Source organism: Prionailurus viverrinus, chromosome B4 (genome assembly GCF_022837055.1).
Source record: "Prionailurus viverrinus isolate Anna chromosome B4, UM_Priviv_1.0, whole genome shotgun sequence".
Classification (NCBI taxonomy): Eukaryota; Metazoa; Chordata; class Mammalia; order Carnivora; family Felidae; genus Prionailurus; species Prionailurus viverrinus.
The window spans coordinates 72,800,579-72,858,765 of record NC_062567.1 but is presented as its reverse complement, the minus strand read 5'-3'; the positions used below and the strand labels follow the sequence as shown (position 1 = coordinate 72,858,765).

The 58,187-nt window shown below is 46.7% G+C and overlaps 2 protein-coding genes across 11 annotated transcripts; one reads left to right on the top strand and one right to left on the bottom strand.

Moving 5' to 3' along the window:
• Positions 1 to 8,539: 8,539 nt before the first annotated feature.
• Positions 8,540 to 29,002, top strand: ADCY6 (adenylate cyclase 6). 9 transcript variants are annotated; one of them, XM_047868396.1, is made up of 22 exons: positions 8,540 to 8,613; positions 13,420 to 14,272; positions 17,871 to 18,020; positions 18,404 to 18,525; positions 18,622 to 18,733; positions 18,889 to 19,016; positions 19,505 to 19,663; positions 19,741 to 19,882; positions 20,000 to 20,128; positions 20,400 to 20,425; positions 20,659 to 20,806; positions 21,047 to 21,144; positions 21,322 to 21,409; positions 21,586 to 21,702; positions 21,972 to 22,130; positions 22,435 to 22,613; positions 23,500 to 23,535; positions 23,619 to 23,748; positions 24,066 to 24,329; positions 25,145 to 25,349; positions 26,177 to 26,301; positions 26,502 to 29,002. In XM_047868396.1, the coding sequence occupies exons 2-22, from the start codon at positions 13,421 to 13,423 to the stop codon at positions 26,625 to 26,627; spliced, it is 3,495 nt and encodes a 1,164-aa protein (XP_047724352.1). In that variant the 5' UTR covers positions 8,540 to 8,613; position 13,420; the 3' UTR covers positions 26,628 to 29,002. The 9 variants fall into 9 exon arrangements, with proteins under 9 accessions (XP_047724352.1, XP_047724353.1, XP_047724351.1 ...); XM_047868397.1 differs by having other exon boundaries at positions 8,595 to 8,613; positions 13,417 to 14,272; XM_047868395.1 differs by lacking the exon at positions 8,540 to 8,613 and adding an exon at positions 9,050 to 9,181.
• A 357-nt stretch (positions 29,003 to 29,359) lies between these two features.
• Positions 29,360 to 56,762, bottom strand: TEX49 (testis expressed 49). 2 transcript variants are annotated; one of them, XM_047868407.1, is made up of 4 exons: positions 50,653 to 50,801; positions 32,025 to 32,147; positions 29,996 to 30,140; positions 29,360 to 29,554 (listed from the first exon to the last, which is right to left on the bottom strand). In XM_047868407.1, exons 1-4 carry the CDS (start codon positions 50,720 to 50,722, stop codon positions 29,506 to 29,508), a joined length of 387 nt encoding a protein of 128 aa, XP_047724363.1. In that variant the 5' UTR covers positions 50,723 to 50,801; the 3' UTR covers positions 29,360 to 29,505. The 2 variants fall into 2 exon arrangements, with proteins under 2 accessions (XP_047724363.1, XP_047724362.1); XM_047868406.1 differs by lacking the exon at positions 50,653 to 50,801 and adding an exon at positions 56,684 to 56,762 and having other exon boundaries at positions 29,404 to 29,554.
• Positions 56,763 to 58,187: the final 1,425 nt, after the last annotated feature.

Below are 58,187 nucleotides of genomic sequence, written 5' to 3'. Positions count from 1 at the left end.
AATGTTTGGTGGTGTTAAATTTGGTCATTTGGTTAGGGTGGTGTTTGTGGCATTTTGCTTAATCAGAGAAGATATTACCTTAATGTTTATTCATTTTGAATAAATTTTGAGAGAAAGAGAGAGAGAGTGAGTACAAGCAAGGGGAGGGGCACAGAGAGAGGGAGAGAGAGAATCCCAAGTAGGCTCTGTGCTGTCAGAGAAGAGCCCGATGTGGGGCTTGAACTCATGAACCATGAGATCATGACCTGAGCCCAAAAGAGGGGTCAGATGCCTAACTGAGCCACCCAGGTGCCCCAGGGAGCGATGGAAGGATTTTAGTGAATTTGTATATATCTGTGAGTATATATGAGATGAGGAAGTTTGATATTTGCTAAATATTATTCCATTAAAATATTATATCATTAAATATATTCTCACCTCTTATACACATATATAAAGCTGGATTTCTGGACCATTTTTGGCAAGGGCCAAAGCAACTCTTTCCAGTTGTTTTTTTTTTTTCCTTCCAGTAATTACTTAGTCAGAAAGATTGGGAAACAAAGGGAAAATGACCTTCTGACTCTCCTTAATACTCTAAAAAGTTTTTTTTTTTTATGTTTATTCATTTCTGAAAGACAGAGAGAGACAGAGCACAAGCAGAGGTGGGGCGGAGAGAGAGGGGGACACAGAATCTGAAGCAGTCTCCAGGCTCTGAGCTGTTAGCACAGAGCCCGACGCAGGGCTCAAACTCACAAACTGGAAGATCATGACCTGAGCCGAAGTCGGATGCTCAACCGACTGAGCCACCCAGGCGCCCCAATACTCTAAAAATTTTTAAGGAAAAGTATGGGCATCATGATATTCTACCTCCAAATACTTCAGTAGTATTTTTAAAAAATAACATTTAAAAAATGTTTATTTATTTTGAGAGAGAGAGAGAGAGAGCACAAGCTTGAGTGGGGGATAGGCAGAGAGAGAGAGGGAGAGAAAGAATACCAAGCAAGATCCATGCTGTCAGTGAGGAGCCTGGTGTAGGACTTAATACCACACATTGTGAGATCATGACCTGAATGGAAGTCAAGAGCCAGGTGCTTAATCGACTGAGCCACCGAGGCACCCCGAACATTTTTTTTAAAGTAGGCTCCATGCCCAACGTGGGGCTTGAACTCATGACCCTGAGATTAAGAGTCATATGCTCCACTGACTGAGCCAGCCAGGTGCCCCCAAAATAATATTTTCTTATAGCGCCAAAATAACATTATGCTTCCTAACACAATTAAAAATAATTCCATCAAATACCCAGTACATCTTCAAGTTTCTCCACTTGTAAGAAGGGAACTTAAATTAATTTTTGATGGGTTTGGGGTGAGGAGGGACTTGAAAAGCCCTCGAGAAGGAAGTGGGATTTTGAACAAGGCTTGAATGGTGACTAATAGCTACATCATTGTGGCAGGACAATTCCAAGATGGCCCCTATATGATCCCCATCTTCTGGTATTCATGACCTTGGATAATCCCCTTCTCTTGTGTATGGGCTGGCTTAGTGATTTGCTTCAGTTTGTAGAACACAGCAAAAGTGATGGGATGGCTTTTGTAGTTAGCTGCCAGAGATTATAACTTCCATCTTTTTTAAAATTTATTTTATTTTTAAAATATAATTTATTATCACGTTAGCTTACATACAACACCCAGTATTCATCCTAATAAATGCCCTCCTCAATGCCCACCATCCACTTTTTCCTCTCCCCCATCCCCCATCAACCCTCAGTTTGTTCTCTGTATTAAGAGTCTCTTATGGTTTGCCTCCCTCCCTCTCTGTAACTTTTTTCCCCCCCTTCCCTTCCCCCATGGTCTTCTGTTCAGTTTCTCAAGATCCACATGTGAGTGAAGACATGAGATATCTGTCTTTCTCTGACTGACTTATTTCACGTAGCATAATACCCTCTGGTTCCATCCATGTTGCTGCAAATGGCATGATTTTATTCTTTCTTAGTGCCAAGTAGTATTCCATTGTATATATAAACCACATCTTCTTTATCCATTCATCCATTGATGGACATTTAGGCTCTTTCCATAATTTGGCTATTGTTGAAAGCACTGCTATAAACATGTGCCCCTATGCATCAGGACTCCTGTATGCCTTGGGTAAATTCCTAGCAGTGCCATTGCTGGGTCATAGGGTAGGTCTATTTTTAATTTTTTGAGGAACCTCCACACTGTTTTCCAGAGCGGCTGCACCAGTTTGCATTGCCACCAACAATGCAAGAGGGTTCCCGTTTCTCCACATCCTCGCCAGCATCTCTAGTTTCCTGATTTGTTCATTTCAGCCACTCTGGCTGGTGTAAGGTGGTATCTCAGTGTGGCTTTGATTTGTATTTCCCTGATGGTGAGTGACGTTGAGCAATATTTCATGTGTCTGTTGGCCATCTGGATGTTTCTTGGGAAAAGTGACTATTCATGTCTTCTGCCCATTTCTTCACTGGATTGTTTGTTTTTCAGGTGTGGAGTTTGATAAGTTCTTTATAGATTTTGGATACTAGCCCTTTGTCTGATATGTCATTTGCAAATATCTTTTCCCATTCTGTCGGTTGCCTGTTAGTTTTGTTGATTGTTTCCTTTGCAGTGCAGAAGCTTTTTATCTTGAGGTCCCAATAGTTCATTTTTGTTTTTAATTCCCTTGCCTTTGGAGATGTATATGACTTCCATCTTGTTGGCAGACTCTATCCTTTCCTGGCTTTGATGAAGCAAGCTGCCATGTTGGAGAGGCCCATGTGGCCCATTCAGCAACCTGAAGGAACTCGATCCTGCCAACAGCCACCTGAATTTGGAGTTGGGTTCTTTCTCATTCGAGCCTCAGATGAGACTGCAGCCCTGGCATCTTTGTGAGGTCTTGAAGTCTAGAGCATCCAGCTTAGACATGCCCAGATTCCTGATCTACAGAACCTATGAGATAATAAATGTGTGTTGTTTTAAGATGGCAAATGTGTGGCAATTTCTTATGTAGCACTAGGTAACTAACACACTTAACAAAACAGCCTTGCATATGGAAGCCATTGTTATCATCCTTTTTTACTGAGGAGGAAACCAAGGCTCAGGGAGGCTTGATCAATTGTCCAATGTACCAGGTGTCTTCTTGGTTACAAAACCAGAAACCAACTCCAGTTAATGTGGGAAGAGACATTCATTGGAGGGGTAAGGAATAACTTTTCCATGGAATTGACGGAAAGGCCAGAGTACTAATCAGTCTTTAAAAACATGCAGGAACAAAGGGAAATTAGGCAGCAGGAACCATGGAAGGGTTTGGTTTTGGAGGTTCTTGCCACTGTCACTGGGCACACCATCGCCGACAGCAGAAGATCTAGCTTCTTCACTTCACCAGCTCCAGACTCAAAGCCCTTGGTTGGAGTGCCTGATCATCTGAGCTTGGGTCAGCTTCACACAGGCTGGTGCCTGGGATCAGCTCACAGCAAGTAGATGCTCAAAAATAGTTCATTCAGTTTACAAACAAAAGACAAATCTGGTCGCAGATGGAGAGCTGGCTCGTGCCTCAGAAACTGATATGACCCTTTGCTTTAATGCAGTGACATTCCCAGCCCTTCCCAGGATTTCCCATACTGCCCCGCAGGGAGCAGGGAGCCAGAGGAGAAGACCGTAGATTAAGTAGTGAAAACCTGGGGCGATTAACTATGGGAATGCAGTGTCAGAAATCTGCCACCAGAGGGCACATGAGACTCAGAAATCTACCAAGGGAGCAAGAGGTTATTGGGGCAGCAGAATTACCAGGAATGGTGGAGAAGGCTGAGGCAGTCAGGCTTGGTTAGGGTTCCTGCAGGCTGGGCTCTGGGGACCCAGAGAAGAAGGAGCAGTGGTGTGGGTACCAACAGGTTTCTCTTGTCTTTGTGGCCCTGGCTGCACCCTCTCCCCACTGTTGGGGCTTTGGACTCCCCCGGTCTTTGTTCTGAGATCTTGGGAGAACTTTGGACTCTTTTTTATGGCATCAATTCTCCAACTGTAAACACTCCCCCCACCCCATCAACCCCAGCTCAGCACTGGAGTAGAGTGCAGGGGTGGGGTGCCTCTGGCCCTGAAAATGGGGCAGGGTTGGGGATGGGCAGTAGCTTCCCAGCCTAGAGCTTTCTATGGCAATAGGGCAGGAGGAGGTAGGTTTGTCTTCTCCTCTGGACTGTAACGTCCAGTTCCTGGCACTGTGCCTGGCATATGGTAGGTGCTCAATAGATATTTTTCGGTTGTTGATATGAATAAACCACACACAGGGAACCAAGGCTGGCTTCGGTACTCCAACTCCAAAGCATTTCTCAACAGCCCTCTATTGCCATCCTTGTCCAAGCCACTGCCGTTTCTCCCTGTGCCACTATGATAGCTTCTTAAGTGGTTTTCCCTTGCATCTCTTGATCCCTTGATTTATTCTGTACCTAGCAGCCAACGATCTTTTAAAACCATAAATCAGATCATGCCGCTTCCGAGCCTAACATCTTCCAAAGGCTTCTCATTACACTTTGAATATAATCCAAACTCCTTACCCCGGCCTGTGAGCTTCTGTACTAGCTAAGGCATGTCTCCTTCTCTGACCTCACTCTGTACTCTCTTCCAACACACTGGGCTTCGGCCTCGCTGACTTTCTTTCTGTTTCTTGAACACAGTGAACTTGCTATTGCCTTAGGACTTTTGCACGAGTTGTTCCCTCTGCTTGGAACGCTCTTCACCCAGATTCTTTGCATGGCTGATTCCTTGCCATTCAGGTCTCCGTGAACGTCACTTCCTCAGGGAGGCCCCTGGACAATCCAGCCTGGGTTTCTCCTCCGGTCACTTCCTATCCATCCCCACTTCTAATTGTGATCATGGCAACTTATCACCATCAACTACCTTTTCATCTGTTCACTGGTTTCTTGCCCCTTCCCACTAGAAGTCAACTCCATAAGAACAGAGAGCCAGTCTGCCGAGTTCAACTACTATATCCTTAGTGCCTATTAACAGAGCCCTATCTGGCCATAGAAGTCTCTCAGTACAGATTTGTGCAAAGGATGGATGAATGAATGAATGGTGGGGAGCTAAGGAATAGGCAAGGGAAGTTTGTATCCCTTGGGAGCTTATGGTCAATCATTTCATTCCTGTGGGTGGCAGTTGTTGTGGGACGGGTGGGGGCCAAAGCCTCCTCCAACCCTGGGACCTAGAGGAAGCCAAAATCTTTGGGGTGCTGCAGTCTCATTAGGGGTGGTGAGGTGGGCAGGGTATATATGCTGCATTGAACGAACGTGGGTTTTCTTTGCACATCTTTCTTTCTTACTTTCAGAAAATGTAATGGGCAGAAATCTGATGTTTCAGACAGAGAAGTTAGGGAATGGTTATTTGCACTGTAAAAGGAATCCTTGCTTTGTAAAAGGGAGTAGGCAGAGATTCACTTAGCCTCTGGGAAGACTCAGGGGACTCAAGCCCATCCATTAGTTTTGTTACAGGATGTTTTCAACACAGGATATTTATAGAGTGTTGTCCAGATACACTTAGGGGTATATGAAACTTGCATTTACATGTGATACACTCTCCTTGTGGGAATTTCTCCTTCCTGAAAGTGAGAGGTGTGACTACATCACCGTGAGTGTGGTCTGTATTAGGAAAACCAAGGTCATTGAGACCAAGCTAGACTTGGAGAAATAGAAACAGTTCATGCCAGCTGCCTTGGCTCCTTTTTTCTTTTCATTGTCAGGGTGAAGTCCTTTCAATTAATTCCTGACTTGATGTTTATTTTCCATCCTGTGACGAGGAGGTCCTTTCTGAATATTTTACTTGTAGCGGTTCTCAAACTGGGCTCAGCGGGGCTGATATTCTGTAAGCTGGAGCAAGGTATTCTGTCATGAAAATTCAGTAAGAGCCATCTTGTCCCAGTTCAAAGAAAAAAAAAATTGGTAGAATTTCCTCTATGTTAAGACTTTTCCAATATTTTTCCCCCTAAGTCTTTGGTGTCTGTGATTCTAGACTCTGTCAGATCTGGCAATAGCACAAAATCGTGATTTAGTTATTTTATTTTTTCCGTTATTTTAATATGTTACTATTTCATCGTGTTTTGCTAAGAGTATCATTTCTTCTAGGGTAGGGGCTCAATGTAAGTCTGAGAACCACTGTCTCAGAGACTCCATTATTGGACCTCTCTGTGCCTCAATTTTTCCCATGTCTAAGATGAACATGACAATAATAGCATCAGGCAGTTTTATAAGGATTAGACTAATTATTTTGTGTTAAGGGCTTTGAAGAAAACTTGGCACATAGTAAATGCTAAACAAGTGCTTGCTATTAAAATTACCAAAAGGATAGCGGCTGAAATTGACCATCTTTATGACCCCTTCCTGCTCTAATGTCCTGTACATTTAAAAATTCAATAATTGAGTGTTTCCCATGTGTCTAGCCCTAGCTCATGTTTCCTATCCATGGAACAAGAGACTGGAATCATTTTTCAGGGCCAGTCTATAGTGCTCGAAGAGGTCCTCTGTGTAAGGTGCTGATGGTGAGGAGGAGCAAAGAAAAGGGCTGATGGTACCTTTGCCCTCCAGCAACCAGCAGTAGAACTCAGGAGGCCAGACTAACACCCGGCCATACACAAGGGTAGGGGAGGCCTGTGTGACTGAAAGCACCCAGAGATGGACCCTTGGCACATTTTTCCAGCTGACTTGGTTGGTGTCAAATTTTTTTTTCATTCCAAAAGACGATGAAGGACAAAGCCTTCAGTTCCAAAAAAATAACGTTATAATGCACATAGATGCACGTAAATTTCAAAATTTTATTTTTTTCTCAATTGTGTTTTGGATTTTCCCCATGTGGCCCATGAACGTATTATTCTAAGAGGTAAATGGCAGATACTGGTTTAAGGGTGGAGAGGAAATTTTGATAGTGGTGAGAACAGTGGCTACTTGAAGGGAGAAGTCAAGCAAAGAGGCCCCAAAGGTCAAATAATAGGCCAGGCCTGTGCAACCGAGAATCGTCCACGGCAGAATAATCTGTAACCTTTCTCATTTTCATTTCCCATTTTCAAACATTTTTCTGTGTGAGCCTTAAAATCCTGTAAGAAAGACAAGGCAGATCATTTTATCCCTATTTTATGTTTTCTATTTTATTTTAGTAGAATCTTTTAAAATTCCCATTTTAGGGGTGCCTGCCTGGCTCAGTGGGTAGAGAGTGTGACTCTTGATCTCGGGGGTTGTAAGTTTGAGCCCCACTTTGGGTGTGGAGATTACTTAAAAATAAAATCTTTTTTTTTTCTCAAGTTAGTTAACATACAGTGTGGTCTTGGCTTCAGGGATAGAACCCAGTGATTCATCTCTTATGTATGACACCCAGTGCTCATCCCAACAAATGCCCTCCTTAATGCCCATCACCCAGTTAACCCACCCCCACACCACCATCACCCCTGTTTGTTCTCTGTATTTAAGAGTCTCTGACAGGTTGCGTCCCCCTCTGTTTTTGTCTTATTTTTCCTTCCTTTCCCCTATGTTCATCCCCTAAGTTTCTCAATTTCCACATATGAGTGAAATCATATGATATCTTTCTTTCTCGGACTTATTTACTTAAAAATAAAATCTTGAAAAAAATTCCCATTTTTTAGATGAGGCTCCAAGAGGGTAAGTGATGATTTACCAAAGCACATAGTTTGCTATTACATATGGCTGATGAACGATGGAAACAGATTTCCCTAATTCCTCCCCTCTCTTCCTTGCCTCAAGTTCTATCCTGGGTTTAGGAACCCCAGTGGGGATTTGTCAGGACTAGAGTTGGGCTTTGAAGGTCTACAGCGTAGTAGAAGGCGCTGAAGAGCCAGCTGAGGTGGGACCCTGGGTGGGGAAGGAGCTGCCTATGGGAGAAGGAGCCATGGGTGTGGTTGAGGGAACCACTAGCCAGGCTTCCAAGGGAAGCCAGGCAAGCTGCCCTCTTCCCAGCTCTGGAGCAATGAATGGCACTCGTTCCAAAGTCAGACTCACCCACATTCTGGGAATTAACTCTCTTCCCCTTTCTGGCTATAGCATGTTTCAAACCCTTAAAGGGTTAAAGCAGCTTCCACGTGATTTTCCTATCACCCAGGTAACTTCGGTTGATGCTTTGTGCGAGAAAACGTGGGAAATAAATAAAAATCCCAAATAATTTCTCAGTACGTGCACCTTGCAATGCACCCCTCTTCGCCCCCACCCGCTGCAGGGAAGCACAACCCTTTGGGTAAATGGTGCCCGGGGGAGGGCCTCTGCCCGTTGTCAGGTGCGAGGGAGGGGCTGCCGAGAGTGTGGGGCAGTGGGCCGCGGGGAGAGCGGCCCTGCCTTCAGTCTCCCTCTTGGGCTCTGGGTGCAGCAGGTTCTCGTCGGGCCGGTGCCCCAGAGGGTTGGGGAAGAAGGAAACAAGTGGCCTGTGGGGAAGCAGGCCGCACACACCTGGCGCCCGGTGGAATGAAATCTTGATTAATTATTAAACTGAGTTCCCGCGGGAGGGAGCGGGGCCGCGGCGGCTGGGCGGGAATGGCAGGGTGGGGGCTGGGGGAGGGAGGAAGGGAGGAGGATTGAGGAGTGGGCGCGGGGGGCAGGTTCAGCCTCCAGGGACCCCGGCCGGAAGGAAGCCGACCCTCCTGGCGCGGGGCGGGGCGGTGGGTAATCGCTGAGAAAGAGTGGGTTTGCTGGCGCTCCCGGGGACCCCCGGGTGAGGGTGGGCGGAGAACGCTGCAGGAGGCATCCAGGGGGTGGAGGGAAGGGGCAGCGGGCGGGACGGCCCCCTCCCCTAGGGTCTTGATCCCAGAACAGAAGCCACTTGTTTTCCCAGGACTGGGGGAGGGAGCGGCCGGAGAGAGGAGGGGGCGCGCGGAGGGAGGGGCGCTGCTCGGGCTCCCCCACCCCTACCCGACTCCTCGGAAAGGGAGTGGGCCCCCGCGCGGGGCTCGGGAGGCGGAGGGGGAGGGGGCGCCCAGACAATAGGAGCTTGTGCCTTTAAGGCGGGGAGTCCGGGAGCCGGCGGGGAGGGGACTTCTGGATCCGGGGTAGAGGGCGGCTGCGCTGGCCAGCTAGGAGGGGGCGCGGGCCGGGCGGACTGCGGACAGCGGGAGGGACGGCCGGGACGCGCGGGCACGGAGCAGGACCGCGGGACGGCCGGCCGCCCGGCCGGAGCCCGCGGCGGTGGCGGGGCGGGGGCCCGGGGGAGGCGCGGAGCCCGGCAGGCAGGTGAGCCCGCGCGGAGGAGCGGTGGAGGGGAGCGGCGGCGCTGGGCGCTCGGGTCTCGGGGGGGGGGGGGGGGGCGTGAAGACTCCGCGCGGCTCCCGAGAGTGAGGATTTTTTGTTGGGGGCACAGAAGCGCGCGATGGGGAGGCTCGATAGTGTTTGGAGGCGAGCCTGAGGCCATTGGGGCTGGACTGAGAAATCGGGGAGGAGATGGGGGGCTCAAGGCTCCCACCCTCACCCCCTTCCTCCACCCGAAGCGAGTGCCAGGCTTGCTGGGACCCGGGGAAAGGCATGTATTGGGGGAGGGACTGGGTGAGGTTTTCGCAGGGGGGCTGTGGGGTGAGCCTCCGAGTTTGGGGTAGACTGTGATTGTGTTTAAGGGAGGAGGGCAGTCTGGGCGGCAGGAGGGAATGCCCTCTGCCTGCAGGAGTTCCCCCCAACTCCCCTAACCCCAGAGCTTGGCGATGAAAAGGGTGGTGTCACTGCCCGCTGCAGGGGGCCAGGGTGGGGAGCAGACTTTATTCTGAACGTGGCCTGACTGAAAACCTAGAGGTGGAATCCCGAGATGGGGACTCTTTCCCCATACCCTTCCCTTACTAGAACACCCCTGTGGGTGGAAAATCCTAGTGGGGGTTGTGTGCTTGGGTGTGGAAGTGGGAGCCTTCTGCGGTCTTCAGGGAGACTGAAGGCCGGGGAAGCCAGGCCAAGGCAATCCTGGACCTCCAGATACAGGCCTTGGGGGAGGCTCCTCTACATCTGGAAAGGCCTGGAATTGAGGCCCACTTCCCAGCATGGTGGGCGGTGCTGGCACTGAAGGGCCCTGCCTGGGCAGCGCCTTCTACCATGAACTTTCTGAAGTCACTTTAAATCCCCTGGAGCCTCCTTCTGCCAAGGAGGGCAGGGGCAGGGACAGACAGAGGTGGCCAGGAAGAGGGTTTGGGCAAAGCAGTGGGCAGAGCTATCCTTGGGGCTGGGCCTTGGCCTGCTTCAGACTCTGGGTCTCAAGCCGGAGGATCAGTGTTGGGAGGGACTTGAGGTCTGGGAGGTACTGGGCCTCCAACTGCCAAGCTGAATGGATGTGGCTCTGGCTGTGGGAGCTGGTGTCTGGAGCAGCACATCTGTGAGAGAGAGCAAGGGACTCAGGGACGGAAAGGGTTGGAGGCAGGGGAAGAGGGAGGTGGTCTGTGGTTCAGAGTGACGGATTATTTCTGGACAACGAAGGTTGGGGGACCATGTAGGGAAGTTTTGTGGCTTTGAGCAGTGCCCTCCCTTGTTCCTTGTCATACCGGCCTAGTCTGGGGTGCCAGGAGTGCTAGGAGCCTGGTGAGTTCTCCAAGGTGGGCAGTGGTGCTTGGGGTGGAGTCCCAGGTGGGGTGGTTGCAGTTAGTTGGACAGTTACATAACTCGGAAGCTAACCTCTTGGGGAGTCAGAGTGTTCTGGGGATGGTCATGCATTCTCCTGGACAGTGTCTGCCCCTTCCTCTGTGGGTATGAGCCAGATGCTAGGATGTGCTTCCAGGAGGCTGGGAACATGGCCAGAAACAGGTCCCTTGGGAACAGAGGTCTGGGCCATTTCAAGCGGGGGGAGGAATGGTTAATACAGGGCAGGGGACTGGCAAGTAGGAGGAGGCTGAAGCAAAATGTCACAGTAGGGGTGGTGGGAAACCTGCTTGCTCTGGGCTTTGTCTCCAGCAGCTCTGGGGACTGACAGCCAAGGACGTGGGGACTGATAGAACCAGGTGTCTGACTGGCTGGGGAGATGTGTGTTCTTGCTTGTGGCTCTTCTGTCTTTCCATTTCTTGGACGCTGGCAGAGTTTTGGGTTCAAAATGGTATAGGGTGGGGGAGAAGACCTCATTTATCGGGTGTGTGTTATGTGAAAGATACTGTTGGATTTTTTTCATGACTATTACTTTTCCCATTTTACAGATGAAGAAACTGATACAGGGAGATAGTAACTTGTTCAAGGCTGTGCAGCCAGCATGTAATTACCCTAAGGTTTGAAGCCTGGTCTTGCTCCAAAAATTGTGCTTCTAATGAAGTATTTTGAAGAGCCAGGCTTCCTTTGGTGACTTTTTCCAAATGCCAACCTGACCCAAAGTCTTGGATTTCTGATCTGTCCCTCCAGAGGGTGCTGTTGGTGATGTTAGGAGGGCACGGTGCTCTGTGGGATAAGGGAGAAGGGATGCTGAGAGAAGTTGGCTGAGAGTGATCCAGGGATGTGGGTCTCTAGCATGCAGAGAGGTCCCCAGTCTGCCTTCTGTTTAGTGGGCCTCTGGGTGTCTGCTCAAAGTGCCACTTGTCTGCCTTGAGCTGCTGATCCTGTGGGCATTACTCCCTCCTCCCCCCCCCCCCCCCCCCCTCCAGTGAGGACAAATGTCAAGGCTGCTAGCTCTGAAGGTTTAAATACAAAGAGCCCCAGGGTGCCCTGTGGGCATGGAGGAGTGTGGCCCTGTTAGAGACACAGGCATCTGTGGACGAGAATGCTCTCATCCACACTTTCTCTTGAGCTGCTCTCAGCTAGGAGACACATTGAGGGTATTGTCATAGAGTCCTCCCCACCCCAGTTGAAGGCACTACCCTCCAGGAGATCTGGGGCTGATTTGGTGACCTAGGATCTCTTTAACTTGGGCCAGCTGTATAGAACTGCTATGGACCTTGTTTTCTTCCTTCCTTCCTTCCTTCCTTCCCCCTGTCAAATCTGTGTGCAAGGTGGCCACAGGAGCAGTTTCGCAGGGCTTTGGTGAAGATCAGATGGAATTGGGTATGTGAAAGGGACCTCGAAGAGTTTAAAGCACAGAGAAAATATTATCTACCCATCCACTCTAGGAACACTTATTTAGACCCTATTAGATGTTTGCAGATACAGCAGGGAGCGAAATGGGCCCAAATCCCTGCCTTCATGAGGCTGACATTCCAGTGAGGAGAGACAATGAACAAATAAGGAAAATGTATAGAATGGCATTTGCTGATAAGAGCTGTGGAGAAAAATAAAGCATGAAGCTGGGAAGAAAGATAGGGAGCTCCAGGAAAGGGGGTTGCTATTTTAATAGAACGGTCAGGGAAAGACTCACTGATAAGGGAACACTTGAGCTGTGACCTGGAGGAGCTCTTAGTCCAGGCAGCGGGCACCGCAGTCCCAGGCCGCCCCGTGCATGGTGTGTTGGGGACCAGCAAGGAGGCTAATAGAACTGGAGTGCGGTGAGAAAGATGAAGAATCATAGGATTATCACTCTTTATTATTATTACACAGTAGCTGCTCTATGCCAGTGCCCTTGAGCTTTCTCTCTGTCTTTTCAACATACATTTCTCGAGTCCTTACCATGAGCCAGGCTCAGTACTCGGTGCTGGGGGTAAGGTGCTGAGCAAAACAGAACAATCCCTACCCTCACAAAAGTTTATAGTGAGAGGGGTGGGGACACATGAACAAGGGGCAATTTAATTGTGATAAGTACTATGGAGGAAATGTACAGAGGGTAAACAGGGGGCCAAATTTAGTGTGGGTGGGGGAGCTGGGACATCTTCCCTGAGGAAGTTCCATCTAAGCTGTGACCCGAGGGAGAAGTTGAATTTGGCTTGGTGCAGTGTGCATGGTGTGAGTACGATGAGGAACAATGTAGAAAGAGATTCCCTTTTGTATAGAGGTCACCGATTGGCAGCTCACAGGCTGAATTCATTCCATAGACGTGATTTATTTGGCTTGCAGTGTTGAAAAATGTGAGTTACTTGCCAGCATTTAAAACTCAGGAGATGTCATGTTAAAGTGTACATTTTTTTCAGCTTCTGTTGAAAATCAGAAGATCAGGCTCCACTGGGATGCCGGTGCCGGCTATGTGCTGGTGTGGTACCTGCCCCGGTGCTCGGGAGTGGACTTTTCAGTTCCTTCCAGACCTCCTTTGCTTATTGACACAGGCACTCGAGCTTGTAACCACCAAGAAATCAGTGCTTTTTAGGGAAGGGGTGAATGTTGAAGTGTACTGCTTTGGAGTCCGGCAGATCTGGGTTAGAATCTTGGTTCCCACACCTCCGTGGCTGCTTGATGTAGGGCGAGTTACCCGCCTGCTTCTGTCTCGGTTTCCTCACCTGCTGAATGGGGATCCTGTCGTCCTCCTCCATACTTTTATGTGAGTGGTATGTCGGAAGCGTTTAGCTTGGCTGTGGAAGTACTTGGTTTATGTAGCTACTGGTGGCGGTAGGCCGTGACGGTGGTGTTAATACCAACTCGTTCCCTTCTCTCAGCAGCATGTCCTGGTTTAGTGGCCTCCTGGTCCCCAAGGTGGATGAACGGAAAACAGCCTGGGGTGAACGCAATGGGCAGAAGCGTCCACGCCGTGGGACTCGGACCAGCGGCTTCTGCACACCGCGCTATATGAGCTGCCTCCGGGATGCACAGCCCCCCAGCCCCACCCCTGCAGCTCCTCCTCGGTGCCCCTGGCAGGATGAGACTTTCATGCGGAGAGGTGGCCCAGGCAAGGAGCCGGGGCTGCGGGCGGTGGCCCTCGGCTTTGAGGACACTGAGGCGATGGCGGCGGTCGGGGCAGCCGAGGTGGCACCCGACGTGGCAGCCCGGGGTAGGCGGTCTTGCTGGCGCCGTCTGGCCCAGGTGTTCCAGTCCAAGCAGTTCCGCTCGGCCAAGCTGGAGCGCCTGTACCAGCGGTACTTCTTTCAGATGAACCAGAGCAGCCTGACGCTGCTGATGGCCGTGCTGGTGCTGCTGACGGCCGTGCTGCTAGCCTTTCATGCTGCACCTGCCCGCCCTCAGCCTGCCTATGTGGCCCTACTGGCCTGTGCCGCCGCCCTCTTCGTAGCGCTCATGGTGGTGTGTAACCGGCACAGCTTCCGCCAGGACTCCATGTGGGTGGTGAGCTATGTGGTGCTGGGCATCCTGGCAGCCGTGCAGGTTGGGGGTGCCCTGGCAGCCAACCCCCGCAGCCCCTCTGTGGGCCTCTGGTGCCCCGTGTTTTTTGTCTACATCACCTACACGCTCCTACCCATCCGCATGCGGGCGGCTGTCTTCAGTGGCCTGGGCCTCTCCACCCTGCATCTGATCTTGGCCTGGCAGCTCAACCATGGTGATGCCTTCCTCTGGAAGCAGGTGCGTAGTCAGGAAGCAGGCACAGGGTAGTGGCTGGGGGCACCAGGCCGGGAATGAGAAGGGGTCTGGTAATCGAGGGTGGGTGGGGACTGGGTGTAGGGATGTCTGGTTGTGTCCAAGAGGAAGGGCGGATGATGGGAGGTGAGGTTTCAGGGGTCGGCTCCATCTGGGATCTGGAGCAGAGGGCACTGCTGAGGAGAGGGAGGGCCCCAGGACCCAGCTTGTACTCTCACCAAGGGCCACGGTTTACAGCTCTTTGGCCTGAGGCACCTGAAATCGTGTAGCCCATAGATCTGATGTAGGGCTGGAAGTGGGAATGTGATGTTTAGCCCCAGGGCAGGAGTGGGGTTGAGAGAGCAGTGTTGGCGACATCTCTGGCCCCCCAAGTCGATACATGAGACACAGGCCTTGGTGCCATTCCTGAAAAGCAGCTCCAGGTGGTGACCTGGAGGGAGCAAGCGGGGTTTGGGTGGAGTTAGCAAGAGAGGAGTTGCTTCTCTCCTGGACCAAGGCAGTCTCTAAAAGGACGCGGAGGGTGATAAGTAGGATTCATTTTCTCCTGGGCTGGGAGTGGTTTGAGTGGGGTTGGAAGAAGGGCATCAGGGTCTGATCTCCTCCTACCCTCCTCCCACTGAGCACCAGGGGTCTGGCAGCCCTGCCTCGAGGTTCTCTGCCCATGCCAGCTATTGCATCTGGGTTCTGAGTGGTGCGTGGGGTGGGGCTTGACAGCATGGTATTTGAGTGAGAAATCAAGGCTTGGCTCCAGGCAGACCTGGTTGTCCAATGGGCTGCGTTCTTTTCTGTGAGCTCTTAGACAACTAACCTTACTTCTCTCCCAGCCTTCTTCCCAGTCTGTAAACGTGGGATAAAAATAGTATCTACCTCATGATGTTGCTGTTAGGTCTCCACCCTCTCCCAGAGTGGAGTAGAACCCGACAGGGCAGGGTTCTCACCTGGGGGCAGGGAGGTGTGGGAGTGCTGTAGGGGATGGTACTCAGGGAAGGGCCCTCTCAGAAGTCCCTTTCAGAGAGACAGGAGCATGTGGAGTTGGCCATCTCAGGTCATCCGCTTGACCAGGGAGCAGAGACCAGGACATCTTGCCCAGCTGATCTTCAGGGGCTGCTCTAGATACGGCCCCTAACCAACACACCTCATGATCCCTGTGCTGGTACCCTGATATTGAGGGTGTCTGTCTTGCTCAAGTTTTGAGGGAATTGGCCTCTGCCTTGTCTAGGGTTTGTGGCCTGTAGCCCACCCTAGCCCCACCCACAAAGAGGAAGTTGCCTGGGGCTCCCAGGGTGAGAAGCTGGGTGCTCTGGCATGATGCCCTTCTCCGCCCAGCTTGTGCTCCGGAACAGAACGTACCTTTTTAAAAGTAACTTTATAGCCCATTTGTTTGTGGAGCACGCACCCACAAGGCAGCCAGACCTCTTAAAGGGCCAGGGTCTTTCTGTCCTTGCGGGCCCCCCACTTCTCACCAGGTAGCTATTGTGCTGGGCTTTGGAGTTGGACTACCCTCCTGGGGAAGGAAGAGCTTGGAGGAAGCCAGCTCTCTGGCTGGCTAGGGGTAGGTGGGTGTCTCTTCCCTGCTTTAGCTGGCATGGTGCCCAGAGCCAGGCCCAAGGCTTGATTGGGGAGGTGCGGCCCCATGGAGGCCAGGACTCTGCCAGCCTCCTGCCTCCCCAGGGGCACCCAGCTGCAGCCTTACCCAGTAGGTCTCAGCATGCACGTTCTTGGGGTGAGGGGAGAAAGTCACCCCTGCCCCTGTGCCAGTCCTTAGAGCCAGGGTTGCCCATACCCCTTCTCTGAACTAAGAAGGATTCCCTGTGTTCAGTTGGCCTATGGGTGTCTGGATGGTGTGGGTCTGTGGCCTCCTTTCTAGGCTCCTTGGGCAGCCCCTTTCCAGATCCAGCCCTGCTCATGGGAAGGAGGCTTCGTTCTCCTCTGACCCACTCATTCAGACACATTGAGCAGTTTCACCCAGTGACCCTGGCGCAGCCTGGAATCTCCTCTAGTGCCCTGGCATCCATTTTTTCTCACAGTGGGATAGGGGTCTGTGTACAGATCTATTTCAGTCTCTCGTCCCCCTTCCCCTTCCCTCCACCATGACTCACTTTTTCCTCTTGGGCTCCTGGGGCCAGGAAGGGAAGTTGCCTGGTTTACCCCCCCTTCCCTTCTCCCCGACTGGGGGCTATTCTTAGAAACTCCTGAGGGAGATAATGTGCCCCCCTCTTCACCCCTGCTGCTGGGAGGGGGGCCCTTGTGAGCTGGACCGGGAAGGAAAGCTGGGAGGCCAGTCCTAGAGGGTCAGAGCTAGAAATAGCTGGGGGTTTGCTGAATCTCCCCCTCCATTTTACCTAAGAAAATTGAAGCTGAGGTCCCAGAGATGAACTGACCTTCCCAAGTTTGCAAGACTGGTTCTGGTTCTGGGCAGAGCCCAGAATTCCTTTCTTCCAGTTGGTGCTCTTTCCCTCCCTTCTCCCCAAACCAGAGCCCTGCCCCAGCCAACTCGGGTGGAGCCACAAGTGCCAGGTTAACCCCTGAATTTCCAGAAACACTGAGGCCAGCTTTTCTTAGACATGCTCTCCAGTCAATGTTACTACTGATGCTGATTGAGAGGTGATCATCCTGAGATCAGGGTCCTAGGGCATGGGGGCTGGCTGTGCCAAGTATTGGGGGTGCTGGGCATGGTGGCAATACTTCCTAGTTAGGAAGAGTTTTTCATGATAGTCGAATTGATGACTCCCAAGCCTGGGCTATGGGGCTGGACCTCAAGAGCTTGGGTGAGTGGAGTAAGCAGGAATCTTGGAAATCTGGAATGTACCAGCAGTAGGGTTTGGACAGAGGCTTTGGAGTCTGACTGTCCTGGATTCACGTCCCACACCAGCCACTATTAGCTGTGTGATCTTGGGCAAATTACTTAGTTTCTCTGTGCTTGAGTACCTCACCTTTAAAATGAGATAGTTTCACTTCATAGAGTTGTAGGAAATCCATTAGTTACTGTATAGGAGGCAGCTATAGAAACCAGCCATATTGGAGACAGCCAGCAAATTAGTTCCAGTGATTATAATAATAATTATTATTTTATCAAGTTATGTCGGAGCAGGGAGGAACCTTAGAAATCTTCTTATTGTCCCGCTCCAGGTTCTAGATGAGCAAACAGAGGCCCAGAGAGATGAGATGACTTGTCCTGGGCATTCACAGGAGGATATAGAGCTCGAGTCTCCTGGGTGTTGTCGTGTGAGGAGAACCACATGCAGAAGGAGCAGCATTTGTCTTTTGTTTGGGCTGATTGTGGGGCAGGAAGTCATAGTGTTCTGGGCCCTGGCCCCATGACCCACCTTGCCCTGGTTGGTGCTTCTGCTCCCAGGAGTTGTGAGAAGCTCTCATTTCTAGCTGTGGAGTGATCCAGGCAGGGGTCCAGAGTCCTGTGGGAGAAGAAGGAAGTGTATTACAGGGGTGGGGAGAGCTTGGGGACAGACAGGGCACAGGATCCGGGCTTCCTTCCCGAAGCAATGCATCCACAGAGAGGATAGCAATTTGCACCTGTGCGTAGGTGGGGGGTGGTCACCATTCTGCCTCTGCCACCCTCTTGCAGCTTGGTGCCAACATGCTGCTGTTCCTCTGCACCAACGTCATCGGCATCTGCACACACTATCCAGCTGAGGTGTCTCAGCGCCAGGCCTTTCAGGAGACCCGTGGTTACATCCAGGCCCGGCTGCACCTGCAGCATGAGAATCGGCAGCAGGTGGGGCTGTTCTCCCTGTCCAAGGCCTTCCCCCACCTCACCCCCAGATAACCTGTATGCTAGATCTGCTGCCTTGTACCACTCCATGGAATAAGTCTGAATGGTTCCCCCTGATTGTGCACAGCACAAGCCCTGTGACACTGGGGTTCCTGTCCTGTCTGAAGGTGGGAGGGCGTAAATGGGAGCATGAGTGGGGGGTTGCGTGGGGGTGGTCAGAGAGGGCTGGGAGGTATATCTGCTGTAGACTGTAATAGGGGAGGTCCAGAAGGGAAGCTCAGGTCTCCAGGGGGGTCTGGGAGGCCTCTGGGGTTGTGGAGGCACCAGGAGGAATTACAGTATGAGGCTAAGAAGATAGTGGTGCCCTGTTGAAACTACTGGTCTAGGAACGGCTGCTGCTATCAGTGTTGCCCCAGCACGTTGCCATGGAGATGAAAGAAGATATCAACACAAAGAAAGAAGACATGATGTTCCACAAGATCTACATACAGAAGCATGACAATGTCAGGTAGGGTTGGGGGTGGGAGGATCCCAGGAGGGATGGGGGGACCTGGGAGTCTTTGAGGGCCACGTGGCCCTTCCATCTTCTCCCCATTGTCCACAGCATCCTGTTTGCAGACATTGAAGGCTTCACCAGCCTGGCATCCCAGTGCACTGCGCAGGAGCTGGTCATGACCCTGAACGAGCTCTTTGCCCGGTTTGACAAACTGGCTGCGGTGAGGGTGCTGGGGCTGGGGGGGGGCAGGGCTGCATGTGGTGAGAACATAGCCTCATTGGAGCGGCCTGGGAGAGTGGGCTAGATGGTGACTCAGTGAGGGTGCTGGGTGGGCAAGAGAGTGGGAGTGACTGTCTCCAACTCTCTCCCCTTTAGGAAAATCATTGCCTGAGGATCAAGATCTTAGGGGACTGTTACTACTGTGTGTCGGGGCTGCCGGAAGCCCGAGCAGACCATGCCCACTGCTGTGTGGAGATGGGGGTGGACATGATCGAGGCCATCTCGTAAGCAGTGTCCCTCCCAGGCTCCCTGGAACTGAGGATGCCCCCACCAGCTCTTACCCTTTGATGTGTCCTTGGGATTTTTTTCTCAGTTTTGGCTGTTTCTCTGTTTTGGAGATCCATCGCCTGGGAGGGGAATGGATCTTTCTTCAGCTTGTGCACTTTAGACTCCAGCCAGCCAGGCAGGGTAGGGGAGCCATGGTGAGGGGATTTGGGCTGGTGAGAATGCTAGTTGAGCAAGCCTAAGGGGAGAGCAGTGACTCCTCCCTTTGTAGCTCAATTCCACAGGATGCTGGTGAACACAGTTCTCAAACATTTGTCCTTGAGACCCACGCAGCCTTTTGCCCGTGTCCAGCCAAGGCTGTGTTCTCATGTCTGGCATCTGGGTCTGTCCCTGCCTGCTTGGCTCTGAGGGGAGTGAAGGGCCTGGGTTCTGGGCTGGGGGTGGGGATGTCTGTGCCAGAAGCTGAGCCGGAGCCGCCTCCTCCCAGGCTGGTGCGTGAGGTGACAGGTGTGAACGTGAACATGCGCGTGGGCATCCACAGCGGGCGTGTGCACTGTGGCGTCCTTGGTCTGCGGAAATGGCAATTCGATGTGTGGTCCAATGACGTGACTCTGGCCAACCACATGGAGGCGGGGGGCCGGGCCGGGTGAGTGTCGGGTCTGGGTGGCCAGGGATGGGAGTGAGGTGGGCTAGCCCAGGTCTCACCTTCCTATTCCCTCACAGCCGCATCCATATCACTCGGGCCACGCTGCAGTACCTGAATGGGGATTATGAGGTGGAGCCAGGCCGTGGTGGTGAACGTAATGCATACCTCAAGGAGCAGCATATTGAGACCTTCCTCATCCTGGGAGCCAGCCAGAAACGGGTCAGTCCAGGGTGGGGGTGGGGGTGGGGGCAGGCAGGGAGAAGGGCAAATGCAGGGAGCAAACAGACATCTTGTCTGGGACCCTCTTTTGATACTGTGCCCGTGCTTCCTGCACAGAAAGAGGAGAAGGCCATGCTGGCCAAGCTGCAGCGTACACGGGCCAACTCCATGGAAGGACTGATGCCACGCTGGGTGCCTGAGCGCGCCTTTTCCCGGACCAAGGACTCCAAGGCTTTCCGCCAGATGGTGAGGGGTCCACAGCACTAGGACCTGAGGCCTCACCTTCCTAACACGCTGTGCCCCTCTTCCCTCTTTGGCCTTCCTTGTTGTGGCTCATACATCTCCGTGTATGACTTCTGGTACTGGGGGCAGGAGGGGTGACTTCATAACAGGGGTCCTAAGCCCCTCCAAAGTACACGGGGGGAACACTCAGCACAGTGTTGGGAATGGGGAAGGGATTGTGGAGGCGAAGATGGTCTGCCCTTCACCCCATTGCACACTTTGTCCCTTTCTCCAGGGCATTGATGATTCCAGCAAAGACAAGTAAGTCAGGTTATTGAGGAGGGAGGAAGGGGAGGGAGAAGGCACTTACACCCTGGGACAGGGCTGTGGGGGAGCCGAGATCCCCCCTCTTTCCTGGACTGTAGGTGTGTCGTGTGGGAGTAGGTGCCACACAGCTACTCCATTCTTTGGGTGCTGCCCATGCCCTTCCTTTCTCATTGCCTCTCACGTGGTAATGCTCATGCCCCTGGTGAAGCCATGTCCCCTGCCCTCAGCCGGGGTGCCCAAGATGCCCTGAACCCTGAGGATGAGGTAGATGAGTTCCTGGGCCGTGCCATCGATGCCCGCAGCATCGATCAACTACGGAAGGACCATGTGCGCCGCTTCCTGCTCACCTTCCAGAGAGAGGATCTTGAAAAGAAGGTTTGCCCCCAAAGGCTAAGGGCAAAGGGGGATGAGGGCCGGGGTAGGAGGGGAGGTTCAGAGGGGGAGGCTGAGCACAACTGAGGGATCAGCAGGTTTTTTGAGGATTGGGGGTGACCACAGGGCACAGTGGGGATTCCTATTAATTGAGCCACTGCTTGCCCCTACTTGAGGCCCCTGGCAGTGGCCTGCCTCCCCCAGGGCAGAGCCCAGCCCCCAGCTCAGCCTCTTCTCCCTCAGTACTCGCGGAAGGTGGACCCCCGCTTCGGAGCCTACGTAGCCTGTGCGCTGTTGGTCTTCTGCTTCATCTGCTTTATCCAACTCCTCGTCTTCCCACAGTGAGAGCCCCGCCCTTCCTTGCTCTGTTTCTCTTCCCTCCACCACTTCCCAGAACCTTCTTAAACACCCATGCAAGCTCACAGTCCTGGGAGCCTGTACCCTGCCAATCTGGGGAGTGGGACAAGGATGCCCAGGACTTCCAGAGTAACATTTTCCCTGGCCCTCTTCTGCCCTAGTTCAACTCTGCTGCTTGGGATCTATGCCAGTATCTTCCTGCTGTTGCTGATCACTGTGCTGACCTGTGCCGTGTACTCCTGTGGCTCTGTATGTTGGGGGTTCTTCCAGGGCTGGTTGGGGAGGGCAATCTGGGCCGGGGCGGTGAGGAATCATGCAGGGAGAGGGAAGAGAAGGCCAGGCCTCCCTTACTGGGCCCCATCCCTGGTTGGCCTTACCCCTTGGCTGACACAGTCTCTAACTCTCGGTCTCTTGCCTGTCTGCAGCTCTTCCCCAAGGCCCTGCAACGCCTTTCCCGCAGCATTGTCCGTTCTCGGGCACACAGCACTGCGGTTGGCATCTTTTCAGTCTTGCTTGTGTTCACCTCTGCCATCGCCAACATGGTAAAGGTCAAGTGGGGATTCTTCTACCCCTCCTCTATGCCAAGCACTGCTCTGGGCTTTGGGGCTACAGAAAGGAAGAAGACCCATTTCCTGCCCTCCAAGAGGTTGAGGGGGTGGGGTTAACTCTAGTCCCCCATTCTCCTTGCTCTCCCCATCTCCTGTCATCCTTTAGTGAGAACTTTGACCTCCAGGGTATAAGGCACTGAGGCATGGCCCTTGAGCCCCTCTCCTCCATGCGTACCCTGATATGCCTCCCTCAACTTTTGCAGTTCACCTGTAACCACACCCCCATACGGACTTGTGCAGCCCGGATGCTGAATGTAACACCTGCTGACATCACTGCCTGCCACCTGCAGCAGCTCAATTACTCTCTGGGCCTGGATGCTCCCCTGTGTGAGGGCACCGCACCCACTTGCAGCTTCCCTGAGGTGTCCAAGCCGTGTTCAGGCGGGATGGGGTGGGGGGTTCCTAATCAGTACTAGTTATTGACTCCTCTGTGCCAGACCTGCTGACAGGCAATGGGGACCCAGGATCTCACCAGAGTTCCTACTGGAGGAACATCTAGGGGTCCTGGAGTGGTGTGGGGCTGGCTGTGGAAGGTGAAGGAGGTTTGGGTTTGAGGTTGTGGAGGGGAGCTTAGGTCAGGCAGGGAAGTGCGGTGCTTTCCTGAATGGGTGGGGGAGGGCATGACTTCTGTCTTCGTCCAACACCACCTCTGCCATTGCTCCCCAGTACTTCGTTGGGAACATGCTGCTGAGTCTCTTGGCCAGCTCTGTCTTCCTACACATCAGTAGCATCGGGAAGTTGGCAATGATCTTTGTCCTCGGGCTCATCTATTTGGTGCTGCTTCTGCTGGGCCCCCCAGCCACCATCTTTGACAACTATGACCTGCTGCTTGGTGTCCATGGCTTGTGAGTTTATCCTCAATCCCTTTAATCCCCTGTGAGCTTCCTGACCCTTCTGGGTCACTGTGATTTTTCTGGTCCCCAGGCCTCTTGTGCCCTCGCAATGTCACCACTCACACTCCTCACCTTTAGGGGGAAAAGAGGCAGTAGAGGAGCTCCCAGCATATGACCCCTGACCGTCACCCCAAGGAAACCCCAGTCTTGGGAAGTCCCTGTGTCTTTAGGCTAGACATTTAAAGAACTCCTTCTCTCATTTGCATGGTGCTTTCATACCCATTCTCTTAGGCCACACAGCTGCTTGGTGGCAGAGCCCTGGCTAGGAACAAAAACTTTCGACTCCTGATTAAGGGCTTTGCCTGGGACACCACACTGGCTTTTCCTCTGCAAACCCCATCGAATAGCTCTGTGTAGTAGGAAAAGCCTCTGGAGTCCACTGGGTTTGAACCCCACTCTGCCTCTTGTTAGCTATGTGACCTTAGACAGGTAAGTTAACTTCTCTGAGCCTCAGTTTCCTCATCTGTAAAATAGCAGTGGCACCTAGATTGTAGATGGCTGTAGAGATTACAGTGATATTTGTTGAAGCCCTACTCCAAGCCAGGTGCCACGCTAGGCCTTTTGTGTGCACTATTTAGATCTTGTCCCTCTTTTACTGATGAGGAAACAGGCCTAGAGTTAAACATCTTGTTCCAGGTCACAGAACTGGTAAGTGGAGGAGCTAGGAGTGGAACCTTCTCATAACCTCTGCTCTTAATGAGTTAATATAAGCACAAGCCCTGGCCCTGTGCCTTATTTTGTGCTATGTGCTCAGTAAATGCAGTTTCTGTCTCCCCTTCCCTGCCCCCACCCAGCAACCCAAGAACTGATGACTTTGTCTCTTGTATCTTCCTGCCAGGGCTTCTTCCAATGAGACTTTCGACGGGCTGGACTGGTAAGTGAGGGCTCTGGGGCAGGAAAGGGCAGGACTGCCACATGTCTCTTGCAGACACTGAGCTTGACTCTGCTTACCCTCAGCCCAGCTGCAGGGAGGGTAGCACTCAAATACATGACCCCCGTGATTCTGCTGGTGTTTGCTCTGGCGCTGTATCTGCATGCCCAGCAGGTGGAATCAACTGCTCGTCTGGACTTCCTCTGGAAACTGCAGGTGACTGAGTGGGCCTCTGGGGCAGGGGGAGGATCCTGGGGACAGAATCTGGGTCAAGCCAGACATGCATCTTGTTAGCTGGCCAAGGCTCAGGCCGCACCAAGCCCACCCTGGCCCCAAGCCTTCTGTGTGCCCATCCCCTATCCCTGCCTCATTCTGTCCCTGCCCCTATCACCCCTTTGCCTCTTCTTCAGGCCTCATCTGTCCATGCCTTTCTTCTTCCCCGTGATTCCCTCTGATGCCCGTCTCCAGGCACTGGCCACTGCACCTATCTCTTGTGAATGTTGGGCAGTGGGTGATGGGTGTGGTGTCCACAGGCAACAGGGGAGAAGGAGGAGATGGAGGAGCTGCAGGCATACAACCGAAGGTTGCTCCATAACATTCTGCCCAAGGACGTGGCTGCCCACTTCCTGGCCCGGGAGCGCCGGAACGATGAGCTCTACTATCAGTCGTGTGAGTGTGTGGCCGTCATGTTTGCCTCCATTGCCAACTTTTCTGAGTTCTATGTGGAGCTGGAGGCAAACAATGAGGGCGTCGAGTGCCTGCGGCTGCTCAACGAAATCATCGCTGACTTTGATGAGGTACTTACCTGGTTGGTTGGTGCTGGCAGAGCGCCTAAGGGAGACTAGCCGGACCAGGGCAGTGGAGAGAACTTTGGATAGGAGGGCCAGCATTGGAGGAGGCGTGGCTGGATTGGGAGGAGGAAGGGAGGTTTGATGGGACCCAGAGATGTTAGGGTAGGGGTAAGGGTAGGTACGGCAGAAACAAGGACAAGGACCCTTGGTGTCCAAGGCAGTGAGGTCAGCCCCAGTGGGGCAGGGTCATCACTGCTGGGGATCAAAGGACATGAGGACCTGCGGAGAGGACAGGATAGGTACCGGGTGGATGTTACTGAATAAGAAGGCAGTAAACTGGACAGAACCTCATGAGCCCAAGTAAGCAAGATGGGCCCCTCAATAGAGAAAATGGAAGCAAATGTGAGGAAGTATCCTGAATATCCAGGTCAGGAATGGGTCATTTACTGTTCTGGAGGAAAGTCACTTCCCTCTGGTACTCAGTTTCCCAAAAAGTGAGGGTTAGAATAATTGACGGCTAATATCCCTTCTATAGTTCTGTGAGCTATGGAAGCTTTGTGAGCGAGCTTTGGAAGTTGGCCTAAAGCTGTATGCTTGAGTCCTGGCCTGGGGTTCTGATGGCTGCCTTGTAAAGGAGGCCTATTTTCCAAGTTCCTCCCTCAGTCCTGCACTAACTGGAAGACGGGACTCACTCACTAAAAGGATGGGAGCTGTTGAAACAGGGAAGGGGGGGATGAGGCCGAGGCATGGCATGAGTGAGCATTGGGCAGGGTGGGTTTGGCCTCTCTGCCTTGACAGCCAGGTCTCCCTGTGCTGTCCAGATCATCAGCGAGGAGCGGTTCCGGCAGCTGGAGAAGATCAAGACGATTGGTAGCACCTACATGGCTGCCTCAGGGCTGAATGCCAGCACCTATGATCAAGCGGGCCGCTCCCATATCACTGCCCTGGCTGACTATGCCATGCGGCTCATGGAACAGATGAAGCACATCAACGAGCACTCCTTCAACAATTTCCAGATGAAGATTGGTGAGATGGCCCGCTTGCCTGGCAGCTTTTTCCCAGGGCTGTTTCTGGGTGAGGCCAAGGAATCAGGCTGGGGATGGCATCACAGATTTCCCATCAGGAATCCTTTGGGATGTCCTTTTCTCTCACCTCCTAGCTCGTCTCATATTAAGAACAGAGATCATTGATTGAGGGCCTACTGTGTGCTAGGCACTGAGACATCGTAATCCTCACATCGTTATCCCCTTTTACAGATAGAGACTGACTCTCAGATTAAATAATTTGGCCAAGGCCAAACAACTAGTAGGTGGCTGAACTAGGATTCAGAACCAGGTTTATTTAAGCTCTAGTACCTGTACCCTCACCTATGGCCAGTCCAATAAGAGGTACTTCCTCTCAAATGTCCTAGGAGCTGATGGGCGGGAGTAATGGTTAACAGACTGGGTTCTGGACTCATAACTGGTTTAAATTCCGGTTGTTCCACCTACTGGCTTGTTTAGCAAGTTGCCCAACTCCTCTACGTTTCACAAGGTTATCTATAAAATGGGATGATACCTACCTTTTAGGGTTGTTGAAGGGATGAAATAATGGAATGCATAAAGCTTACCAGAGTGGTTGGCACTCAGAGCGAGCACTCAGTTGATTAGCTACTGTTAGAGCAATAGCTGTTTTAACTCAGGGGAGCTGCTCAGCTGACATACCCAGATCTTCCATTCTTTACAACCAGGACACTTGTCCCTTTGCCACTTTTCTTCTCTGGGTCCTTCTCAAGGTTCCAGGAGGGGGGATGACTCCCTGGGCTGACTCTGGAACATCCACTAGTCTGTTTCTTGCTGCTGTCCCCATCGCAGGGCTGAACATGGGCCCAGTCGTGGCAGGCGTCATTGGGGCTCGGAAACCACAGTATGACATCTGGGGGAACACAGTGAATGTCTCTAGCCGTATGGACAGCACGGGGGTCCCTGACCGAATCCAGGTGAGGGGGATGTGAGCAGAGGCTGGGAAGGGTATGGGTCCGGAGGGCTTCTGCAGGTCAGCTAGGACAGGGGTAGGGTGGCAGTGTTCAGTGGTTGGGGGTGTGTGGGATGGGGGGCTAGCATGACTAGAAACCCCTGGACCCCTGCAAATGCAGCAGGAAGGATCCCAGGCTAAGTGGGTTCCCCTCCCATCCCCCAGGTGACCACGGACTTGTACCAGGTTCTAGCTGCCAAGGGCTACCAGCTGGAGTGTCGAGGGGTGGTCAAGGTGAAGGGCAAGGGGGAGATGACCACCTACTTCCTCAATGGGGGCCCCCCCAGTTAGCAGGACCCAACTACACATTCAGCTGACAGGACCAAGGTGGGCATTTGAGTGGACTCTGTGCTCGCTGGGTGGAGCTGTGGCAGGGGGCACCGAGCCTCCAGACCCTGCTGACCACAAAAGGGAACCTCCCAGCAGGCTGTGCTTGGACCATGCTCGTCTGCCCTCAGGCTGGTGAACAGGGGGATACCAAGAGGATTATGCAAGTGACTTTTACTTTTCTAATTGGGATAGGGCTGTTCCCTCTCCTCTCTTCCAGCTTTTGGGAGCAGGGGAGGGGGCAGGGCAGCAGCAGAGGCAGCAGGGATTAAAATGGCAGCTTGCCATGCCTACCCTTTCCCTGTCTGTCTGGGTAACAGACTCAGGGCTGGGCCCTTCCTTTCCCTCTTTTTCCTGGGAATATTTTGTACAAAGACTGGGGCAGGCATGAGGAGTGCCTATTCCATGCTTGCCTCTGCTATGCCTGCATCCCCAGCACTGGCCTTGGATACCCCACCCCAGTCGGGTCTTCCTCCTAGGCACAGGGCAGACGAGGGAGATGCTCTGGGGACCCTGCTCTGTCCATATTTCAGGGGAATGTTTCCATTTGCCAAATCCTAGTCCCATGATCTGTCCCCAAAGGGGAACAAAGGGACTTCTGACAGCTCAGATCTAGCCCTAGTTCCTGCACAGCTCCAGGAAAAGGGGCATCTAGCCTCCTTTGGTACTGTGAAAACACCCAGCCAGAAAGCAAGCATGTATGTGGGGATGTCAAAAGGTCAGGAGCTGGAAGTTCACCTGTAGATGCCCAAGAGAGCAGGCTGGCCAGGGAGTGGGGTGGTACCAGACTCTTGATCTGAGGGCCCCACTGGGGTCAGGATCAGGTCACTCTGCCCCCATGCACTCTTGCTGTCTGCTGGCAAGGGGGCACAGAGCATCTCTACCCCTTCTGTTGCCAAATAGAAAAGGGTCAGGGCATGGAGGAGGGTGACCCTGATCTCAAACCTGTCCTCCCAAGTCTTGGCACTGGGGAGGGCCTGTATGTCTGTGTAATGTGTGTGCCTGTCAGCCTTTTTGTGTGTGTATCTGTTTCCAGGTCTGTGTGTGTCCTTATGGTTCTCCTCAGCTCTCCACCCTGGGTTGCCTCTCTCCTGTGGGCCTCTGTCTTCGGGGAATAAGGCAGGGTTTCTGATTTCAAGGGATGGAGAGAGACGCCTAGGTTGTACAGGAGTAGCATGGGGTGTGGCAGCAAGAGGAAGGTGGCCCTGGGGAGAGGAGTCCTTTTTGTGCCAAATCCCTAAGTGCCATTTGGGGGCCGTGTGTGCAGCATGACTGTCTCCCTGCCTGGGGCAGGGACCCAAGCGCCTGCTTGAGCCTCAGTGCTCCATGCACTTGAACTGTCTGGGTTTGGCGGGCAGAGCCTCAGGACTTTCCTGGGTTCCCCAGATGGTGGTATACTTTGGGACTGGGGTAGCATGGGATCCCTCTGAGGACCCAGATACTGGTACTAGGGGATGGGGCAAGGGAACCTGAAACTTGGCTTTCCCCAGCCTTCAGTCTCAGTCTAGCATGTTCCTGGCTCCCCAGTCTCCATGAAGCCTTCAAGGGCTGGAAGGAGGGTCAGGAGGTTGGACTCTAGATTCCCTTCCTATCTCTGCCTTCCTTTTACTCCTTTCCCTGCAACCTCCTTGCCACCTAACTTAGTTGGTGCCTTGGTTTCTCTGTCTGTCTGTACCTATTTAAGCCAGAGGCATTAGCCTGAATTTTGCTTGAAGATCATGTTGTGTTAAAGATGATTAGAGAGACAGAGAAGAGGGTTCCAGAGTTGCTAAGTTTGGGGAATGAAAGGGGTGGGTGGCACCCTTGCCCTTCCTCATGCCTTTTCTGACTCGAGCTCCTTGCAGAGGCCTGGTTTCTGGCTTGCACTGCCTGCCTTGGGGGATCTTGATGCATCAGTCAAGTGGGTCATCAGGCACTTCATTAGCTATGGCAGGAGGAGGGGAAAAGACTAGTTGGTCCAGAGAGAAGATCAACTCCCTCTCCCCAGACATATCCCTGGATGGGAAAGGGACTGCTTGGAGCCCTGGGGTGGGGATAGGGGTGTAAGGAGACCAGAGTGGGAAGACCTCAGTCTTGGGTGATTTGTCTTTGCTTCTTGTCAAGTGGGAGGGACCTGTCCAACACCCTGACTCCCCATACCACAGTGCCAGCCATGCCCTTTTCCTGGGCTACCATTGCCCCCTTTCTCACCAGTTGGTGGGGGAGTCAGTGGATGGGAGGCCCATGGACTTTGGTTTTATAATGTAACCACTGTGGGGGTGGGGGAGGGTGGTATACCATGTATTTCAGTGAAATATTTAATATATTTAAATATCAATAAAATCAAACTCTTTGTAAAATTCCCAGCTCTCTGAAGATGTTCTGGGCCCTGGGTTGGGTCAGAAGTGGCAGAGCCAGGTATAGGAGGCAGCCTTTCCTCTGTGGCTAGAGGGTTTCCTCTGGTTTTCTCCCTGCCAAGCTGAAGCTACAGTGTCTTCAGAGAGCATGACTACTCTAGGCCCTTCAGCATCATGAAGACCATTGTGTGTCTTCCCAGACTTGTTACTCGGACACCTGCCATTCCTGAGGTCAAGGACACCCTCAGTAGTCTTTCCTGTACCTTGGCCCCTCCCAAACCAAACACCAAGTTCTGGCTCCCACACATCTGATCTCATAGGAATTTGGGCATTGGAATAATTTCCCTCCCCCTCACTGCCAGTGCACACAAGTGACTTCTAATCCAATGTTTACTCTGCTCTTGAGGTCCCCTCCTCCCATTAGTCCCTCAGTGGAACCAGGACACCTTCTCCGTTTTCTCCTTCTTTGCCCTGCTTCCACAGTCCATCGTGCAAATATATCCTGTTCAATACAGACTGAAGTTTCTGTCACTCAGAACAGAGTGATCCATAAACCTGGAAAAGAAAGAGAGGGTCTCAGATTCAGCCAGGTCAGGCTGGTGTGTGTGTGGTGGTGTCCTTAAACATAGCTCCCAAGACTGCCTCAGGGCAGAAAGGGCAGGGGCAGTAATGAGGAAGTAGGGCTGCTGCCTATGAATGGTGGTTGGAGGGTGGGAGGCAGCAATGAAGGGAGTGGAAACATCCCTGGACCTCACAGGAGAGCTATAGATACTTGTCTTGTGCTTGCTCCAGAAGTCCTATCCACAAGATGAAATACACAGACATAAACAAATCTTTAACTTCTTTGAATGCCACCACTGCCCAGATTCTGGGGCCAGCTTTTCCTGGTAAGATCCAAACTTTGTCTTCTATTCCCTAACTCTTAGTAGAGTGAAGCAGTCTCTAAGGATGGAGTACTTCCCTTTGCCTCCCCACCCTTACCCATCCCAGCCTAACCTGGTCATTGGGCTTTTAATGAGGCAGTGGCGGGGGCTCCGGATCCATGGCATGGTTTCTTCTGGGCGCACTCCTGGATCATGGGACCGCCAGAAGCTGAAGTTCTGAGCATCAGTCAAGGGGACTCTGAAGACCTGATTGGGGACTGAATGTTGGGGAAGGGCAAGTTATCCAATTTTTTCAACTTCTTTGCTCCCCCATGGCAGTATAAGCCCAGCCTAGCAACTGGGCCTGACCAGGTGCTGAGAAGTCCTGGGAATCTGGTCACCACACCCATCTTCACTTCCGGATTCCAGCATCTAATACCCTTCATGGTCAGTTGAATCAGTCTTGGTTCTGCCTGCTGTTACTAAGCCCATCTCCAAGAGAGCTTTCCCAAGTGCTAAGATGGTGGAAAAACAAGTGGGCAACCCCTTAGGGAAATGTGCAAGATGGGTCTACTGGCTCTTCCCCCTTGCTCTCAGGCTTAATCATTCTCATTCCCTTCCCTCCTCTCTGAAAAAAATTGCTTCCTTTTCTCATTCCAGGTAATTCTCTGAAACTCAGCAATGAGTACCTCATACTTAGGTACTGCTAATAGAGTCACTTATCAAGTGTCTATTATGTTCTAAATGTATTAGGTGTTCTTAAGATTTTGAATAGTGTATCAGACTTTCCTAGGTTTTTTTGTATTTTTATTCTTTACTTGGATAAATCTAATTCTACCACTGTATAAAATTTGTATATTCTTTAAGCTTAATTATAGCCTAATATCCTGGCTATATGGTCTTTATAATCATTATTTTTTTTTAAAAAAATTCCTAATATACCATTGAGTAGATGTTACATGTTTTACTTAGTTGTTTTCCTCTTGATTAATAGTAAGCTCTTAAAAAGAATTTGCTATTAGGAATAACTCTTAGATACTCCTCTTCACACATATGTCTCTTTAAATTTCTGAAAGTATCTTAGTTTTCTAAATTAAACTTTAATTTTGAGATAACTATAGTTGTAAGAAATGATAACATAAGATCCTGTGTACCCTTTACTCAGTTTCTCCCAATGGGAAAGGTCATTGGCCTTTTATAGTCATGTTCTCCCACCCCTTCATTGGCAATCAATAATGCGTTCTTCATTTCTATAATTTTGTCATGTGAAGAATGTTATATAAATGGCATTGGGGACTGGCTTTCTTTATGTGGCATAACTCTTTGAAGATTCCTAGTTCTCACATGTATCAGTAGTTTGTCCTAGATGCTTTTTTATTTTTTTATTTATTTATTTTTTTCAACGTTTATTTATTTTTGGGACGGAGAGAGACAGAGCATGAACGGGGGAGGGGCAGAGAGAGAGGGAGACACAGAATCGGAAACAGGCTCCAGGCTCTGAGCCATCAGCCCAGAGCCTGACGCGGGGCTCGAACTCACGGACCGCGAGATCGTGACCTGGCTGAAGTCGGACGCTTAACCGACTGCGCCACCCAGGCGCCCCCTAGATGCTTTTTTAAATGTACATTTTCTCTAACTTTTATAACAATGCTAGAGTATGATTCCCATTTTCACATGGTTCAGTGAGGTTAAGTGGTTAAAGGAACTTGCCCAAGGTCACACAACCTGTTTGGAGTTTAAACTCCATTCAAATTCCAAAGCTAGTGCTTGGTCTACCACTACTCACAGGCATAGCATATAATATAAAAAGTACTGTCTTATCTCATTTTGTTGTGATCCTCACAGTTCCATAAGTTCGGTAGAGCAGGCATTTTTCCCCCTTTTTTTCCTTAACAAATGAGCAAGTGTAAGTGACTACCCAAGGTGAGACACTTAAAACTAGGACTCAAATATGGGGCTTCAGCTTCCAGTCTGATTCAATTTTTGTTTTATCATGTTCACCCCATTCAAGTCTACTTTCTCCCTCCTTTTCTCAGCCCCCCTTCTTGGCTATTTTTTTTCCCCTTGCCCTAAAATCATGCCCCACCACAGCCCAGCCATTCTTTATGAACTCGGGCATATCTGTTCTGCCCCTAGCATAGTGCCCACTCCAAGATACTTACATGTCTTTAACAACACCTTCTTTATAGCTTCATGATACCTTGTGTGGCTATTCTGGTGTACGGAATAATTCCCATCTTCTGAGATAATACGGGGAAGCCTAGTGGGCACTGGTTCCTTCTGGTCTGAAACAAGAAGCAGACTTGTTATAAATACTTACAAAGTGGGGCTCTTTGGTTTTCTGAGTCTCTGGTCTCCATACCAACCAGGCACATGGCAGGGGTCTCTCCTAGCCACTCAAATCTGATCTCAGATCTCAGAAGTCAATTCACAATGCCTGTGTCAGAAGGGAGGGAGAGGGAACCGATCGCAAGACATCCCTCACCCTTCTCTTGCTTCTCTTCAACTCCTGGGTTTTGAATGGCTTCCTGCTGGAATCAGGATATTGACAGACCCTTAGGGTTAGTGCAGGTGAAAAAGGCCCCTTATCTGGATGGACACCTATTTCCTGGGATTGGCATATTTGAAGAGCTTTAACTGGTCTAATAGGGAAAGTTATGTTTGAGCTAAGTCTTGGAGGACAAGAAGGAGTCCATGGGACATAGTGGTATCAAGAAGAGCATTCCAGGCAGCAGGATAGCAAGTGTGTAGAAGATAGAAGTATGAGAGAGGTTTCAGCTTGCTATTGATTTAGAGCCTGATTTGTGCTTGGCAAAATGGAGAGGGGCAGGGAAGGGGCTAGAAAAGTGGTAGAGAGTAGGGTAGGGTAAGGTAAGGTATGGTAGAGTAGGGCAGTATATATTTTATGTTTTTATTTTATTTTTGAGAGAGACAGTGCGAGCGGGGAGGGACAGAGAGCGGGAGACGGAATCTGAAGCAGGCTCCAGGCTCTGAGCTGTCAGCACAGAGACAGACGCAGGGCTTGAACAGACGGACTGCAAGATCATGACCTGAGCCGAAGTTAGACACCCAAGTGACTGAGCCACCCAGACGCCCCTAGAGTAGGGCAGTATAGACCTAGCATTCTTATGGGGGGTTAGGAATCCTCTCTGAGGCAAAACTGGAATCGCACTATGGAGGCTGAAAAGACCAGAACTTCCTTACCCAGGTCTAAATGTTTGTGTCTCCCCTAAACTCCTATGTCGAAAACCTAATTCCCAAGGTGATAGTATTTGTAAGTGGGGTCTTTAGGAGGTGATTAGGTCATAAGGGTAGAGCCCTTAAGAATGGAATTGGTGCCCTTCTAAAAAAGGCCTCAGAGAGGTCTCCCCTTCCACCACATGAGGGCACAATGAGAAGTCTGCAACCTGAAAGAAGGCCCTCTTCCTGACCAGGCTGGCACAGTGCTCTTGCACTTCAGCCTCCAAAACTGTGAGAAATACATTTCTGTCGTTGATAAGCTACCCAGTCTATGGCGTTCTGTGATAGCAGCCCAGATGGACTAAGGTGCCAGCCTCTCTTGCAGCTAGGGCATAGGCAAAGAGTTTTAGCTAGGCCAAACACATCTGCCTCAGATTTGGAATCAAAGATGAGGCTGCAAAGAAGCAGGGGCTGTGTAAAGTCTTTTTCTACTAATGGGAAGTTGCAGCAGCGAAGCTACCTCTTCTTTCTAGCAGCAGCATCCAGAGCCCAGTGTCCTTGGTGTCTGCGGTGTCTGCTACAGTACTGAATGCAGCAGTGTCTATGCCAGCCAGGTCTGCAGCATGATTCTGAACATTCTTTCTGGTTATTAGCCACCAAACTTGGTTCTCTGTGCCTTTTACAGCTCTATGCACTTACCGATATTCTTTTTAAAGAAATTACTTTATTGTAAAATTGATGTAAAAGTAGTTGTATATATTTAATATGTATAACTGAATGAGTTTGGAGGTAAGTAGACACCTGTGAAACCATCGCTGCAATCTATGCCGTAAACCTTATCCATCCCCTCCAAAAATTCCCTCCTGCCCTCTTTATTGTAATTTATTTTGTGATAAGAACATTTAACAGGAGATCTATGCTTTTAGGAAAATTTTAGTATATAATACAGTATTAACCGTAGGTTCTATCTGTACAGATCTCTAGGACTTACCTTTTTTAAATAACATCTTTTTTTTAATGCTTATTTATTTTGTGTATGTGTGAGAGAGAAAACATCCCAAGCAGGTTCTACACTCAGTGCTGAGCCCGATCTCACCATCGAGATCATGACCTGAGCTGAAATCATGAGTTGGATACTCAACTGACTGAGCCACTCAGGTGCCCTTAGGACTTATATAACTGAGACTTTGCACCCTTTGACTACTACCCCTCCACTTATCCCTACCCCCAGCCTCTGGCAGCCACCATTCTAGTCTCTGCCTCTGTAAGTTTGATTATTTTAGATTTTTCACGTAAGTGATATCATATAGTATTTGTCCCTTGTTGGCTTATTTCACCTAGCATGTCTTCCAGGTTCACCCATGTTGTTGCAAATGGCAGGACTTCTTTCTTTTTAAAGGCTGAATAACATTTGTGCGCCCGTGTGTGTGTGTGTGTGTGTGTGTGTGTGTGTGTAATCATATTTTCTTTATCCATTTGTGTATTGATGGACATTTATGTTGCTTCCATGTCTTGGCTATTGTGAATGATGCTGTAATGAACATCAAAGTGCAGATATCTCTTTGAGACCATAATTTCAATTCCTTTGGGTATATACCCAGAAATAGGATTTACTTTTACTTTTTTAAGGAACCTCTGTACTGTTTTCCACGCACTGCACCAATTTACATTCCCATGAACAGTATATGAAGGTTCCCTCCCCTTTTCTCCACATCCTCACCAACATGTTATTTCTTTTTAAAAGTTTACTTATTTAGAGAGAGAGAGCAGGGAAGGGGCAGAGAGAGGGGGAGAGAGAATCCCAAGCAGGATCCATATTGTCAGCATGGAGCCTGGTGTGGGGCTAGAACTCACAAATCAAAATCAAGAGTCAGATGCTTAACCAACTGAGGCACCCAGGCACCACCCGCCCCCCTTTTGAAATAACAGCCACTTTTACAGGTGTGAGGTGATATATCATTGTAATTTTTTTAAATGTTTATTTTTGAGAGAGAGAGGAGAGAGAACAGGGAGGGGCAGAGAGAGGAGACACAAAATCCAAAGCAGGCTCCAGGCTCTGAGCTGTCAGCACAGAGCCTGATGCGGGGTTTAAACCCACAAACCACGAGATCATGACCTGAGCCAAAGTCAGACACTTAAGCCGACTGAGCCACTATGCACCCCTCATTGTAATTTTAATTTGCAATTCTCTAAAGATTAGTGATGTTGAGCATCTTTTCATATACCTGTTGGCTATACGTGTGTCTTCTTTGGATAAATGTCTACTCCAATCTTATGTCAGTTTTTTAATCAGATTTTTTTTCTATTGAGTTACAGGAATTTACTTTGAATATTAATCCTTTATCAAATATACAGTTTACAATGGTCTCTTATTCTGTGGGCTGCCTTTTCGTTTTGTTGATTGTTTCCTTTGCTGTGCAGAAGCTTTTTGATATTATCCCACCAATATTTTTTTTAATAAATTCATGTTCTGCTTAAATAGGCTAGATTTGGCTTGCATCTCAGACTCCTGAGCTTGTCAGGAACTGGAAGCCATTCTCTCCAGAAATTGTTGTGATCGCTGACTCACCTCTGGTACAGAGTGGGGATGCTACCTGTCTTCTGGAGTTTTTCCCTGGCTCCTGCTTTCCCCTTCATTCTGGCTTGACCCCATTCATTCGTTTCTGTCCTTCCTCCCCAACTTTTGCTCTCTGGTGGAAATCTTCTTTCACGTTCTCTGAGAATGATACCACCAGAGTGACGCACTGTTTGAATCCCCTCCTTTGCCAATTGAGGATTTGGACAGGTGACAGAATATTGAGTTCTGAATTCCAAGCCTGAATTGAACCTGGGGGCTGATTTGTACTTCATCACAGATTACCACAATGAGGGGCCAGTTCCTGGAAATAGCGTCATTTGACTTTGGGCAAGGTGGGGGTGCCAGAATGTCTGTGGCCAAGTACATGTGGACTGAGGAGAAAGAGCAAGACCATATTCCTAGTGGGCAAAGGGATCTTGACTGAGAGTAATTATTGGTCTGGGTGCAGGTAATGGTAGGAGCTCCTTATCTGGTCCTGAGGTCTCAGACTGATTGTCCTTAAGGGTACAGCCAGGTCATGTTCTCTATTTAATCTCAGTTTCCAAGTAGCAGGCTCCCAGCTTTCCATATAAGTGGTTACTGTGTGTTTGGAGGTGTGCTGGACAGTATCTCTCATTTGGATGCCTTCCTCCTGAATCAAGCACCAGCTGGCATACTCTTTGGATGGGGTTTTTGGCAAACTGGAAGATATTTTTGGTAACCCATAATTTCCCCCAGCTGCCAACTTTTGGAAGCCACATGGGGTGAAGGGTGGTGAGCTGTAGGTAAAAATCATGCCACAGCTACTGTGAATGGGCATGTTGAGGTGGAGGGAGGCAATGAGTTCTTTATAAGCAAACTACACTGTGGCAGAGTAGATGAACCCATCATTTTGTTGGCAGTGTAACAGAGGTTCTTCATCCCCCCAGTTAATACTACGCTCCATATAGTTTTTGGTGGTAAATAGATACAAAAGGCCCTGATGGTTTCTTCTAGAACTGGGCCATAAATTGGGAGTTTCCATAAGACCACATCTTATACTTTGAATGTATCATGAAGGACATTGGGGTGGTGCAGAAGTACTTGGATGGATCCTCCACTTACCCAAATTATTGTTGCAGGTTTCTCAATACTACAGGCTGCATAGGGCCACTGTTATCCACTACTTTGCCTATTGCCTCTAGTTAGTTGGAACTGGGAGTGACTGGCCACAATGTTTTCAGGTTGAAGAATTTTTAGAATGGGTCTACCTCAATGGCTGCTAGAATTCTGACTTGTAGGTTAGGATACTTGCTTGACCATTCCAGATGCTTAGTACATAGTGGTGATAATATCTAACACACATTACTTGCAAGTTGGTATTGCTGTAAGCACAGTAACATCACCCTGACTAGAAATTCACAGAAGATCAGTTTGAGAGAAAATGTTGTGGTATTTTGCATAAAAAATGACTCCTATCTAGGATTTCCTATCAGATTCTGGGCATTAATACCTTGAAGTTGGATGGAGCAGTAACATAGACTGAAATCGGCTGAAGGCAATTTGAAGTGTTTGGAAGACCATCTTGATTTATTGTCTTCATTGACACAAGAACATTGTCAGTGCATTGGGAGGAAGTGGACAGGAGCATAAGACCAGGGAACTGGGCACATTTTACATATGGGGGCAATTCCTTTGCCTCCATGTCCAAAAGTATCTTCCTCAAAGTCGTGCATTTGTTCAGGATTCTGAACACAGGGGAAGTGGATGGGGTATGGGATAACAGATCTACTGCCGGCTGCAGACTGCTGATGTAAAAGGGACTACATGGATCTTCTAGAGATGATAACAATAAACCAAATGAATAACGAATGTGCTCGGCACAACTATAAGAGGTAGGTACTATTAGTATCTTATTTTACAAATGGGGGGAAAGAGTCCCGGAGAAGTTTACTAATTTGCCCAAGTTCACTAAATTAGCATATGGCAGAGACATGACTATAACTCGGTATTTTGGATCCAGAGCCCAGGCTGTTAACCACCACACTAACCTGTTCTTGAAATCATCTATTCAGGGCTTCCAGGCAAAACAAAGGACTAAGGGAAAACACAAACTGATAAAACTGGCCTCTTGTTGGGGTCCCTTGTGTACAGCTCAGTGGGGGTCCTGTCAAAGGTATCTGCTCACCCTGGGACCAGTGTTGAGTTGGGTTGGCACATGATCTCATTATCTCATTCTAAAGGCAGATCCCTGCCTCCTTGAGCTCCACTGAAATGTGGAGTATCATTTCCTATGACCGGCATTGGGGAAGCAGAGGATTGAACCTGGTTGGCCACTCTGCAGTAGACTGGACCAGTGCCAGTGCAGAAAACCAGTGGGGAAAGGCTGTGGTCCCATAGAAAAAATGGCCTATCTGCTGCTATACAGACATAGTCACCCACCTTGGAGGTGCCTCCTTCTTAGGCTTTGGCAGATTGTAGTTATGAGTAGCCTGAGTATCTTCTCTAGTTTCAGGTAGATAGGGGATGATGGTCTATAGCAGCTACAAGATGTATGGGTTGTTTCCAAGATACATTTCCTTTATTATTTTTAAAAATCTTTTTCAGAGAGAGTGCGCACATGGTGGGGAGGGTGGGGCAGGGGAGGAGCAGAGGGAGAGGGAGAGAAAATCTTAAGCAGGCTCCACACCCAGGCCCAGTGCGGAGCCTGACACGGGGCTCGCTCTCACAACTGTGAGATGATGACCTGAGGTGAAATCAAGAGTCAGACACTTAACTGACTGAGCCACCCATGTGCCTCCAAGCAACATTTCTCTAACTTCAGTAAATTTATACATTTCGAAAGGCAGAGGGGTTTTAGAGGCTTTGGGCGATTCATTCTTGGCTGAATTGTGCCATTCAAACTCCCATTTGAAAAGCCAGAACTACAGTGCCCTCTGCTGGAATCTAAGAATGGCATCCCCAGCTGTCTCCTAACAGGTGGGTCACCAAACAGGCAGTTGGGAAAGATCAGAAGACCTAGAAGACTGAGCAAGAACATTCCAGCCAGGGTGGGGAAAATCATCTAATATCCTCTGACAGGATCCAGAAAATGAGAATGCAAGTGAGAAGTGCTCAGCTTTTACCATGCATTTGAGGCTTACTCTTTCTTTGAAGAGATTATTTAGATGGGAGCCCAGGTGGCTCAGTTGGTTAAGTGTCTGACTCTTGATTTTGGCTCAGGTCATGATCTCTCAGTTCATGGGTTCGAGCCCCACATTGGGCTTTGTACTGACAGCACGGAGCCTGCTTCGATTGTCTCCCTCTCTCTCTGCCCCTCCCCCACTCAAGTTCTTTCTCTGTCTCCCAAAAATAAACAAACATAAAAAAAAAAAAAAAAAGAATTGGGAGAGCAGCTCTGAGTACTCAGTGAATTCCTCTGGGAAGAGGAATGATAAAAGCAGCAGTGGAGGAAGATGTGTGGAGCTTGTACGTCACTGTGTCTGGCTAGAGGGCAGTTGCTAAAGTCTGGCAGGGAACTGTCATTTGTCTCAAGACAAAAACAACAATAATCTCTTCCTACCACCACTCCGATCAACTTGCCTCTGAGACTCCTATCAGTGGGAAATGTCCTGAGTGTAGATTTGTGTTATGATGAGGTTTAGACTGACATTGGGTTTTCATGCAACAGGACAACGGAGTTGCCTCATCAAAGGGCCAAATAAAAGTTAATTCGTCTGAATTCAAGACAATGAAACTCTGAACTAAGAGGAGGACTCAGGTATGAAGCTTAGACAGGAGAGCAGAGTTCAAAGCAGGTGGTGAGATAGAGTCTGCAAAGCAAAGGGCAGATGCAGGGTCATGCTCCCCAGAGGAGAACAGAGAAGGGAAAACTTAGGCATTCCAAGAGACCAGCACACAAGGTGAACAAATTCTGGAAGCTGGACCAAAACTGCAGGGGCCACCAGTATTAGGATTAGGAAGAATGAATCTGGGAGGGCAGGAATCTACTGATTGGTGGACATGTGAGTTCTGGTCACTGGTGAGGGGTGCTCTTGTGCGGATAGCTGTAACTGGATGAAAAATCCGTTGAAGCCAGCCAGTAGTTTTTGCTTCTCAAGGAAACTTAATAGTTAAAAATATTGCTTTCCAGATACCCTATCTGGCAAGTATGCCTCAAGAAGTAAACAAAGATATTTCGGTCATAGGAAAAGTATGTATTCCACATGCATATACTAACATATATTACAGTTTATAACTTTTCCTCCAGTCATCTATTATACAGTTTTGTGTGCTAGGTCTTATGTGTATTACATACATTATTTCATTTCATTTAATCTGCACAACAGATCTATAAGGCATTATTATCTCCATTTACAGGCAAGGAAACTGAAGCACTCTGAATTTGCTTAGTGTGTTAGCCCCCTGAACATGAACAACCCTGGATACCTGATAAAACTGAGTTATGAAGTCAAGGATAGACCTAAGTATGCTCCCCACATCCCTTTGGTTTTTCTATTTTAGTTCTTTATCAAGAGGAAAAGGAAGGAGGCAGAGACTCGCAGAATATTTGGTTACATGTGTTGATTCACCTCTATGAGTTTCCATTATGACTATAATAAGGAAAGCTTGAGTGGGCCCTTTTGAGTAGAATGTTAATACAGTCACACCTACAGGAGGAAAAAAAAACCCTATCTTTCTTTAAAGAAAAATTGTGAATGACTTAAAAATATCCTTATAATAAGAGTATTAGAAGTTTTAATATTAATAGGTTCATTTTTATGGTTGCTGTTAAAGCCCTAGGTGATAGGCAAGGTTAAGAGTGTGGTTAATTTGAGCATGGAGAACAGGCTCAAGTGCTAGTGCAGGTGAACAGAAAAGGGTCAAGCCACTTGAGTGAATGTGTTGACATGGTGAAATCAGCTAGATAATCATTCTAAAGACAAGTGAGGATTACAAATCAGTCCTGCAAGATTGTTTGGATTGTGGAACTAAGGGGGAGCAGAGTCAGGAACTGTGGGTTCTTGAATTAATGGACATATCAGTCGGGATTAGGAAGACTGGGGCAAGCAAGGTAGATGTAGGCTTGCTAACAGCCAAATACAATGTTGTGTCTTATCCATACTCTTCCTGCCCCTTCCTTGTTAATTTCCCAAACCCGTTTTTGAATAATAGAAACAAATGGGGCAAGTTCCCCATTATGGTGGTCCACAGGCTCAAACCTCTCCCAGCGGACCATATACTGCAAGCAGCCTCAGCAGTACCAGGAGTCAGAATGATCTGAGCCCTCTTGTACTCTTCTGTTGATGTGTTAAACAAGATGAGAGCTAAGAGAACAGCAACATGGTAAGTGGATAATGAACACTGGTGACTAGATACAAGCAGTTTCAGTGGAATGATTGGGGCAAGAGCCTGACTGGCATGAGTTCAAGAGAATGGAGGGGCGTCTGACTGGCTCAGTAGGTTAAGCATTGGACTTCAGCTCAGGTCGTGATCTCATGGTTCGGGGGTTGAGCCCTGCATCGGGCTCTGTGCTGATAGCTTGGAAACTGCGCATGCTTCAGATTCTGTGTCTCCCTCTCTCTCTGCCCCTCCTCTGCTTGCGCTCTCTTTCTCTGTCTCAAAAATAAACAAACATTAAAAAAATTAGAAAAAATAAAAAAGAGAATGGAAGGAGAAGAAATAGAGTCAGCAAGACCAGACAACTCTCTTGAGGAATTTTTCCGTATAGGGAGCAGGGAAATAGGAAATATAGGGCTTTAAGATGGAAGAAATTGTAGCATGCATGTATGCAGATAGGAATGACCAGGGACAGAAAAATTGATGCGATCGAGTGCAAATAGTATTGGAGTAGTGTCCTTGAACAGGCAAAAAGATGGGCTCTGATGCACAAGTGGAGGGGTTGGTCTTAATAGGTGTGTGGACCGTTCATTCATTACAAGACAAATATGGACACAGAAGCACGTAGATGGATAGATGTGGTTTGTGTGAGGTTGTAAGAAATAATCTACTTGCTTCTGTTTTCGCAATGAAAACTGTGAAATAGAAAACAAGTCATTATCTGAAAGTGAAGCTAGAGGAGGAAGTGTTGGAGGTCTGAGGAAAGAGAAGGTATGAAGAGGCCTCCAGGAGACAGTACATGGAACAAGGAAATGTAGTCTGACTTCTGGGCAGCCATAAAGGCCCACTTGAGTTTAGTGATTATGAATTTAAAGTGAGGCCTCTCAGCATGGTTGTTTTTCTCTAGCTGATGAGTACAAACTACTCTTTCTAGGAGTTGTGGTATAATCAGGGGTGGGAAGGAGGAGAGAATGGTGGAGAAAGAAATGGGAATAATATTTTCAGGGTCAAGGGAGGGTCTTTCCTTCCTTCCCCCCCACCCCCCTGCAAAAGGTTGCACAATATTTGGATACTTATGGAAATGATTTATTTAGGAGGAGGAAAACTGAAGGAGAGGGAGATAATTTCAGGAGCAAAATCCTTGAGTAGGTGAGAGGGGATGAGATCCAGTGCACAAATGGAGTCATCTCACTCACTGTGCTAGAGGGAAGTTACAGATGCAGTGGAATGTTAGATGTGATGATGGAAAGTCTCTTCTGATTGCTTCTATTTTCTTAGTGAAACAAGGAGCAAAGACGTTATCAGCTCAGAATGGGGATGGGAGAGGGGTTTTAGAGACTTGAGGAGGAAGAGATGTGAAATAATTGCCTTGAGGAGTAGGGGAGTGACTAGAGAAATATAATAGGATTGTCAGGCAGTCCTGAGTGCCCACCTGAGGTTTGCGGTTACAGTACTAATCATTCTAGAAAGACTAAATGTCCTCGGAGGAGAGCCAAATACATGAACCTTTGTCCTGATAGGTTTCCCTGGAGCTCAACACTCCGACTTCCTGGAGTTTCACAGCCTTATACTAAGCTCCTAGTCAGCCTAGTGTGCCCCAGACCTTGGCCACGTGGGCCCACACTTCAGCTCTGAGACAGCTCAAAAGGCTTCAAGGAAATGATAGAAATAGAACATATTTTCTACTAAATGGAATTTTAGGTAGAAATCTGAATGACATGGTTGAAGCCATGGCTTCAACCACGTTGCCTGAATGTCATTGTGGAAAGGGTAGTAGTGCCAGAAATATTGTTCTAAGTTTCCTTTAATTATGAGGTCATGAATGATGGGCAGAGTGCATAGATATTTCAGGATGTGCATGATTTATTAAAACAGCTTGTCAGAAGTGGGAGATGGGTTACAGGCTTCTGGCTGGGATGCAGTGAGAGCAGTCTGTGATCAAAGTGGGTGCAGGTGCTTTGTTATAGTTTTGGCCTTGAATTGCTTCTAGATTTTAAAATTTTCTATGAAGATAAAGCTCTAGCCTCAGCTCTACACAAGGCTGGGTTGTTCTGATTCTTCAGGGTGTTGCTCAGACATTACCTCCTGGATTACTTTGTTTAATAAAGTGGGCCTCTCCAATAAATAACCTTTAAAAATAAAAGGGGCACCTGGGTGGCTCAGTCAGCTGAGCATCCTACTTCAGCTCAGGTCATGATCTCACAGTATGTGAGGTCGAGCCCCACATTGGGCTCCACGTTGACAGTGCAGAACCTGCTTGGGATTTTCTCTCTCTCCCCCTCTTCTCTGCCCTCTTCTCATGCTTGTTCTCTCTCTCAAAATAAATAAACTTATTCTCCATTTTGAGATCTGCAAACTCAGTTGCCTATAAGAGCCAGACAGATGTTTATGAGTAAAGCAAATTGAATAAGAAACCTGTCCCATCTAACAAGGCAGCTGCTATTTGCTCTGGCTGTTTGTGGTTACATGGGAATTTAAGGCCAGTGTGGCCAGTTCTAATTTTTTAAGAGGCAAGAATGTGGATTTTACATAAAATCTTTTATTTTCATTTATTTTTTTAAATGTTTATTTATTTTTGAGAGAGAGAGAGAATGCACACTCGAGTCGGGGAGGGGCAGAGAGAGAGGGAGACAGAGGATCCATAGTGGGCTCTGCACTAAATACAGAGAACCAATATGGAGTTTGAACTCACAACTGTGAAATCATAACCTGAACTGAAGTGGGAGCCACCCAGGCACCCCTTAATCTCCTAACTTTTAAATGTTGGTCCAAAATTTTTGAAGAAAAGAACAATGCAAGCTGAGTCTGGCCTCTAGTCAGCAGTTTATAACTTCTGATCTATTGCATTACCCTCCCCTTATTTCCTCCCTAGCACTTGTTATAATCTGTAAACATCTTGTTTATTTACTTATTGTCTATTAGTCACTGTTGTATTTCCAGTGTTTAACACAGTACTTGGCACAATCAGTTCCCAATAAATAAATATCTGATGTTAGATGAGAAGGGGAGTCTGGATTGGTGCTTTACTTGGGAGCTTTTTATATATTCTGAATATTATTATGTATATGAGTTATACACATGAGGATATGTATGTATATATGTATATATTCATATATACACACATCTTTGTATGGCCAATATTTTCTCTCAATCTCTTTTTAACTTTAATGTCTTTTGTTACACAATTTACAATTTTTTGTTTAGTACAAATTTTTGTCAATCTTCTTAGGCTTCTAGGCTTTATGTCCTATGAAAAAAGTTTTCCAAGACCATCCTAAGACTGTAAAAATATTATTTCCTCTAATGTTTCTATACTTTTGTTTTATAGATTTAGCTCTTTAATCCATCTGGAATTTATTTTTATGTATGATGTGATGTGGGAGGTCTTTATTATGCTTTCATTCTTAATTTACAAAGTGTGTTTTTTAAATGTTTATTTTTGAGAAAGAGAGAAGGTGCAGAGAAAAGGGGGACAGAGGATCCAAAGCAGGCTCTGTGTTGAGAGCCCAATGTGGGGCTCAAACTCAGGAACCGTGACATATGACCTGAGCCAAAGTCGGACACTTAACCAACTGAGCCACCCAGGCATCCCTACAAAAAGTTTTTTAAAAAATATCAAGGGGCACTTGGGTGGTTCAGTCCGTTGAGTGTCTGACTTCAGCTCAGGTCACGATCTCATAGCTCGTGAATTCAAGCCCTGCATTGGGCCCTGTGTTGACAGCTCAGAGTCTGGAGCCTGCTTTGGATTCTCTGTCTCCCTCTCTCTTTGCCCATCCCTGCTCATGCCCTCTCTCTCTCTCTCAAAAATAAACATTAAGCAAAAATTTAAAAATGTCAAATGCCTGGGGCACCTGGGTGGCTCAGGTCATGATCTTACAGTTTGCGGGTTTGACCCTGTGTCAGTCTCTGCACTGACAGTGCAGAGCCTGAAGCTTCCTTCAGATTCTGTGTCTCCCTCTGTCCCTCCCCTGCTTGTGCTTTCTTTCCCTCTCTCTCAAAAATAAATAGACATTTAAAAAAATCTTAAAAAAATATATCAAATGCTTTGGCGTGTCTGGGTGGCTCAGTTGGCTAAGCGGCCCACTCTTGATTTTGGCTCAGGTCATGATCTCATGCTGTGTGAGATCAGGTCTGTGTCTGGCTCTGCATTGACTGTGTGGAGCCTCCTTGGGATTCTCTCTCTCCCTCTCTCTGCCTTTCCCCTGCTTATGCACACACAGTATTCTCTCTCTCTCAAAATAAATAAACTTAAAAAAATATCAAATGCCTTTTTAGTTCCTAGTGAGATAGTTGTACATATCTTTTTAATTTGACATAGGTATGATATATCAATCTTTCCCAATATTAAGTCATCATTGTATTACTGGAATAAGCCCTACTTGGTGGTAGATGACTGTCTTTAATACATTCTTGAATTTGATCTGTCAGTGGGATTTGTCCATTTATACTTACATTGGTCCATGGGTTCCTCTTTTGTACTATATTCTATAGTATGCTTTATATTATCAGTTTTGTGTTAGTGTGATAGAATAGTTTTCATTGCTTTTCGTGTTTTAAAAAATGGAATTATAACAAACTTTTGAAAAAACTTCCTATCAAAATTGCACTCACAGACTTTTTTTCATGCAACTGTTTAGCAAGTTTTTCTCTTGTGATCATTGACTTAATATAGGTTTATACTTATTTATTTTATATTTGTCTTGTAATCCAAACATTTACCAAAAAAACTCACAAACTTTCCACTTTCTTGATGGCATCCTTTGAAGTACAACATTTTTTTTTCATTTTGATGAAATCCAATTTATCTATCTTTCTGTCACTTACGCTTTTGGTATCATATCTTAGAAACCACTGCCTGATCTAAGGTCATGAAGATTTTTCTTTCAACAGTTTAAAGTTTTACCTCTTGTATTTATGTCTATGATCCATTTTGAGTTAACTTTTGTATATGGTGTGATGTGGAGTCCAATTTCATTCTCTTGCAAGTGAATTTCCAGTTTTTGCTGCATCATTTGTTGAAAAAATAATTCTTTTCCTATTAAATTGTCTTGGCATTCTTGTTGAAAGTCTATTGATCACAAGTGTAAGGGTTTATTTCTAGATCTCAATTCTATTCTATTGATCTATCTATATGTCAATCCTTATGGCAGTATCACATTGTCTTGATTAGTGTGGCTTTGTAGAAGATTTGAAATTGGGAAGTATGTTCTCCAACAATGTTATTTTTCAATGTTGCTTTGATTATTCCGAGTCCTCTGAATTTCTATGTGAATTTCAGGGTATTTTGTCAGTTTTTGCTAGGAACCATCATCTTTGGCACAAGGAATTCTAAGAAGCTAAGCTACACCTGGAAAGGGAGCTCTAATCTATCCCTCTCCTACATGCTAGCTCAGCTCACATAGTGAATTTGGCAAACATTCAGGAATCTCCAACTTGGTCCAAGACAAAGTTATCTAAGTGTCTATTAGTAATTAATTCTTTAAGATTCCTTAATTTCTGGGGCACCTGAGTGACTCAGCTGGTTAAGTGTCCAACTTCAGCCCAGGTCATGAGCTCATGGTTTGTGAGTTCGAGCCCCTCAACAGGCTCTCTGCTCTCAGCACAGAGCCCACTTTGGATCCTCTGTCTCCCTCCCTCTCTGCCTCTCCCCCACTCAGGCTCTCTCTCTCTCTTAAAAATAAATAAACATTTTCATCTTTTTTTTTTTTAATGTTTATTTATTTTGAGAGAGAGTGCACGAGTGAGGGAGGGTGAGAGGGGAAGGGGCAGAAAGAGAAGGAAAGAGAGTCCCAAGCAGGCTCCATACTGTTAGCTCAGAGACTGATGTGGGGCTTAATGTCACGAACCATGAGATCATTGACCTGAACCAAAATCAAGAATTGGACGCTTAATGGACTGAGCCATCCAGGTATCCCATAAGATCCTTGAATGTCTTGATTTTTTTTCCCTTGAGGTATTTTAGAACATAAAATGTGAATAACTCAATATTATAAATAGTAGAAGATCCACTGAATAGGCCTGCTAGGTAAATTAATGTTCTTCATTTCCTCTGAAAAACATTAAAAGATGCCTGCAACATTTCAGTTGCAGCTGAGAGCTACTCTTCAGCATATCTGCATACTTCTGCTCCCACAAATTAAACTGTATGGTTACTGGTTACCATGAGGCAGTAGTGTGGTCCGCACCCCCCCCCCCCCCCCCGCCAAACAATTTATGCTGGGTTATTTTGTAACTGCAATTTTACAGTTTTAAAAAATATTAAACTAATAGATTATGTGTTAAAAAAAGAGTAGTGATTTATATAAAAGTAAGTTGAATGTTTTAGAAAAACTCAAAACTTAACAAATTACTGTAAGCCTTGAGTTAAAATAGATTTGAGTTAGGAAATTAACATTTTGTAGCTATCATGAAATAGTATCACTCAGAACTGTCAATAGATACTAAAACTAGTGGATGGAAGTTTGATGAAGAATACGGTATTATGCGGAGTTTGGGTGGCTCAGTCCATTAAGTGTCTCGCTCTTTATTTTGGCTCAGGTCATGATTTCATGGTTTGTGGGTTCAAGGCTCGTGTCAGGCTCTGTGCTGACAGTGTGGATGCAGCCTGCTTGGGATTTTCCTTCTCTCCCTCTCTCTCTACCCCTCCCCTGTTCACACTCTCTGTCTCTCAAAATAGATAAATAAAGTTTAAAAAAAAACTTAAGAAAAAAAGTATAAGGTATTTACATTTTTTCGAGTATCTTCCTGGAAAGTACTACAAATTATAAAACAAAAATAATAATGACAAATTACAACACAAAAATAATACCTTGACAGTGGAGAAAACTGGCAAACACCACCTTAATCAAAAGGTCAGTTAACATCACCTATAAAGGGCAAAATGACATTAGGGACCTCCTGATGTGACCTACTGAAAACATACTGTTGCTTATTCCTGCCAAAAATATTTATACCCAATCTAATCATGAGAAACATCAGCAAACCCACATTAAGGACAATTCTACAAAATATCTTATCTGTACTATTAAAAAAAATAAATATCAATGTCATGACACACAAAGGAACTGAGCAATTGTTCCAGATTAAAGGGGACTAAAGAGGTATGCCAACTAAATGCAATGCTGATCCTTAATCAGATCTCTGAAGGAAAAATTTTTCTCTAAAGGACATTAATGGGACAACTGGCAAAACTGAAATATAGACTATAGATTAGATAATAGTATTGTATCAATGTTAAAATTTGCTGAGTTTAAAACCTATATTGTGGGTTATTATCTAAGACAATAAAATACAAACTGAGGGGCGCCTGGGTGGCTCAGTCAGTTAAGCATCTGACTTCAGTTCAGGTCATGATCTCACTGTATGTGAGTTCAAGGCCCACATCAGGCTCTGTGCTGACAGCTCGGAGCCTGGAGCCTGCTTCATATTCTGTGTCTCCCTCTCTCTCTGCCCCTTCCCCATTTGTGCTCTGTCTCTCTCAAAAATAAATAAACATTAAAAAAGATTTAAAAAAATACAAACTGAGATGTCTGGGGATAAAGGAATATAGTATGAGCAACTTATTCTCAACTAGCTAAGACAGAGAAAGAGAGGGAGAGGGAAAGAAAATGTGGCCAAATAAAATTGGCTAACTTGGATAAACAGTATAGGGAGTTTGTTTGTACTAAACTTACAACTTTTATATAATTTTGAAATTATATCACCAAAGAAAGTTTTTAAAAAATAATTAATTGACCATATAATTTTATTTCCTTTCTCTCTCAAATTTGCTAAAATGACATCAAAATAACAACAACGGCATTAACCTTCAAGGGCAAAGAGAGAGTAAGGATAAAACAGCAGATGATACATTTCAGTGGAAATATCTTTTGGAAAATGGCAAGTGGACAGAGGGGTAGTAACTAACCTTTCAGAATGGGAACAGTTCTAACTTAAGTTTCTGCAGTGGAGGATAGAACTAGAATTGGGCCGGGGTGCCTGGGCTGCTTAGTTGGTTGGACATCTGACTTGGTTTTGGCTCAGGTCATGATCTCAGTTTGTGAGTTTGAGCCCTGCATAGAGCTCTGAGCTGGCAGTGCGGAGCCTGTTTGAGATTCTCTCTCCCCCTCTCTCTCTGCCCCTTCCCTGCTCATGCTTGTTCTCTCTCTCAAACATTTAAAAAATTAAAAAAAAAAAAAAAAAGAACTAGAACTGGGTCATTTCATCTGAGAGGTTCAAACTTTATAATGTAACAGCTACCACAGAAGGCAGGAGTAAAGAATAGGTCTGAGAACAGGAAGGTGGTAACTGAAACTTTGTCTACAGAGCATGCACCACAAGCAGAAAAACCACCTAGCCCAAGAAGGAGATAGAAGATTTCTCTTCCCAGCAATCTCACTTCTGGGTATATATCCAAAGGAAATGAAAAAAGGATCTCGAAGAGTTATCTTCACTCTCATTTTCATTACAGCATTATTCACAGTAGCCAAGATGTGGATACCTAAGTGTCTGTCAATGGATGAATGAATAAGGAAGATGTGGTGTGTGTGTATATATGTGTACAGTAGAATATTATTTAGCCATGAGAAAGAAGGAAATCCTGCCATTTGCAACAACAACACGGATGGATCCTGAGGGCATGATGCTAAGGTAAGTTGGACAGAGAAAGACAAATACTATTATGATCTCATACATGGAATCTAAAAAAGCTGAACTCATAGAAACAGAGTAAAATAGTGGTTACCAAGGGCTGTGGGGTGGGGGAAAGAAATGTTGGTTGAAAGATACAAACTGCCAGTTTTAAGATGAATAAGTTCTGGGGATCTAATGTACAGCATAGTGATTATAGTTAATAATACTGTTTTATATGCTTGAAAGGTGCTGAGAGAGCAGATCTTAAACGTTCTTACCACAAAAAAGGTAATTATGTAATGAGATGGAGGTGTTAGCTAATATTATTGTAGTAATCACTTTGCAGTATATATAATCAAATCAACATGTTGTACACCTTAAATTTACACAATGTTATATGTCAATTACATCTCAATAAATTGGGGAAAAAAAGACTTCTTTGGGGAAAGTGAATCTAAGAGGCACTGCACTCCTAGCCAGGATTCACTGTGAGGGATGGCATATGGTGGAAGACCAAAAATCTGATGATTAAGTGAAAATTCAGATCCTCATAAGTGTGATTATCAATACTCCCTTCTCCTGTCCTGGTCCTAGCATTATAACCAAACCCCAGAGAAACAATTATACGATTCTTCCTGGAAAAATTGTAGCTATCCAGAAGAAAGCTCACAGTGAAGGCCACAATAGACAATTCCCGCCATAGGCTTTTAGTCAGCTTTTAGTTCCTCACTCTTAAATTATAATGGAGAGCCAAGGATCATGAATTGTTTGACAAGAGTCATCAATGAGAAAAAAAAGGTCATAGGAAAAATAACTCAGAGGAGATGGAGCTAATGGGGGGAACAATTTCAAATAAAGTATAATATCCATGAAGAAAAGAGAAAAGATATGCACAAGGAAAGCCAGATAACCAAAAATGGCCCTTGGAACTTAAATATAGTAACCAAGATAAAATGTTATGATACAAAGGTGTGGTGTTTTCCACATATGTCCACAACTTCACTATTTCTTCAAAAAGTAGAGCTTATTTCCCCTCCCCTTAAGCATGGGCTGCATTTAGTGACTTTCTTCTAACAAAAAGAATAAGGTGGAAGTGATAGTCACTTCTGAGACTAGGTCATAAAAAGGCATTGTGGCTTCCTTACTCTCTTGGATCACCTGCTCTGCAGTTGCCTCCCACGTGAGAACACTGCAGCAGCTTATGGAGAGGCCCATGTGGTGAGAAACTGAGGTGTCTTGTCAACAGCCAGAGAGGAACTGAGGCCTGTAGCCATCAGATGACTGCAGCCCCTGCTGACATCCTGTTTTGAACCACATGAGAAACCTTGAGCTAGAACTACCTAGCTAAGTTGCTCCTTGGATCCCTGAGTCACAGAAACAGTGAGGTAATAAATGTTTGTTAAGCCTCTGTTTTAGGATACTTTGTTACACAGAATAGATAATTAACACAGAAAGTTGGAAGATAAAGTTGGGGAATCTCCCAAGGAATGCATTTTTAAAAACCCAAAGAAAATAAAGAGAATGATTAGTGAGTTAGAGAATCAGTTCAGAAGGTTTTTTGTTTTAATTTTTTAAATTTACTTTTTTGGGGGGGGGCAGAATCTTAAGCAGACTCCAGGCTCAGCACAGAGCCCGAAGTGGGGCTCAATCCCATGACCCTGGGATCATGACCTGAGCCAAAATCATGAGTTAGATTACTCAACCAACTGGGGCACCCAGGTGCCCCTCAGCTCAGAAGAATTTATAGTTGACAAATGGAAGTTCCAAAAAGAGAGAAGAGAGAAAATAGAGAACAAATTAATAAAAGACAGTTTCCCAGAAATGAAGGGCACAGGAGCACCTGGGTGGCTCAGTCGGTTAAGCATCCGACTTGGGCTCAGGTCATGATCTCGCGGTTTGTGGGTTCGAGCCCCACGTTGGGCTCTGTGCTGACAGCTCAGAGCCTGGAGCCTGCTTCAGATTCTGTGTCTCCCCTTCTCTCTGCCCCTCCCCTACTTGTGCTCTGTCTCTCTCTGTTTCTCAATTATAAATAAACATTAGAAAAAAATTTTAATAAAAAAATTAAAAGAAATGAAGGGCACAAATTTCCGGATTGAAAAGGTTCATGAAGTATCTATTGCAATGAATGAAAAAAGACCTACAGCAAATTCCATCAGTATGAAATTTATTACTTTGCAGTCCTAGAAGTCAGAAGTCTGGGCAGGCTTGACTGGGTCCTCTGCTTAGTTTCACCAGGCCAAAATTAAGGTGTTGGCTGGGCTGGGGTCTTATGTGAGGCTCCAAAAAAGAATACACTTTCAGGCTCATTCAGGTTGTTGGCAGAATTCAGTTTCTTGTGGTTATAGGGCTCAGCCTTGCTGACTGTCAGCCAGACCACTCTCAGCTCCTAAATGCCACCCACATTCTTTGGCATGTGGCCCCCTCCATTTTCAAAACCAGCAATGATGTGTCAAATTCCACTCGTGCTTCTAATCTCTGAATTCCTCTTTTGCTGGTAACTGGAGAAAACACTCTGCTTTTAAAGGGCTTGTATGATTAGGTCAGGCCCACTCAGATAATCTCCCTTTCTCCATATAAAATAACAATCATGGAGTGTTATCCATCATATTCAGAGGTTCCACCCACACTCAAAGGGGAGGGGATTATACAAAGGTAAGATTCATTGAGGGTCATTCTGAGAATTTTGCCTACGGCAAACCTAAAACTGTGACATAACTATACTGGAAAAACCAGGGTGGGAGAAGAGAAGCACGGGGTATATGGTATAAGAAAGCTAAATTCCCAACTATCATAACAGGAAAGCAATATATCATAGCCAAAAATGGAAAGATCAATACATACCATAAAAGCATATTCTTTAAAAGTAGGAAGGTTAAGTACCAAAGAAACAACTGGAAGAGTTCAAAATTTGTCTCTGGAGACTGGAGGTGAGAGGGTAGAGTAGGGGATTCTTATTTTTCATTATAAACTTTTAGCACCATTACTTTTGTTTTTGTTTTAGTTTTTAATTTTTAGAGAGAGAGCATGCACGGGCAGGGGAGAGGGGCAGAGGGAGAGAGAAAGAATCTTAAGCAGGTTTACACTCAGTGCGGAATCCGATGCAGGGCTTGATCCACGACCCTGGGATCATGACCTGAGCTGAAATCAAGTGTTGGACGCTCAACTGACTGAGCCACCCAGGTGCCCCATAATATTACTCTGAAAAAGAATTACAAAGATAACTTTTAAGTATTTCTGATTACACATGAGGAAGATAACTAAAAGGTTTGAAGAATATCATAAAAATCATAAGAAAAATAAGTTTGCTTTGCAAATGCCTGACTCCACTTTAAAAAGACCCAAATGAGGGGCACCTGAGTGGCTCAGTTGGTTAAGCGTCCAACTTCGGCTCAGGTCATGCATGATCTCACCGTTCGTGGGTTCGAGCCCTGCATCACACTCTCTGCTGACAGCTCGGAGCCTAGAGCCTGCTTCAGATTCTGTGGCTCCCCCTTTCTCTGTTCCTCCCCTGCTCATGCTCTATCTCTCTCTTTTCTCAAATAGAAATAAAGGTTAAAAAAAAAAAAGAAAATTATAGATGATGCATTGCAGGGGCAAAGAAAGGCATGACAGTCATCAATGGACACAATTTCAAAGAAATGGAATTGGCACCATGTCAAAAAAATTGGTGAATCTACAGTTACACATATTAAGTGAAACTAAAATGTATAAGGTATGTATCTTTTCTTGATTTCCCAATTTACAATGTAATCTTTGACCAACTATTTGTCTAAAAGAGTCTACTGTACAACTGACCCTTGAACAACACAGGCTTAAACTGCATAGGTCCACTTATATGTGGATTTTTTTTGTCATAAATATACTACAACAAAAGAAAATTACAGTACTACAAATATATTTTCTCTTATGATTTTCTTAACATTTCCTCTTTCCCATATTTACTATAAGAACACAGTATATAATAAATTTACAAAATATGTGTTAACTGGACAGTTTATGTTCTTGGTAGAGCTTCTGGTCAACAGTAGGCTGTTAGTAGTTAAGTTTGGGGGGAGTCCAAAGTTACATGCAGATTTTTTACTATATGGGGGATCAGTGCCCCTAACCCCTACATTGTTCAAAGATCAACTGTAATTATATTCAACTTGTATTATATAGTATTTATTAATTGATCTAAGCTTGCTAGCTTGACATATATTGGCAGGTTTATACCAGGGATCTATAGTTGGTGGTCAGGAGTTTATGGATTAGGTTAGCCACACTCCAGGGTTATATGGACCACAATTAGTTTAACGTGCCTCCTGGAAGGATGGAATCAGTGGTAACTAGTTACCTTGCCAAATGGTGATTTCACTAAATTCTTGTCACAGAACTAAAACATCCTAGTTTTCTCTGGAGTAATAGGATGTGGATAGACTTATATCACTGGGTTTCATCAATAACTCCAGCAAAGTTTGAGTTTTAAGCACAGGAAACATCGAACTATTGTTTTGATATCTGCATATAAGAGACCACATAATAATGACTCTGTGCGTATGACAGAGAGACAAAAAGAGAGAAGGAACCCACCCAGTTACTTTTTCCCATGCTTGCAGAACACCACTTTGAGGGTGGAGAACTGTAACTTTTTGGGAAGTTGCCCAGGGGCTATGAGAGAAGGTTATAAGGCATTGACTCCATAGACGAGTTCCCAAATCAACAATTCTGGACATTAGCTGAGCAAAAAGTTACCATTCAGCTCCAGTGAATGGTAGGCTTCTGGCAATCTTGAGAACCACCTGTTAGAGAACAGTGAACAACTCTATAGCCCACCTGCCATTCAAACTCAGGGTTTAGGAGTTAACAGATTTTCCTAGAAAGGCTGATCATCAATCATTTGTACAGTTGCCTGCTCACAGCAAAAGACCTGTATAACTTTCTGTAATTTTCTTTTGTTGTAGCATATTTGTAAAAAAAAATCCACATGAGTAATATGTGTTTGACAATTTGGAATCAAATTTCGGCTCTATCACTGATCTTGGGTAAATAAGTTAATAACCTCTTTGGGCCTGTTTCCTTATTGATAAGAAGAGAATAGTAATACCTACCTCACAGGCATGTTGAGAGAATTAAATGGAATCATGCATGAGGGTGTAAAATTGAGGGGGGAGGGGGAAACAACTTGTAGGGGTGACAAAGCTGATGTCCAGTCTTACTTTTTTTTTTTATTTTTTTAATATTTATTTTTGAGAGAGAGAGAGAGAGAGAGAGAGAGAGATTGGGGGAGGGGCAGAGAGATGGGGACAGAGGATCCGAAGAAGGCTCTAAGCTGACAGCAGCAAGCCTGATGTGGGGCTCGAACTCATAACTATGAGATCATGACCTGAGATGAAGCTGGATACTCAACTAACTGAGCCACCCAGGCACTCCTGTCCAGTCTTCCTTCTAACCTTACATTTTAAGCCAACAATTTGGCATTTGGCTAAGCCTACAGCCTCTGATAGTCTGCCACTGGAATGAAAAATATTGTGTAAGCAGATGATATCAGAATACATCTCTATTACCCCATAGGGGACTTCAGTTTTATAAAGTGAAGTCTTTTTTTCTGCCTAGCCTACGATGAAATTAATCAGAAATGAGACTCAGGCCTCTTTGGATTGATACCAGGTCTTATTTACTGGAGTTTAGGTAGCGAACTGGGTAGGAAAACCCTAGGCTTGGGGCTTAGTTCCCTCAATGGTGAGAAGTCCCATCTAGTAGGGGCAGGCAGGGTTGAAGCAGCCAGGAGAGGCCTATTTTTGGCCTGGAACAAAGAAAATTTATGGCTTAAGCCAAATGTGTTTCTCTGAGAGAGGGTGAGGAGCTCCTTATTTGGAGACAATGGCGGCCCCATGGCATAATGCTGGGACACAGCTGGGTGGAGGCCAGGGGGGGAGGGGTGGTGTAGGGGTATTAAAGAATTTCTAGAGTTCACCAGTGGGACCCTTTGTACAAACCATACCTGAAAGGTGGGTATGTAAAAACAGAGCTTTTCTGATATCATTAGAAAGAGGAAAGAGAGTGCCAATAGAGGCCTATACAGGATTAGTCTCTCTCAACCTTAACTTTGTGCTTTATACTTACCAGTTACCCCCTCCCTTCACCCCCATAAAACTTTGCTTTACTACCTGCCTACACTTAATTTCCTTCACATATGTTCTCCATTTTTCCTGAAATGCCCTGTCCCATCCATTTCTGTGCTTTTAAACAATTCATCTTTTAAGACCTTAACCAATTATCACATTTCCTCCAAAGCCTCCTCTAACTTCTTGTTTTAGAGATGATCAAATATCATTTATTAATTTACCTACCAGTATTTATTAATTGTATTATGTATTCTTGCATAATACATTGTGTATTATGTATTAGGCATTACTAGGCATTGTGAAGATAATACAATTGGGTATTTACTCACTACCTATTAAAAATCCTTCAATGGTTTCCTGTAAAGTTAAAATTCTTAGCATGGCTAACAGCATCCTCCATTTTCTGGCCCCTGACAAGTTTTGAAGGCTTACTTCTCAGCACGTGTCTTCTTTACACTTTATCTGTACCCAAGGAGTTCACTTAGTATGGCTCTCTCTCAAGTCTCTGTTCCTTTGTGCAATATTCCCTTCTTGTCTACTTGGTGACCTCCAATCATCTCTTAACTCTCAGTTCTGGGAGCATTTCCTGTGTGAAGTATTCTCTAAAGGATTCTCTTGTGCTCATTCAAATCCAATAGTATCAGGTGCTTCCTCTTTTGTAGTTCCACAGCATTCTATATTTAATTTATTCATACACTATATTGCAAATTTTTTGTTTGCATATTTATCTTTATCCAGCAGCCACTTTATGGCAGAGACCTCCTATCCATCTTTGTTACCCCAGGCACCAATATAAAGCCTGGCACAAAACTGTACTTAGTAAATGTTAACTAAATGAACAAATGAATAAGAATACGTTTATTCCATTGAACAAACTGAATGTCTCAACATGGATATTAAATGACAGAAGAGGGAAGCTGAATGGATAATCTCCCTACTCTAATTTTAACTATAGAGCAATTGTTAATTGTGGGGGATAAAGCTCTAACTCAAGGTAGAAAAAGAAACAGCTAAGAAGAAGCTCTTCTATATCTACCACCAGCTCTTCTCCTCCACCCTGTATTCCCCTTACTTGTTTCTTTAGTTGTGTCCCTTTTCTTGTTCCAAAAGGAATGTTGATATCCCAATAGATATAAGTTGAAGAAGGCCATCTTAGCTCCTCCCTGTCCTCTTCTGGAATGTCCAGGCTGGAGCACTGGTCTCTGTGTTTGGTAACCATGGTAATGCCCTGAAGAATTACTATGACTGACACTCCCTTTATCTAAGGAGACAGGATTTATGGGTTCAATGTAGAGCTGGAGTGGGAGTGGGCTAAATAACTTCAGAAAAATGGAGGAATCAAGTGCCAGTTACTCTTTTTCTTGTCCCAGTCTTATGTGTACTGTAAGTTTCAGAAGGCAGCAAGTTGAAAGAGCACAGACCTGGGGTCAAATATTAGTTTTGCCATATTCTTGGGATCTTTGAATAGGTTAAGCCTCTGTTTTATTTTTAAAAATGGCAATGGTATCTACTTCATAGATTTAGAATTAAATTGAGATTAGATTCTACTTCATAGATTGAGAATTAAATGAGATAATACATGCCAATTTCCTCAGTATAGTGTTTAGCATATGATGGAAACGACAGTATTTTAATGTAAATATGGTACTTCTGATGAGTCTTTAAGCTATTTCAAGCAGAGTGCTCAATCAGTTCACACTAGTTTTTAGCTGCCTGTTAAATTTTCAGGAATTTTGCAAGCTCGTTGTTAAACAAGCCACTATTAAAAAGTATCTAAACATACAATTGAATAAATGATATTAAAAATAAAAGGAATAGATACTAAAAACTCATCTCTTCCTATACTACATTGTACTATTATATATAGGCTTATGAAGTTATTTATATGTATTGTATCTAGATATTGTTTTTATTCTTTTTTCTCTTTGCTTTTCAGTTTGCGAAGTTTCTATTGACATATCTTTAAACTCACTGATTCTTTACTTGGTTGTGTCCAGTGTATTGATAAGCCCATCAAAGGCATTCATTTCCTTTACGGTGTTCTTCAGTTGTGGGTTTTTTTTTTTTTTTTTTTTTTCCTGAAGTAAGCTCTAGGCCTAACATGGGGCTTTAACTCATGACTCTAAGATCAAAAGTCTACTGACTGTGAGCCAGCCAGGCACCCCTATTACAGTGTTTTTTTATGTGATATTTCCTTTTGTAATTTTTTTTTTTTTTTTTTTTTTTTTTTTAGAGAAAGAGAGTAGGAGTGGGAAGGAGGGAAAGAGGGAGATAGAGAATCCTATGCTCCATGCTGAGCATGGAGCCTGATGTGGCACTTGAATTCATGACCCTGGGATCATGACCTGAGCCGACATCAAGGGCCGACACTCAACCAACTAAATCACCCAGGCGCCCCTCTAACATTCCCTTTTGATTCTTAGCTTTCATCTCCCTGCTTGCATTACTCATCTGTTCTTGCATGTTGTCCACTTCTTCCTTTAGAGTCCTTAGCATATTAGTTAAATTCCCAGTTTGATAATTCCAAAATTATCAAAAGTCTGGTTCTGATGCTTGCTTTGTCTCTTGAACAGTAC

Coding starts and splice junctions, on each gene's coding strand:
- ADCY6 (XM_047868389.1), top strand. CDS start 12,994: ATGCCGGTGCCGGCTATGTGCTGGTGTGGTACCTGCCCCGGTGCTCGG. Junction 21,145..21,321: donor CAACTCCTCGTCTTCCCACA/GTGAGAGCCCCG, acceptor CTTCTGCCCTAG/TTCAACTCTGCTGCTTGGGA. Junction 22,614..23,499: donor CTGCTTGGTGTCCATGGCTT/GTGAGTTTATCC, acceptor TCTTCCTGCCAG/GGCTTCTTCCAATGAGACTT.
- TEX49 (XM_047868406.1), bottom strand. CDS start 56,762: ATGGCCTTCTTCAACTTATATCTATTGGGATATCAACATTCCTTTTGG. Junction 32,148..56,683: donor GGACACAACTAAAGAAACAA/GTAAGGGGAATA, acceptor TTCTTGTTTCAG/ACCAGAAGGAACCAGTGCCC. Junction 29,555..29,995: donor ATTAAAAGCCCAATGACCAG/GTTAGGCTGGGA, acceptor TTTCTTTTCCAG/GTTTATGGATCACTCTGTTC.